The sequence below is a fragment of the Macrosteles quadrilineatus genome, unplaced genomic scaffold (assembly GCF_028750875.1).
Source record: "Macrosteles quadrilineatus isolate MER2022 unplaced genomic scaffold, UCM_ALF_1.0 Scaffold_7__1_contigs__length_78375512, whole genome shotgun sequence".
Classification (NCBI taxonomy): domain Eukaryota; kingdom Metazoa; phylum Arthropoda; class Insecta; order Hemiptera; family Cicadellidae; genus Macrosteles; species Macrosteles quadrilineatus.
This window is the reverse complement of record NW_026542600.1, coordinates 78,245,404-78,317,492: the sequence shown is the minus strand read 5'-3', so window position 1 is coordinate 78,317,492 and position 72,089 is coordinate 78,245,404. Positions and strand designations below refer to the sequence as shown.

Here is a 72,089-nt window from a genome sequence, read left to right as displayed (position 1 = left end):
CAAGATCGCAGTACTATCGTTAAATATTATCTCACACAATTGCAGGGAGATAATCATTGTTACCCATCATACAAAAAAAAATTGTAGACATTTCCGCGAGCCCAAGGGATTTGTGAACATCTGCATTTGAGAACACATCAAAATTTCCTGCAATAGTTGAATTTGTGGTAAACTTCCACAGAGAATTAATCATCGTCACTCGCATTTCACCCTGTCCTCCTATTAAAGCCTACAAGCTATGTTGTGGGTTGTATTTTCATCTTTGTTCATATAGGGTATGATAAATGTTGATTATAAATAACTTCTTGATCAGCTTAACGTCTACATGTTGATTATGTCATACACTTTGGTGCTCAATGACAACAAGTGATTCTTATTATCAAGTTATAGGTTCTGACTTCAATAAATTTATACTTATAATATTATACTAGACTTACGTACCTGGATACAATTTTTCATGTTTTCATGATGAATACAATAAATTAATAAATAGGCCTACATTAGTGTTTCCATGTAAGCGGTCACTAGAGATTACTTAAAAGATTTGGACCGTGAAAGATGACCAAATGCATAGAATAGCCTATAGAACTTTAACATCAAAAATTGAAATTTCTGACCCATGACAAAAATATCACTACTAGCCTATATATCTAAGAAACGTTGACATGGATTATTGGACAATACTTTTAACTGTTAATATGCATAAATCACCAATATATACGGTTACAATAAGGGAAAAGGAAAGAAGTTAGTAGTTACTGCTCAAAATTAAGATTACAAAACCCACTTCAGTTCAATTTTGAGGTATACTTGCATCTAAAAATGATACTGTAGGAGGAGTAGAGCCAAAAATGAAAGGTGTACATGGACAGAAAGATGACAGTTAAAATAGCCTGTTCCAATATTTGAAATACAAAGGTGTGGTCGAGAGTGAATGCGTTGATCTTAGCTCAAGATTCGGATCATATATAAGTCATTCAAGCCTTCAAGATAGCTGTGTAATCATTAATCACGCAAGCCATCTCCTTAACGTTAGACTCCTAGACCTATTCTTTGGCTACGTTGTGAAAGTGAAACTGGGCCTAGGTTAAAAATGTTTATCCCGTTGAAGAAACTGCTATCAACCAAACTATCCCCGACCATAAAACAGAAACTGGAAAAAGGTCAGACCGTGTAGATATTGCAATATTGAATACTCAGTGAATTAGAACAAATAAATTTGCTTGAACTATTTGTCAAGGAAACCAAATGTGATTTTCTTTGAGTGGCTGAACACTGGCTGGTGCAGGAAGAAAGTGCTTGTAGTCAAACATTAACTAACACATTAGATCTAGTTATCTTCTTTCAAAATAGCCACAAAAATGGTGGTGTAGCCATAAAATATTTGCTTCAAGCCAGTGTGGCTGCAGTAAACTGAACCTTGAAAAGCTTTGTGTCAAGCTAACCCATAAACTGATAGCAGTGGAGATTGCCAAAATTTCAACTATACTGGTAGCCATTTATAGATCCCCGGACACCTCGAACAAAATCTGATCTACCTCACCAGATGAACAAAAAACTTTTAGTTTGTGGTGACTTTAATGTACACCCCATCTCGTGAAGAAACAACCTACTGCAGAGCTACGGACAGTTCATTACGACCAGACAACCAACTAGAAGACCTAGAGGCCTTGACATGGCTGCCACAAACCTCGACTCCTGAGATTATGAGGACCAAGTAGTCCATCCTATGGTCGCCGACCATGACTGAGCAGTTGTCTTAAGTGTTTCAACTGATCTTGGTAAGCAACTCCTCGTCTCTCGAATAGATTTAGTCAGGTTCTAAAGAGAGTGATTGATTAAAATGATCTATCTCTGCTTAGTAGTGCCTTACAAGCGGTAAATTGGGAATCACTCCTGCTATCTGACCCTGAAATTGCTTTTTCTACCTTCCAGTACTTGTTTACCAATAAGTTTGACTCAGTCTTTACTCTTAAGACCATAAAACCCAAAAAAGTGCTTGGAGATAAAAGTAAAGCTCCCTGTAGGATAAACAAAACTGGTTTACTACAGAACTAGCCAAAATGCTATCCTTTTTTTTTTTGAACTTTTCCACGATCACTACAAGGCTGCTAACCTGCCAGAACATGTAGCCTATCTCAGGTCTTTAGGAACCTGTACACTAGGGTTAAGAAATAGTACAGCTTTGAGGCCACTAAGGCCAAGAGAGCCTGCAGTGCTAGGATAATCATGCAGTCTCCAAATGCATGTAAAGCAGTCTGGCATCTTATAAATAAGCATCCTATCCAGAGGCCTGTACTAAAAACTGAAGCGTCACCTGATGATTTTAATATTTTTTTGTAAATAGTGTTCAGCAGGTCATTCATAGTCTCTAACCTACCTGTTTTACAAACGAACCTCCTGACCTCAATAAATACAAAAACTCACACTAACAACATGGAAAATGGTACTAATGAGATCCTACCAAGATATGTATGCAGTTTCCTGCATGACCCTGAAGACTATTGTAGAAACCTTAGTTGTGCTTGTGCATCTCACTAGGTTAATTAAATTAATCAATGTCTCAGTGAAGGCTCATTTAATGATTTATTATTAAAAACAGCCTGTCCACAAAATGGGTGATGCTTCTAACCCTATCTAACTTTAGGCTTATTTCGATTCTGCCTGTATTTTTTAAAGTCACTCAAAACCATGATGAAGAAGCAACTCATGTTGTTTTTTGAGGACGATAGCCTGTTCACATGTTCAACACGGATTAAAAAAAGGCCGCTCTACCACCACTGCCCTGCTGAGCCCGGTTGACACCATCTCTGAAGCATTTTTGAGCAGAATGAGTCTGTGAAGCTTAGCCTCTGTGACTTAAGTAAGGCTTTTGATGTTGTACCTCATGATATCCGACTGCTAAAGCTAGGCAAATATGGCGTTGGTAGTGTTGTTCTCAAGAGCTCTCAAACTATCTGAGGACCCACAAGCAAGTTGTATATCTGCAAGGAGCCCTTTCCAGCGTTGGCCATCTCTCATACGGCGTGCCGAAAGGATCAGTCCTTGGTCCTCTCCTCTTTACAATAATGATTATAGATCTATGATTGAATGGAAAAACATTACAGCACATGATGCAACGCTGCTGATCATGGGTACTAATATTCATCAACCACTAACAGAGGCCGAAGACCTGCTTGAAAAAAAAAACCAAGGATTGGTTTGTTGCAAATGGCCTTAAAATTAACGATGACAAAACGCAGTCACTGTTCTGCAAATTGAAACGGAGTAGAGAAAGAGGGTGCGGCAAGGCTTCTAAAATTCATGGTGGTTACCAGGCTAAATTGGAACCAACATATCTCGCAGGTATGTGCTAAGTTATCTCGAGTCCTCCATCTTCTCAGAAATCTTAAGGCTGAAATTCACCAGCCGCCAATCTCACTTCAAGGCTTTTCAAATCAACACAATTGCTGTTTTATTGTAAAATTATCAAACCTATATTAAAAATACACAAAATAAATGATTTTTTTGGTCATCTAACTTAAACAAAATAATAGCCGACAAAGTCAAAATGTGTCTCTCCTTCCAAAGATCCAAACAGGCTCCGAACACCAGGGTGGGCGAATTATTATCTGATCTAGCAACCAAACCATTCCAGAAAGTATACATTACGTAGGCACACTTCCTAGGACAAAATCAGGACACTCGTATCAACTATCTGTGGTGGACGCATTTTCCAAATTTGTCGTTTTCGACCTGAGATTGTTTTCTCAGAGATTTAAGGAACATAATGCCTCCAAACAAAATAACCCTACGTCGATTGTTGCATAACATCTCAAGGATAATATAGGTCATAAAATCAAATTTGAAAAATCATTAAGTAATTTTGAAAAGTTGTAGCCAGAAAAACAAAGCCAAAGTATGGGGGGAATTATTTATTTACCAACATATGAAAGAACACGGCAATGAAACCATGTTAAATATGAGAGAGGAATATTCGGACAAGATCACATATCAGCTGTATTACGATGTAGATAACAAAACTGGAAATAAGAACCACCAGTCAGCTGATACGTAACGTCACTCTCCCCCTCCCGTGTCCGTGTTCCTCAGTAGGCCTACAAATGTCGTCCGGTCGAGTTTTACCTAAACGAGCGTACGCTACGAAAATACGTGTAAATAGCATGCTAAAATGTTCTGTGTTTGTGTATATTATGTGGTTTCTGTAAATAGTAGACAATCATCTCTCGATGTGAAATATTTTTACATACAAGAATGCTGCTGAAGATGAGCCGTACTAGGCTCGAAACATGTACAGCATAATTATCTACAATTGACACCTACTGGCATACGTAAGTAGATTATTATCTATAATAAACATAATAAAGGTGTCAAGGCTGATTAATTTGATGAAGGTTTAGTTAAGTACCGGTAACAAATAAATGAGTTTCCTGAAGTAATATTAATATTAATAATATTATTATTATTTTTTTTTTTTTTGCTGTAGTAGAATTATATACAGGACAAAGCCTATATCCTGATCTGATACAGACCAGACTGGTATTTCGTCATGTAGTTTGAGCTTAGTTTTAAGAATTGACAGATATTTTTTCTTTTTGTACAAATGAATGAAATGAAATGCTTTAGTTAGTTTACAGTATTACTATTACATTTTTAAAGTTTGAATAATTGTAATTAGTTAGCCTATATCAAATATTTCAGTGTAGTATTAGTTTTATAAATATTGACAAAACTCCTATCTATGTACATTGTACTCCAAAAGATGTTATGAGTTAATAAATAATTTGAATTTGAATTTGAATTTTAAGTTTTCTCTGACCAATTAGGGCAGTGTAGTTATAAGCCAGTAAGACTTGTAGTAAAGGAAAATGCTATAGGCACCTAAATATCATCGACCCAGATCACTATCTTACACCCTTAATTTTTCAGTAAGATTGACCTAAGTCAAGCCTATGTAACGGGTCAAATGTGTAGGGGGTAAAATAACGGCTAAACCACGAAACTTAAACAGCTGAATGTAAGCTGTTGTTGTGCCCGAGTCGCGACACTAAACTGACATCGCACCTAACCTCAAATTCCAAGATCGCAGACGACGTTGGTGTCAGTTTGGTTGTTTGGTTGTTAGACTGCGTCTGAGGGCGGGCTACGAGAGAAGAATAAGGATTGTCATTCGTATTCCCGGCTTTTGAGGCATTCGTTCGTTCGTCTACGGTTTGAAGAGTTTTTGTTTAACTTCGTCGTTGTCGTTTTAATCGGTTACGTTTCGCGAGCTCTGAAAGCTTGTCGGTAATTTAAAGGTGGTGTGGTGAAAGTGTTTTGAGGAAACAATAATTTTAGTCATCTTGGTAAGTTTTGAAATAAACGACTCAGGTTTTCGTACCTTACCTTACCAGTTTTTGGTTGGGATAACTTTGTCGAAGTTCGTAGGCTAGGCCTGACTCTCCGATCTAGTCATACATTTTAACCAACTAATTTGGTACCAAAGTATTGCAGTTGGTGAAATATATTTTCGATTAACGTTTCGTAATCCGTCTTGGGACTTTCTCTTTTAATTCTTAAACCCTTTTATTGTTCCCTTAACGTCCTAAAACTTGTTCCAGCAGACAGGTTCCAGCTGGAAAAGTTCTGTCGAAGTTGGTTCAAGGTGAACACGTGAGGAAGTAGAAGTTTTAGTTTTTCCTCGTTTTGTGTCTCACTTGGACAACTTAAGCTAACTTGTTTTCTTTTCGTTTAATAAATTCGGACTCTGTGGGAATTAGGCTAGGTTAGGCCCATCTTGTACTAACCTTGTTTGTTGCAGGTTGACGACTTAACTCCGTAGGTAAGCGGGGTGACTACTTAGCTTACTTGTTCTCTCGTTAAGTTAGCTAATAGTGTGTCATTTAGATAATTGCCCACAGAGTCAAGTCAAAATTATTAATTTCCCCACAAGCCCCAGACTAGAGTGGTGATTTCAAGTGTGGTGTTTAGTAACCCGCAACGTTTGTCTCGAGCTCTGACAACCAGGGCTATCAAATTTAGGCTATCTGAATCACTATCGACTCCTGGGAAACTCCCCGCGACCAGACTAGGGCGAATCCTGGGATCTCGTTTTTCTTATCGGTGGCGTAATTTCCCACTTGTCGCCCGCCAGGAAAATTACATCACACCTATATGCTGTTAAGGTTAGATGAGTCATCACAAAAGTTGTGTACAATCAGTACACACAAGGGATTGTTTTCGTACAATAGATTGCCTTATAGTATCTAGCCTCAGCAGTTAGGTATTTTTCAAAGAGTCATCGAACAAGCTTTACAAGGTGTGAAGATGTTTTTTTTTATGATATTTGTATCAGGACCAAACGACGAAGTACATTTAAATAGACTAAGGGAAGTTTGTTCACGCCTCAAGGCTGTAGGTTCCACAGTGTTTGAAACAAGATAAGAATAAATTGTTCGCATAAAAATTGGAGTTTTTGGGGTTTACTATAGACAAACATGGGCTTTACACCTTCACAAGCTAAGACAATTTTATCGCTTTTAAGCGATTGTCGATGCCCCTATACCAAGAAATGTGACAGAAGTAAAATCATTTGTGGGTTTAGTCAACTATTACTGTAAGTTTGTCCCCAAATTGCGGGTATTTTGAGACCTTTGTATGACCTTTTGAAGAAAAATGTAGACTTTTGTTTTGACGATGAATGTATAAAATCGTTCAAGAAAGTAAAAGGGCTATTGTGTGCGGCTCCTATGCTAGCACACTACACATGAACCCCAAGTACCAGTAATACTCACAGTAGATGCTAGTAACTATGATCTAGGTTGTATTCTCAGCATAATAGACAAAGATGATGCTGAAAAGAAGTTTTGCATCACGTAAATTGAACCACGCAGACCAAAACTATTCACAAATCGACAAGGAGGCATTAGCTGTAGTTTATGGTGTTAAGAAATTGCACCATTGTATGGGAAGCATTTTATCCTTAAGAGTGATCACAAACCTCTTATTGTCTGTTGATGGAAAATTACATCTAACTTAGCTTATAGCCTAATGTCTTTATCAATGTTACCTATTAGAAATTAAGATTCAGGAAAACACAGTTTGTGTCTGAACAGTAGTGTATGGGCATGCAACCGGGAGCTCTTCTAATGTACGGTACATAGACATAGGGTTATCCCTCCGAGTGTCATGCGTCGCTGCAGCGACGCGTAACGCACTTTGTATAGTGTCGTGCGTCGCTGCAGCGACTCGCGAACACTGTTTACGGCGAAGGCTCTATGACTAACTGAATCGGACTGTACTGGATTGAGTTAGGTATCGTTCTGTCCGTAATATTCTAAGCTTTCTGCAGAGGTCTGTCTCTAAGCACTATTCATTTTAGTTCCGAAAATATTGTAGCAGACAGCTGACTGAGCTGACGTGCGTGTATTTGTAAACAGCTAGGTTACCCTCGGACCGATGACTGATGTGTTTTATTACGTTTATCATTGTTTTAGTGTTAAAAATCAAAAGTAGTGATATACGTGGTGCATTATAAGAAGATTTAAGTGGTTTTGAAGTGCTGGTTGATGATCCTGAAGAAGTAGGTAGTGATATTGATGTAAATTATCAGCCAGATTCCTAGCTATGGTTGGGCTATGCATTCTTAGCTAAACGCTATGTACTGAAATCTGTTTTTTGCCCATAACTTTTTTATTTGCAAATCTACTTCCTTATATTATTATATATTTGTAATCCTCATAAAATTTAGAACAAAGTGGCTATTTTCAAATATTTATAGGCCTATAATTTATACAATTTCATTGAGCGCAAACTTATTTTTTTTTGAAAATTTTCGAAATTATACATTTTTTTACCAAAAAATTTTTTTTTTTTTTTAATCTTCCTTATGTTTTATATATAATATTGAAGCCCAAGATTTTCCAAACAAAATGGTATATAGAACAGTATAATTAACATTGTTTTTAAGCTTCTCAGATCAGTTTTAATAAAACCTTGCAAATGAGCAAAAAATAGGCTGACATTAAGGCCAAAACACGTGACACTCGGAGGGTTAAACTAACCAAAACTCTAAATTCTTTTCCTGTTGCAGGTATAATAAAAACAAAACTGATATCATTTTTGGATTCACCATGCAAAAACTGTAAATTGACATACAGTAAGTTAGGCTAGGCCTATAACTTAAATAAACATTAAATGTTCAATCGTAGTAACTAAGCTGTACGGAACATTTGACTTACATTTATTTAAGGCATAGTGATCAAGTTTAAAAATAGGCCTAGTAAGTTAAATGTATCCTATTAGGGTAGGCGAATGCAGTCTTAAAAATAAGCGTAATAGCCTAGTCCATAATTTTTACTTAATTAACCGTTGTGTTATTATGATTGCAGAGGGTTTTAATTGAGTAACTCTAATTGAACAATAAAAACTCTAGTTGTTTGAAATAGCCTAGTTGGTTGTTTTTTTTTATTATAAAGAATAAAAAAGTTAAAGATAGACCAACTTACCAGTGTAAGACAAGCTACCTACTAAGTAAGCAAGCTCTAGGCCTAGGCCTACTTCAGATTTTTAAGGAATAGGCCTACTTAAAACAATTAATTAATAAAACATAATATAACTTATTAGAAGTTTCTGTGCCAATCATAGGCTACCTTCTATTACTAATAAAAACAGGCCCATTAACTAAGGCCTAGGAATAATCTCTGATACTACAGGGTATACAGCTCTCAACCTACCCTAGGCTATTTCTCTGTACATCCCAACCATCTCATAAGGAAAAGTCGGTTGAGTGTCATGAACCTTCCTAGGCCTACTAATGCAAAATGATGGATCCAACTTAAAATTCAATTAGGCCTATTAACAACTACTACCACCGAACTGAACCTACACCTAGGCTAGGCCTAGGCCTAGGAATTTTAAGACCCTCCTGTTGTTAAGAATTCAATTTGTGGTTAAGTTATATTTGCTCCTCAAACCACAAGACAGTCACATTATGTTATACAATAAGATGAGGTAGAAATCTGAATACATACTTGTGGGTGACTGGGTAAGGATCCTAGGGAAATTCCATGAGAATGAGATCCATTGTGGTGAGTTGTAGTTTCTGGAGATTCTACTTCTGATTTCCCCTGAATGGCCTTTTTCTTAGATAAAATCGTCATCTTGATTCATTAAACTGAATGTACATCCCACAAATTAATACACAGATTTCTTCTGAATACACAAGAGTTTTATCAACACTTAAAAATAGGTACAAATGAAACTAAAGTCCATCTACCATGACATGATCCATGCAGATGGCAGATGAATGTAAAACCAAAACCACTAACTAAATAGAATAGAGTAGACTGACTGACAAACTGGCCTGACCATAAGTAAAGTAATAAGTAAAGTAATGGAATGGAATGGATATGGAATGGAATGGAATGGTGTTGTTATGGGCAGCGGCAGCAGTAGCAGTGCTGGGCCAGTGGCCTGGCCTTTGACATACGAGCTTTTGGTATTTTAGCATACAGTGAAACTCGTGGCATGTATATACTATATCTCGGCGAAAGTGGTTAAAGGTAAATTAACCTTCTCTGAGGTATATCATTCCCTCATTTATTTCATACATATATTTAATATTTTGTAAATGGTGTATCCGTTGATATAAATAAAAACATAATACACCCGTGCAGAAGTACATGGTGTTCAAAAACGTGGACATAATTTACGCAGTAATTCCTTGGGTTTTAATAAAGAGAAAATCAAGAATAATGTTTTTTTCCAAAATCACTTCGTTAACCTGATATTTGCCATTTTGTATTTTTTTACATAGACATTTTTATCTTTGATTTTTTTCAATTGGTCTTTATGAAACTTGGTAGGTATGTTAAGGTTATAATAAGCCATATGTTAGAAAAATATTCATCTCGATTCAACTTAAAATTTCAAAATGGGCTATTTTAAATTTTCTAACTTAAATTACTCAGAAATGGCTGATTTTATGAAAAAAAATTAAAGAATACATTTATATAGCATTTTTATTTCCCTATCAAACTATACCAAGTTCAAAAAGATCGAATAATAAATAGCTGAAATATTAAGAATGTTAGCTGTAAAATGGGACAAACCTGACAAAGCTCTGCCTTATTCTACGCCATTTTAAATCATAAATCATAAATCATAAATCATAAATCATTTATTTGGCCAGATTTACATGAATGCATTGGCTAAGTCAATATACATAAAAAAAATACAAATTGTCTTATAAACTATAAAATAACTACTAAAACAAACAATATTTACATGTAATCAATTCATGAACCAAGCATACCATATGCCCATGACTACCCATCAGCAATAAAATCACGGACACGGTAGTAACACTTGGACACCAGTAATTTTCGAAGTGATTTTTTAAAAACAACAGGGTTTGACTCAATTTTTAGATGTGTTGGCAGTGCATTGAAAAGCAGTATACCGTTATAATAAAGATGTTTTTTGAAAAAGGTGGTTGAATGTTTTGGTATCTGAAGATTAAGACTGTTTCGCAAAGAATATGGACATGATCTGGAACTTGAAAAAATGGAAATGTTCTTTTTCAGAAAAGAGAGTGTTTCAAGGATGTATATGCATGGAAAAGTTAAAATATTTGAAGACTGGAAAAAATCTTTGCATGAAGTTCGTGAGCTGATTTTAAAGATGGTTCGAATTGCTCTCTTTTGAAGTCGAAATAGAAATCTGGTCCTTCCATTCTCATATCCCCATGCCGGCACTGCGTATACTAAATGAGGGAAAATGACCCCATAATAGGCGGTCATAAGGACGTTCTGATCAGAAAAAATTGACAATTGTTTTAAAAGAAAGATGCCGGAACCAACCCTCGTACACACACTGTCGATATGGTCATAAAAACGAAGGTGTTTGTCTAATATTAAACCAAGGAACTTGACGCCTTCTGTGGACTCAATTTCCACGTTGTCTAAAAGGATAGTTGTGTGTGGATTGCCTTGGATTGAAAAACGGAGCAATTCAGTTTTGTTGGGGTTGAGATTTAATAAATTGGAGTCAAACCACTGCTTTACGTTATTTGCCTCAATAAAAGATTTTAATTCTAATTCCTCGGAAGTTGAGCCAGACAGAGCTAAAGACGTGTCATCCGCAAAAAGACAGACCTCTCCAGCCTCAACACTTGAAGGCAGTTCATTGATATAGATCAGAAACAGCACAGGTCCGAGGACAGATCCCTGGGGAACCCCACAAGTGACGGTGTCCCGAGAGGAGACAAAGGGTCGAGCACACCCAGAACTGTCAACACCTCTGACCTCAACGAATTGCTCCCTCTTTCTAAGGTATGAGGAGAACCACTCCTGTGCCAGCCCCCTAACACCAATAGATTCTAGTTTATTGATGAGCATATCGTGATTTACAGTATCAAATGCCTTGCTCAGGTCAAAGAAAAACCCTAAAGCATTTTCTCCTGAGTCAAGAGCCCGTACTACTTTTGTTATAAGTGTAAACATTGCATTGGTGGTTGATTTCCCTTTTACGAATCCAAATTGGTTCTTAAACATAATATTATTTCTTTCTAAAAATTGTACTAATCTTGTTATTACTACTTTTTCAAATATTTTCGAAATGGTCGAAACTAGAGTGATAGGTCTGTAGTTATCACAAGTGGTTGGTATGCCTTTTTTATACAGTGGTTTAACAACGGAGGTCTTTAATAGGTCAGGGAAGGTTCCTGCTTCAAAAGAACTGTTGACCACGTTTGCTAGGGGCTTTGCTATTATATGTCCAATTTCTTTAATTATATTGGGAGAAATTTCGTCCGCCCCGGAAGACTTCTTATTTTTCATCTCATGAATTATTCTTAAGATCTCAATTTCATCTGTTTTGTAGAGGAAAAACGAGTCTCTTACTGAGCTTTTAGTGTTTAAGCTGTGGACTCCTTTGGACTTGTTTCCAACGTTCAAGAAAAATGTATTAAACATCTCAGCAACAGCGGTGGGATCGCTTACCACTTGACCAATGTCATTGATAATCTTAATCGGTTTCATTTCATTGTCCTTACATTTTTTATTTTTCTTTATTGTTTGCCATATTGCTTTAGATTTGTTGTCGGATTCGTTGATTTCTTTTAGTATCTGGGCTGATTTTATCTGTCTAATTTGGCATCTATATTTTTGTTTCATGTGAAAGTAGTATTGTCTCATATAATGTGTTGAGTTAAGATCCTTAGTTTTTATATAAAGTTCGCGAACAGTTCTTCCTAACTCAATTGTATCAGGTCCAAGAACTATTTTCCTCCTATCTTTTGCTATTTTGTTTTTCAAGACTCTCTTGGGAAACGCGGTGTTAAAAAAGTGAATTAACGTTGTCTCGAAAGCTGAATATTTATCATTTACATCATCTAGGGAGTATACTGATTCCCAATTTTCTTCCTTTAACAATATCTCAAAATATTCTTTAGCTGAGTGTGTAAACTTTCTACAAAATATTGATCTGGGCGCTGACGATGTTTTTGTGTTTGGAAGTATTAATGTAGCAAGTTGGGCGTGGTGATCTGAGAGGGCTGACACTATCACGGAACATCTGAAATTCTCATCCTCACTGTTCGTAAACACGTGATCAATAAGAGTTCTGGAGCTTTTGAATTCTCTAGTAAAAGATTTAACTCTGTTGGTCAGTCCAAAGGAGTCCATTGTAGTGATATATTGAGAGGCTGTAAACGATTTAGTGGCCAAATCTATATTAAAATCTCCTACGATTATGGTTTTGTTTTTGTAATTATTGTATTTATCGAGGCATTCTGCTAAGCAGTCAAGAAAGATTTGATGGTTATTTGTAGGTGGTCTATAGCCTGCAACGAGAACAACTGTTTCTCCTCCACAATCGATTAGTGCTCCGGCTAATTCACACTCGCCCTCGTGGCAATACAAATCCAAATCAATTTTTTGACAACAAAGGCCATTTTTGGCGAGTATACAGACTCCACCTCTCTCAAGATCTTTTCTGCAGAATGAAGAAACGTTGTTAAACCCCTCCAGTTTAAATATTTCAAATTCGTTTGGTTTTAAATTGTGTTCTGTAAGGCAAACAATATCTGGCATCTCTGTGTCGAGGAAAACTTGCAACAGTTCTAATTTCGAAGCAATGCCTCTAATATTTTGATGTACTATTTTTATACGGCTCCGAAGCATGCTCCCCACGTCTTCCTGGGACCCATCCATGGGACTCCGTACTGTTTCCGAGCCGCCTCCAAAAAAGACCTGTTAAAGAAAACACTGGCGCCACCCAGAGCCTTCCTCACCGGTCCGCCGGAGTCGACCCGCTGCCCAGTGCTGTGTCCAGGCTTGGAGGGCTCCGTCCCCCCGGAGACCAAGTCCGCTTGAAGGGGCGCAGATGGACAAATTTTATCTCGTAACAGCTCAGACAGCCGCCGCTTGCCCCGAGGACCCAGATGGAGACCATGCCTGGTGTAGCATGCACGGTCCAGTGAGGCCAGGGATACAAACGAGGCATTTTTATGAGCAGCAACGAGGGACTCTAATTGGCTGTTGATTGAATTGACAGTAGGGATTAATGATGGTTGATCATACCGCGAGGGCAAACCCACCACCATCACCCGCGTATTCTGCGCCACCTTCAGGACTCCGTCCAGCTCATTACATATGGTACTACCGTGCCCGGGACTGACAATGTCATTGGTACCACCTAACAAAACTAAACAATCATTAATAGACATGCTTGGGATTTCACTGAGATCCCCTTCTAGGACTTGTTTTAGTTTAGCATTTGGCTTTACCGTAACTCTAACATTGAACTTATTACCTAACTTATCATGAAGGAGCTCTCTTATAAAACGTCCGTGGCTATCTGAGAGAACTCTGACTACTGGTCGGGATTTAGTTACATTAGATATACCATTTCTAAATAGTTTTTTTAATTGATTTTTTTGTGTCACCCCAGGTTTGACAGTCTTTAGGGGTGGATTCACTTGCTTAGACCTTATTACTTCAGGAGTCTGGCTCACTCCAACTTTAGTCTGAGCTGAAATATTACTGTTACAATCACCTACACAAGCTTCGGGGACAGATATAACACTAAATCTATTTGTACTTAAGACTGATTGGTTATGAGGTACAACTTGTAACTTGCAGCTATGCTTACTCTTCTTAACAACCTGCCATTTGCCATTGCAACCTTTTTTCATATTTATTTTTAAGTTTACAGGTTTGCTATTGCTGATGGGCGCCTTATTGCTAAGACTACTGCTATTACAAGAGATACTTTCTGTGCTTGGCACCGTTAACCTATCATTACAATTTGTAAAGTGTTTTGCTGGTTTGAATTCTACAAACCAGTCACTGATGTTTGTTTTTTGACGCAATTCTTTGGGCTGGCTACAATAGCCATAGCTAATTATTTTTGCATTAACTAGCACATGCAAACCACACTCAAAACTGTTTGTCTGCTGCAAGCAGGACACGTCGGTGAACATCTGTTTATCTACACCTAAACGCTGAGCTAGGTCAAGTGCTACAGTGTGGTTGGTACTTGCGAGAGAGTCAAAGTGGTAGGCAGTATTAGACTCAATGTCAACAATTAAAAGACTCCAATGAGTGCCACTTTTCTCATTACCACTAGACGTACGGTTATTTATACAGCAAAAAGCAAACTGAACTGTTTTGTAACTAAGGTCTGTTAACATGTTATGAACATCAGACTGATTCCCATGTATAAGGATTTGAGTGACCGTTGGCCCAAGGAACAGACACTTTGAGTTTGGATTTCTATTTACACTAAAAGCATCAAAGTATGATTGGATTGATCTGTCATCAAGCCACCTACTACTATCCCATACTAGATCCTTAGATTGAAGCAGGTCATTTTTCATATTGAGGATTAGAGAATTTAATTCATTAATTTTTGTTGTAGAGGCGCTTAATTTATTACTTAAATTAGTGCATTCACTTTCTTTACCATTTAGAAGGTCAATTATTACCTTCTTTTCACTGACAAGATTTTTTACAGTAGTTTGTAATTCAGTAATCTGCTGTTGCAGTGAAAGGTTAGTATTTTCTACCTTGTCTTTTTCACTCTCCAGTTCATCCTGGATGCACAGAGAATTATTAATATCTAAATTACGTCTACATTTTTCTTCAATAAGAAGAGATTCAAGATGGCTTATCTCTTCTTTTAGTTTAATGTTACATTCAGAGAGCTCTTTGTTGCATACAAGATTACTTTCAAGATGTTTTATTAAGTTTACGACATTGTTTACTAAACTACTTATATCAATGTCAGCATAGTTAGCAGATAAGTTTGACAAATCCAAACAGAGATTAGACGCTATTATTTCAGAATTAGAGTCTAGATTTGAAACTTCATACATCATATTCCAAAATTCCCGCATTTTAACAATTTAAAACAACCAATTGCATAAATAAGGAATACACATTTATTCAGGAGTTTAATAAAAAAACATCCAAATAGAAATAACTTGACAAGCTTACAAAAATAACTTCCACTTACAAATATAAGTCGTAATATTTCAGCTATTTCTAATACGATGTTTTTGAACTTGGTATCGTTTGATAGCAGTGACGTAGCTAGAGGGGGTCCTGGGGGTCCGGACCCCCCTTCCGGTCTTAAATATAATATTTATTTTGTTAAATTAAATGTAAAATTATATAATCATACTGTATTGACGTTGGGGTTGATTATTTTCAATGCCAAGAGAGCTAAAAATCCGTTTTAGGGCCTATATAAAAATATAAAAAATCCCGAACCCCCCTTTTACCTAGGGGGTATTGAATCAGTCGACCCACCCTATTTTGAAATCCTAGCTACGCCACTGTTGATAGGAAAATACAAATTCTAAATAATACACCCGCTGCAGCAAACCTGTTGACTAACCAAATTTCTATTTTGCCGGATTGATTTTAAATTAATCTACTAAATTACTTACTTACTTTACTTTCCGTGTAAGGAAATCACCTTATATGAATCCTATCTAAAAAGTGAAAATGTTATTTGTAACAAATGTGAGAAACTACCTACCAGGTTTTCAGACTATACAAGTTTCAAGGTAAGCGTCTCTGATAATCTTTTGTGTAGGACTTATTGAAACCTGAATTTTGGCCCGAGGGAATTTTCGTAAAAGAGTTTGAAGAATGTCGTTCAGGCAGACAAAATAACGTTAAAAGTTACATTCCTTCTCGTACTTTTTAGGGGATCGTCAGAAAAAATGGGACTAAACATGATGCGGGAAAATCACTCCTCTGTAAATTTTTGTGCATCTAGACCTGTTAACCAAAACGGCCATAGAGGCCCAAATAATGTAGGTGTTGGCCTAGGACTTTTTAACTTTTGTATATTGTTGCTTAATGTACAGTGCCTTTTCCACTGCTCGTATTTTAGACCTTGAAAGGACACTTGCTCTCAATGATTATAAACTGCTTTGTCTCTCAGAACATTGGCAGTCCGATGAACTTATAAATTGTACAAACATAAGTGGCTTCTGCCTTATTTCAGCCTGCAGAACTTCTCTGAAACACGGTGGGGTTGTTCTTTTTAGGACACCTAATATAATGAACTCAATCACTGTTATTGATGTTAGTGAGTTTTGCGTTGACATGCATCATGAATATGTTTGCGTTCATTTGCATAGTTGCAGAATTATTTTCATTGGCATTTATAGGTCGCCTGACGGTGATCCGGATAGGTTTTTAGATAGCCTTGAAAGGTTTGTCCTCTCTTTAAGTAAGAGAAGATCTGCGAACAGTGTCGTCATAGGTGGCGACTTCAATGTGAACATCTTGGTAAGAAACAGACTTTCCGAAGATTTTGTAAACCTTTTAATAAGGTCCCTTGATCTTTATTGTTCTGTGTGGGAGCCTACTCGGGGCACTTCCTGCCTGGACAATGTAGCCACCGATTTATCTAATGACTGTTTTAAGGCAGAGGTCCTTAGCTAAGCCATTGCAGACCATGAAGCAATTAAGTTTAGCATAAGGGATAAGCAGGCAGATGGGAACGTCTCGAAGCATGGTACTATATCTAAGTTGTATAGGCCCTTTCCTGTAAGTAAAATACATAGCTTTTTGGGTGATCTTTTTAACATAGACTGGTATGTTCTACTTCAAGGTGGTAATGCTAACCAAAAATTTAACCAGTTTTTAAATATTTTTCTAATGTTGGTTAATGAGTGGCTTCCCAAAAAAACCCTCCGGCCCCGAAAGAATCTAAAAAACTCCATCCAGCCCTATACAGACAATCCCACTTTACTAACCTTAAGAAAGTGGAAACTTTTAACCTATGATATGTACAAGGTATCCAAAACTCCTGAAGTTAAAGCAAGATATCTGCGAGTCAAAAATGAATACCAAGAAAGCCTTAAGCTTGCCAGATTTGAGAGTAATGTTAAATTCATTGAATCTGCACAAAATCCTTCTGCAGCTTGGACTATTATAAAGAGAGAAGTGGTCCCAACAAAGCCTTTACAGTCGACCAGCCTAACACCCAGTGAGTTCAACGATTTTTTGTGAACTCGGTCCAACAGACCCGTGACGCTATTGGAATCCCCCCTACCTCTGGCCTAGAACTACTGGGAAAACATCATCCACCTACTAGTACCTTTCAAATGTCCCCAGTTTCATGTGATAAAGTCATATCTGTAGTGCAAGGGTTAAAGAATTCTTCTAGCAGAGACATATATGATATCTCTACTAGTTTTCTGAAACAGATCATTTTCTCTATAGTTAGCCCATTAACTTACTGTACCAATTGTTGTATTTTAGAAGGTATTTTCCCTGATGTTTTAAAAATTGCTAGGGTTGTGCCTATTCACAAGAAAGGCAATCCCAACCTGCCAGAGAATTTTAGACCAATTTCTATTCTGCCATCTTTCTCTAAGATCCTTGAATTTATTATTAAAGAACAGCTCTCTCTGTATTTTGGTTTCAGGCCTCACCGCAGCACTACTGATGCGGTTGACAAGTTAATAAAAGCAGCTTTTCAGTCTTTTGAGATGGGGGCTTTGCTGGGGCCACTCTTTGTGACCTCAGCAAGGCCTTTGACATGGTGCTTCATGACACCCTCCTGGGAAAGTTAAATTTCTATTGGGTTAAGGGGAAACTTTTTTGAATTGTTTGAATCATACCTGACTGGGCGTGGGCAGCTGGTTTGTATAAATGGCAGACACAATCCAGTGTACAGCCATTGACCCATGGTGTACCTCAGGGCTCAATTCTTGGTCCCTTACTTTTCAATGTCATGCTTAATGATCTCGCTTTGTGTTTGGGGCAAGGTTATCTGATGTTTGGGGTCTGTTACGCAGATGATACTACACTCTTTGAAACTAGTAATGAACTGGGAGATCTTGAGGAAGCCATGAAACGATCTCTTGAGGTGGCATCGGCCTGGTTCCGAGCAAATCACTTGTTTCTAGATGAGACAAAGACTAAGTCAATAATCTTTATTCTAAGAAACTTAGAACATAGTGTGAAATCTGTCAAACTTCTAGGCTTACATCTTGACAATAAAGTAAACTGGAATGACCAGATTAGTCATATGTTTGTGCTAGACTTTCCAGAGCTCTGTGTGTGTCTACTCAGAAGATTGAGATATTTTGTACCAAAGGACTGGCTGAAAACTGCTTATATTGCTTTCTTTCAGAGTATTTTATTGTATGGCCTAAGGCTCTGGGTGCCGCCTCTGGGGTCAAGAGAGTTCTGCGCTATCAAAAGAAAGCAGTTAGAGTAGTAGCTGGTGCTGATTACTTGGATCATTGTAAACCCATATTTGTAGCTGAGAGCTTAATGACGGTTTGTAACCTCTATATTTTTCTTGATCAAAATCAAGAAGGAATGGAATTCTCTTGAGCTGAGAGGCGACATCCATCCCTATAATACACATACACGTAGGAAAAATGATCTCAATTTACCACATGTTAGATTAAGTAAAGTTCAGATGTCGATTGATATTCTTAGTTATAAGTTTTTTTTAAACTTCCTTTTGTAGCTCGGAACCTGCCGGACCCAAAATTCAGAAAAGGTGTTTAGGGGGCTCCTTTTGGCAAACCCTTTGTACAAAAATAAAGAATTTTTTGATCTGAAAGAAGAATATGTAAGTATTTTTTTTTAGTTTTTTAACCGAGTGCTGTGTGCTGTTTTTTTTCTCTGCATGGAGAGTTTCAGGAATGTAATTCTTTATATTGGTAAGAAACCCTGTACTATTTGTCTTATTTTAGTTTTTATTTTAGCTATAGTTGATTGACGTTTTCCAGCAATGTAACTGCATTTTATGGAAATAAAAATTCTTGATTTTTGATTCTTGATGTTATCTTTTGGGACGTCTGTCACAAAACAACATCACTTGCGACGTTGCCAATTCTACCAAGGGTCCATTTCACAATAAACTACAAGCTACAAGTTACAACTTGTAACTTGTAATTTCCATTAGATTTGCATTGGGCGATCAGCTGATTTACTAATAATATTAGTTTGTACTTTATTATGAAATGGGCCCCAGGACGCGGCCTGTAGTTAAAGGTGGCCGTGATCCAAGTTCAGTCAGTCAGTTTTACTTTTACTCAATCTCCACTCCACACTCCACTCCACTCCATTCCTTTTTCTCTAGTTCCTCTTGATTTGATTTTTCATTATCATTCTAATTTCTCGACTCGACTTCTCTTCTCTCTTCCTTCCTTCTCTCATTCTCTCTACTTCAGTACTTCGTCGTTCGTTTTCTTCCTTCTGTGCTGTGTTCTCTTCTCTTCTCAAGTCAAGCTTCTTTCTTCTAAGCCTTACTAACTTTGATCCACTCAAGAGAATTTTTTATTTTAAAGATAGTTGGTTATAGGCTAGAATTTACGGTCGTGGTAGTAGAAAAACCCCACGATATAATTTAGTAAAGGAATCTAATGTCTACTAACGACATAAATATTATTTCTGGTGCCATTAAACTGGATTCGCCGGTAAAGGTAATTGAAGCACCCATCGTTTATTAGGCCTACCTAGGCTACATTTGACTTGCATGTTTCATCAATTCTAATTCAAATTAAACTATCGATTTTCTGCAGCTCATCCATCAGTTTACATCATAGGCCTACCCAAGTAGTTTTGAACTCAGGGTTAGACAGCGAGAGCTAGGCTTACACCACACAGTCATCTCAGCCTAGGCTAAGTTTATAGGTCATGCTTACTTAGGGCCCATTTATTGACGGAAAACTCCATTTCAAACGGGCATACAAAGATGGCAAAATATTGAGTTCAGACTTAATATCCTACATGTTATGCATGAAGATAACTTAAGGCCTACACTACAAATTTGGCAAAGTAAGTTATACGTGTCCGGTAACTGGATGTGGATTAGGCGTCCGGCAGTTACTGTCACAACCTAACCCTAACTAAACAAACTCACTGATGAAAAATTCTGTTCATAAAATAAAATTATTAAGTTAGGTAGGCTATAGGCCTAATGCTTCAAATTCCAACAAATGATGTAGGCCTAGGCCTACAGTTAACTTAAGAAGATATCAAATTTTAAGCAGAATCTTTGACAAAAAGTTAACTTAGTGTCACCGAGGGGATTCGATCTGAATATCTCTTGGATATGAGCCGTTACTCTATCCACTTCACCACGAACACCGATTGGCTGCACTTCACATCGTTCTGGGCCCCAACAACCTGGTGACTTCACTACCTGATGCCTAATCTACGCCCGATTACCAGACGCGTATCCTCTGCGTAAACATTTACCTATCATTATCATAGGCCTACTAAGTTAGGCTACAACCGACAACAATATATGACGTGGAAAGTTAAAAGGGACCTCTTGACGGTGATGCAAAATTTTCAGTACAGCTGATAAAAGTGATTAAGCTCGCAAATAGGCTATAAAAAAAAAATTATCGATTGTTAAGTAATATTTCGTTTAACATAGAACAGGACGGTATCAGTTAACCCTCCGAGCGTCACTTGCCGAAAAGTCGACTCACGACACACTTTGTGTATAGTGTCACTTGTCGATTTTTCGACACACGAACATCGTTTATGGCGAAGGCTCTAGGTATCGTTCTTTTTGTTAGATTCAGAGCTTTCTCCGGAGGTCTGTCTCTAAGCGCTTTTCATTTTAGTTCCGAAAATATTGTAGCAGACAGCTGACGTGCGTATTTGTAAACAGCTTGGTTAACCTCGGACCGATGACTGATGTGTTTTATTACGTTTATCATTGTTTTAGTGTTAAAAATCAAAAGTAGTGATATACGTGGTGCATTATAAGAAGATTTAAGTGATTTTGAAGGGCTGGTTGATGATCCTGAAGAAGTAGGTAGTGATATTGATGTAAATTATCAGCCAGATTCCTAGCTATGGTTAGGCTATGCATTCTTAGCTAAACGCTATGTACTGAAATCTGTTTTTTGCCCATAACTTATTTATTTGCAAATCTACTTCCTTATATTATTATATATTTGTAACCCTCATAAAATTTAGAACAAAGTGGCTATTTTCAAATATTTATAGGCCTATAATTTATACAATTTCATTGAGCGTGAACTTATTTTTTTTTTTTGAAAATTTATCAAAATTTTTTTTTACTAAAATAGAACAGTAGAATTAACATTGTTTTAAGTTTCTCAGATCCGTTTTAATAAAACCTTGCAAATGGGCCAAAAATAGGCGGACATTAAGGCCTAAACTATGGACACTCGGAGGGTTAAAATATCAAATCCAATATTTAAAAGGTCGAAATAAATCATTATGTTAGCCTCTGCACGGTCTGAGATAAAGTACCTTTTGTCACTCAATGTTATTTCACCATAACGACAATAGGTCTCATTTTTAACATTCACTTTTTAAACAGACTTTAGTCCAACAAATTAATTTTCCTGCATTCTAGTGGAATTAAGAACTAAGTTACAACAAAGTTCAGTTGATGAAGGAAAAAATAGGTCTAGCCTATCTCACAAATTTTGCAGTCCCGACAAGAGGCAGGATATTTTTAGTCCCTACCTTTTTTTTATGCTATGGAGAAATGTAGGGCCAACAAGAAGTCCCTTTACTGAAATGTAATTTTTACAACATGCTTCGTTATAATAATTATTTTAATGAAATCTATGCCCTAACGACGAAAATGGCATTGCCTCTAAACAGGACTTAATGAGTTAAGGTTTGTTTTGATTGATATCAAAATTGTTTCTTAAATACAAAAACAATATTTCAAAAACCTATAACTTTAACGAAACAAATTGTAGATGCATGGGACTTTCACTAAGTGATTTGGAATTTAAAAAGAAATTCAAATTTATATAGCCTATACTCAAAGTCAATAATTCCTGACAAGAGTTTTAAGTTGTACATATAAAAATCAATAAGGGAAATAACAAGTTTTGCCATTAGCTAACAATAATAGGTTAGGAAGGTTTTGAGATACATGTTAGGCCTAACTTAGTTGTTACTTGGGATATAGGCCTAGGCTAGTAGGCCTTCAATTTAACTTAATTAATTTAAATCTAAAGTAATCATTTCCATAACTCAAACTTAGAGAGCTACACCACAGTCATCTCAGGCTAGGTCTGGAATAAATGTCTATTTGCTTTATACATGGAAAACATGCATTACAATTGTCAATGAATAGGTAAAATAACTTAAAAGTTATATTTGTATTTGTCAAACCTTGCAAAAATACAGATCTGGGCGCAGAAATGTTTAATTTTGTAGGCCTAATAAATTGTTAAGTTTCTTGGGATATAAGTTAGGCCTAGTGAAGGTTAATATAAATTTAAATTATTCAGTTTAATGGGCCTGTATTTCCAAGGTTAGGGCCTATCACGTGTTAGCAATTTGTTAGTTTAGATTGCCTCAAGATTTTCTTTTTGCTAACCTATGATGTGGGCAGCCTCAGGGCTCAGTCCTAGAATTTAGGCCTAGGCCTACTTATCCACATAGGTCTCAGGTACGTACCAAACCAAGGAAGGAGTAATGTGATATATTTCAAGAATATATTAAAGGCTTAAACTACTAATATTTTACTATTTAGGCTACACTGAAATTTAGTTGCACATTCAACTAAATTGCCAACTCACTGCCATTAGTTTCAAAATTTTGCTTATGTACACTTACCTATTTAATTTAAGTCATCCAAGTGATAGTATCACATTCGTGGTACATCTAGGCTATGTCTAGACAGCTGGATAAGCTTAACTTAGGCATAGGCCTAATTTTAAATCACATTTATGGTGCAGTTAAAATGAAATGAAATGAAAAATGTCTTTATTTAAGAGGCGAAGTTAGGACTAGCAAGTCCTCTCTACCACTTAACCTCTAAAACATAAATAAAACTATCCACTTTATAAATAAAATTAAATAATCTAAGTACCATATTATAAACATGTTGAAATTAAATTTAAATCCAAAAAGTCCATTTGAACACAAGCCGCCAACAACCCCCCACACCAGCGCCAGAGACTCATTCATGCCTGCTGCTCAAAATCATAGATTTTATCTCTGCCCCAAACCTTGCACGGTTCTCTATGGATTTTATATGGTCAGGAAGAAAATTCCACATTCAAATTGCAGATACTAAGAAAGATTTATTAAAAACTGTTGACCGGTGAATTGGTGTAGATAAAAGAGGAGAGCCTCTACAAGTGGAACGGGTGCTGGTGTCAGAAATGAAATGGAAGTTATCTGATAAATACTTAGGAATTTTACTGTTAATAATGGAGTGTAGAAGACGAAGGGTGTGAAATTCCCGAAGTTCACTTAGCCTGTTTAATGAAAGCAGGTTAAAATAGGGAGTGACATGGTCATATCGTCCAAAAATGAATCTGATACAGGAATTCTGCGCTCGCTGAAGTCTGCTAGAAACCTCATTAGTCATTGATCACCACATCACAGTAGTTGAAATGAGCCAAGATGAGAGTTTTTACTAACATGATTTTCAAGTTCAGTGGAAGGTATTCTGTGAAACGTTTGATGGTGTGAATAGTGTTAAAATGGTAAAATTGATATGGTTGACCCTTGACTCAATCGTTATTCTCAATCTTTGTTACCTATAGATATGAACATGTTTAGTAGTATTTTATTTAATGTAATTTGACAATGCCTATTCCTTTGTACAACTTGGTCAATGGTAATAAACTTTCATTTCTTAGTAAGTTGCCTTGGAGCAAATCTAGATTACTGAAGAGCTGGGATTTCCTAGCCCCTGTATTGTTTGCACAGCACAATAGACTACTAGGCTACATACAATACTACAATAAGGCTACAATAAGTTAGTGCTGTTTTCTTAGATTTTTTCACTCAGCTTACTAGAGGGAGGGATTGACCAGATAATAAGGTCTCTCTATTCTACATGATCCCCATTTAATAAGTGTTGTATGGAAGCAATTTTGGTCTTTTATTTTTGAAGTATTCACCCTTCAATTGATTTGACGATTGATCGAGAAGTGTGTACAAGCACTGTAGCATTATTTATTGCTTTATGGAAGGTGTCGTTTTAATTATCATACAGTATTATTATCTCTCACTACACCCAACACCTTAATACCGAAGCAGATCTTATATTGCAGATGTTTTCTTTTCTTCTATAAACTTTCTCAGGGTACGTTAGTTGTATTAATATACCTACAAGTATGACAGTAAAAAAACATGAATACCTATCCTTTTTAACTAAAGTTTGAGTTGTAACCCTAATTCAGTACCATGTTGTATAGTTAGCTCAGCCTATAACTATTTCATATGCTATGGTTTAACATGGCAAACCATACTGCTATGGCATCTGCTTACTCCTAGGCATCATGTAGCTACGATACTATTATTTGTGATACAAAAACTATTGTTTCCATTAGGCCTACATGTAAAGGACAGTACGAAAAGTTATTGTTTGAGTTTTCTTCAAAGTAGACAGAGCCCAACAGTCCACAAAAATTACTGTTCAAAATAAATGTTGTCTTTGAGAAATATATACTGTATTAAATTACGATAGTAAATTAGGAACATTTGAATAAAATATGTCTTCTAGCTCTATCTTTAATATCCAGCGATATATTTATAATTAGGTCAAAATCCGTTATGTGCCCACAACTCCAAAACTTGTTAATATGAACATTAGAGTGTACAAAGCGTTTTTCAATGACGAGTACTTTGTTAAGTAGAATGGAATCATTTCCAGGTATTTACGACATGTTGCAAATACGTGGGTGATTTCATGCATTGTTGTCGGTATATCTGTCTGGGAGAGATAACGGTTCGCTGTAGCGTCGCCAACAGCGGCCCGTGGTAATGAATCACTGTTGACTTTGTCGCAACAATGAACTAACGATTACTTTTCTAGTTCAGTTACTCAACAAAAGAACTTTAAGCTGTTCAAGAAGTTTGATTGGGTTTGGTTAGGTTAGAACAGTGTCATCTAACCTAACCAACCAAACTTCTCAAACAGCTTAAGATTTGTATTAGTTATTCTACTATTTTGTGTGTTTTCTCCAAATTTATATAGCCTGTGATCAAAAACCTTTCCTGAATATTGTATTTTTCATTATTTATTACCTATAAAAGGTTTCAATAAGTTATAGAAGTGTTATTGGAAAAATAGAGTTAAGTATGGGCACGTAACAGATTCTGACCTTACAAGTATAAGTTACTGTAAAAATTTAGAAGACGGTAAATGGTATGTATAAAAAGATGGCTACAATGGCGATCAATTTCAATTGAGTTAGCTATAAACGGACAAATGGTCATCATCAGGCCCATATTGGAGGCAGAGAGAATCAAAATGGCACCCTTGATTAAATACTGTTGGTCGCAGGAAGTTTTGGAAACAAACTCCAATAAGTTCCAGCAGAATCAGAGTTAGCTTGTTCACTTATCAATTTGTGCCTATTTTTACACTCTTTATATATAAAGTTCTTCCTAAACATTTCTTTAAATTTCTTCTTTACATATTTTGAGGATTTTACCATATCTTTAACACTTAACCTAAGCCCGAGAATAGCTCGGAGTTTTAGTTCGTTGAATCTCACCTGCGAATGCTAGTGTGCTTATAGCCGCACTTGTCACGTTCTTCCGATGGTGGCATGGTAGCTCAGTTGGCCAAGGCGTTGCACTTACTTTGTGACAGGTTATTGAAATTCATTAGGCCTACCGTTTTAAAATATAAAGTAGCTTAAGTTTATACTAAAAGTATTGATTGCAACATTTGTGATTTTATAGCCCATAAAATACAATATATTCCTACTAACTCCCACCGCTTGCCCATGATAAGGATTGTTTTTGACTAGTTAACTTATTTTTCCAATTATATGCTAATAAATATTGTTGTATTAACTCTTTGCGTTTTTCAATCTTCTCCTGAACACTTCAGTTTCAATTTATTATCTGAGTTAGTTTTTACGTATGTTTTACAGTATTTATTTATTTTGTAAGCCTTTTGACTCATACTTTCTTGCTTTTATTCCTTCCTTGTTTCTCTTATGTCCATGATCCTCTTAATTTGTTATATCCAATTTAAACATATTAATTGAGACGTTTCTTACCTCTTTGCAGGCCAATTTTTTCGAGCAGACATTCAAAGAAAAACATCCTAATGAGCAGAGCAGAAGGCATTGACTTGGTTAAGAGAGAATTTTATAGAAAACAGAGGGTAAGTAACTGGTTCATTAACAATGTTTAAAAATTTTGAGTAACTGAGCAGTTTACCAATGATGTTGTAATGGATTGCACTCTTAGTGACACAGTTGGAACTGATTTTGGTGTGGCTCCCCTGACTACCTACAGGCAGAAACCTCCACTGCTTATTTACCCTCCAGTGTCAAATAAATCACTGTAGTTGTTTCCCTGTAGATATTTAATACATTTATATATTGCTAGTATTATGTCAAACATTTATTATACATTAGCTTAATCAACCCATTGGCCTATGAATATTTAGGTGCCCTGCAGTCACTCAGTTAGCCTATTAAAATGAGCCAAAATGCAGGGTTGTCTTTATAAGTTCATAAAACATTTTATTTTTGAAGTTACAAGGTAGCAAGTTATGTTTATTTACTCTATATAAAATTGCCTTCAATAATGATTATTTTCAAATATAATAAAACTATAAATACAATATTTTTTTCCTATTATATCTTGGTATGAACAAATGTAGCCTATTAGTACCTCGTAAGGTAGCCTATTACCTCGTAAGGTAGCATATTTTCACTGTCGCAAAAATCAATGTCCAGTCCTGATTCTATAGCAAAAAGTCAGATTGTGCCCTTTTTCTATTGTAGATATTTTTTATACCAAAACAACAATTTTGTTTAAAGATGAGAACCAGATTACTTTTATTAGTTGTGGGAGTTGTGTTCATAAGATGTGGGAATATGTATTTTCTGGACGAAGGGATCTTTTGTTTAGTTTTTGTCACTGCATCCAATCCGCAGTGCTGATATATCTTCCCCATGTAGCTGGCTTGGTTCTTTTTGAATTACAGTAAACTATCTGTCAAACAGATTTTTTTGTTGCGAGTACTGTTATTGTTGTTTTTAGGATTTTATTACTGAAACCGATATTCCTGGGGTGTGTGTTAATTTGTAAAAATGTTGTTTATTGGAGAAACTTTTGTTAGATTAGGTTTGATTATACGAGTATTCAGGTAAATTTTTTGGACCGATATCCCTTTCCCCCCAGGTTATTATCCTCCTACAAAACTTCATAATACTTGCTTTTTACACAATTTCACACTATAGGAACTGTGTCTAAGGTTAAGGTATGTGTTGTACATTTTTACTGTGGTTGGGTTAGTTTGCCATTACCCCTCACTACTTAGCAACAGATTGATGGTATAAATCGACTTCTATGTCAGAATCAACACACATGCGTTGAAGGTTTGTGTAACAGTTGCAGTATTACCAAGGCAAGTGCACCCGCATTCCACCCCCTTCCCTATTCCCATGGTCATAGTGTGACGTGTGTGGGTTTTATTAGCCGACTATCTATAAGCCCGGTTTACACGTTACGATAAAACGTAATGATTTGTCTGCAATGACAAAACATTGCATGCAAGACGGAACGTGTAAACTAGAAATCGTTACGCTTTGTCTGAGTTGGATTGAGGATGGAAGGTTTCTGTAGAATGTAGTGACAAGTCGTTGCGTGTAAACGCCTAACGGTGACTCAGTCATTGTTGCATACTGTAGACCCTCACTTGCCGAAATCGCAACGTTTGTTGTGGTCCAGTTTACTGTATTATATGTTGTGTTTACTGTTGATGTTATATTTTAACTGTTGTAGTATAGTTAGTGTTGCTTTACTGTTTTGTGTCATTGTAACATTTATTTGTCACTTAAAATGTCAGACAACCGTCAAGCCTCTTGTGATTTTCCCATAGAATTTATTGAACTGTACAAGAGTTTCCATTGCTTATGGCAAGTAAAAAATAAAGACTATTCCGACAGGAACAAGATAGACCTGGCCTATGTAGAAATGGTCAACGAATATAAAGGAATCAACACGGCTGCAGGCAGGGCAATTGGCGTGGAAAAATTAACTCTTTTAGAACAGTGTACAAAAAGGAAATGGGAAAAATTATAGACCCACTTCTAAAGAAGAAGTATTGCACTTAAGCACTTAAGAAATTATTGGTATTGATAAAAAACGGTAGTTGTTTGAGCCAAAGTTAGTCGTTGAGACAAGTCGTTATGTTTTATTGTAGCATGTAAACCCGCCTATAGGCCAAACCTGTAGTCTGCCACACTTGTCCCACTATATGTTGTTTTGTATGTTGTTGATGTTTATGTTACAAATATCGGAAGTGAAAATGTTTAATAGTGTTTTTTTAAATTTAAATTTCAATTTTAAGAGTGTAGATATCCAGATCGTACCTCAAAAATTGTTACCATTTGATTTTTTAATAGTAATTAAAAATTCATTTAAAGTCAAAGAAAATGTATTTATTTATGTTTTTAATTAGTAAAGGGGGTTAAGCCAATAATTTAAATTGAAATTGGGCCTTAAATACCCGACGCTCTTAAATTTTGTAAGCTTTTAGGGTCTTGTAGTTTAGTAAATTTGTTCAGATAGCTGTTTTAAATTTACGGTAACAAATTTGGAAAAAAAATGTTGTAATGATTCAAATAACAACACAGTTGAATCCCGGACAACCAAAACAAAAGGGGGAGAGCCGTTTCAGATTAAACCAATTTTGTCGTAACCCGTCATATGCTAAAAATAGCCTATGTAGCCTATTAGTTGTGTAGGAAAAATGAATTTTAATAAATATACAGTGTTGACTAACAATTGAAGTGATTGAACCTTATTATATTTTCAGATATTCGCTCTCGAAGGAAAAGGATTTATAAGAAGCTGGGAAGAAAAACAAAGAGAAGGTCTTAATGGGATTGATGGTGCCCTCTTTGTAATTAAAAAGTACAAGTATCGAGGTAAAAGACAACAAAGACGTAAGCAGTCAAATTTTCGTGAAGATCGTCGGCTAGCAATAGCAAACAGTTTCAAAAAGAAATATTTTAAAAGGACCTGGGAAGTAATATACAACTCAGCTAACTCAAACCAGTCAGGGCCCCATCGGCGGGACATTCACAAGGAATCATCAGAGAAAAACAGTGAGATCAAACAGCAGAAAGACTTTGCAGAGTCAACAACTTCAGATGATCATCTAGCAGGGCCTAGTGGAGTAGACACTAGAGCAACAAAACCACGAGGATTAAGCCCTCATGAATCTTACGATTGTGATCCTAACAACAATATTGAAAATTCATCTGAGGACTGTGAAGAGGAGTTAAATGTTGAGGACAATTCAGAGGACGAGGATGATGACATTGAAGACTATTTGGAAGATGATGAAGATACAGAAGAGTATGACGAACAGATCTCATCCAGAGAACCACCACCACCAGTCATACAACGTGAGGAATCCCAAACCCTAGAACCAGAACTTAACTTTGAGCCCTGTGATCAATTAAGTCAACCCCAGTCGGGTGAAATCAGTACCGGTAATCAAGTATTTGAAATCGAGAGTGATAGTGTTCCACGATTTTTTCAATCAGAAAACGGATTTCTATTTCTTGAAAGCGAAATAGAAATGATGGAAAACGCAGAAAATTTCTTGAGGATAGAAATTTTCAGCGACCTTGATTTTTAGTGTCTAATTTGTGTGGAGTCCTCGTTTGTTAGTTTAAAAGACTATGTGTTATTTCAGTTTTCTACATTCTTATTGATCTACTTTATGAATTAAATAGACTATACATTATTAATACCTATTGAGTATAAGAGACAAAGTGTTAGTGTTTTTTATATGTTTTTTTGTTAAAAAGGATATGTATGTTAAATATATATAAGTACAGTCGGCGTATATATATGAGACCAAGTGAAATTTTGTATTAACTTGTGATACTTATATAGTAAACTTATATTTTATACAACATATAATCAATTATGGCTTATAAACATCGTCAAATTTCCAAATGCCGCGGATGTACCGGAGGCGTATTGAAAACTTACATATTGAAAAACGTCAATCCAAAAAGTCTTTTATTTCCGTTGTTGGAAGATGAAAATAACAAAGACAAGAGACTTATATGCCGCAGATGCACAGGAAGCATATTTAAAAATGTTAGTTCAAAAAGGCTTCTATTTCCTTCTCTGAAAGATGTCAAAATCAAGGACAAGAGACTTTTATATAGTTCAAGAATCGAACAACCACCTTTTTTCAAATTTGGAAAGCCAAGTTTAGATAATTTTACCAAAGTGAAAATTGCCAGTTCAAAGGTAGATGTGATTGAAAGCTACAATACTTACAGGGGAGATGTAGAAGGTAGCTGTGTTAGGGAAGTAGGGTCAGTAGTGTTGGCAAGTCAGTTAAGTGATTGTTATTCCCCCCATAAGTACTGGTGCAATAGTAAAGAAAATTCAGAAAAAAAATTAATTGAAAATCTTCAGATAGCTCTTGTTGAGCAGTACAACTCCAACCTACAAGAACAGGAGCGAAAAAAAGATATTGTCAAAAAACATGGTTTATTCAATCGAAAAGGAACTGCCACATGGCTATCGAGATTGGAGGTAAGAACTACTTAACTAACCTAAGGTATAATACTGTTTACTCGATATTTTTTTACAGTATACAGGGTTAGGTAAAAGTATGGATATCACCTTTAACTTTTCATTGGGTTATACTGGGAGAACTTACTCTTCACACCTCTACAAAATTGTAATTTAAAATCTGTATGACAATTTTTTTTGGTATCCAAATGGATAGGGACAGCTCAAAAGTTTTAAATGTAAAGCCCCATAGAATAGTATCTCATTTTAAAAGTCTTCAATAAAGAAGAACATGAGAGAAAGAAAACCCAGTACAAAGTGGCTGTTGTTAAAAAATGTCAAAAAATTTTTTTTAAATGTCACACTGGGTTGGGATATAGACCTCTACTTTTTACTGATACTAGTCATTTTAAGCTGTCCCTTAAATACCCTATTTTGAGGACACGGGCAAAATTTTCATATCGACCACAAAGTATAATTTTGTGCCATGTAGAGGTATGCCGAGTTTAGTTTTCAGCCTAGCCTTATATATATGCAGAGTGGAAAACAAGTTTCGAGACCGTTAAATTAAAAAAAAGTAAATATAGAGCTTCAAAACTTGATGCACAGCCAATGGGCAGTATCATTTAAACACATAATTCAGTGATGCACTACCTCTTCAGGGGAACCTCTTCTCGCTATGAGTCTCAAGAAAATCTTAAATATAAGCAGAGGTTAATTGCGGATCAAATTAAAGGGTCTTAGTAAGTAAAATAAAATGCCGCAGACCCGAACTCAACTGAGTCGGGACAACAGACAACTGAGTCCAAAATGACAGCTATTCAAAGATACATTGAATCTAAAAAAGTGTTAAAGTGATTTTAATGCCCAGTAACGTAAAGAGTTTTGAAGCTCTATTTCTTTTTTAAATCATTGACTGTCCCGGGACTTTTTACAACCCTGTACCCACCCCTACCCCAACCCCCAACCCTGTGTGTGTGTATAATGCATTATGTAATGAACCATTTTATTTTTTTTAATAAGCCAACAATGCAATAAAAGATAGTTGCATAATATTAAATCAACACTTTTGATCAAATTGCTCATGATTTAATGAGCCTAATTATTCACGGAACTTCTAATGTAAACTATCATCCAAACAGAGCAACTGATGCTGCATCGCATTTGTAAACCAAGGGAAAGTCAAGTTCCTCATATACTGTCTCTTATAATTATATTTGATTTGTCCCAGTTTGAATCCGTAGTTTAAGCTCAGTATTTAATTTTCTTTGACCATAGTAAGTTTGTATTTATAAACAGTATTTGTCTAAAGCTGTCTTTAAGTGGCTTTTATTATTTTTCCTCTGTGCCTATTAGTTTTTTTATACTAATACTATTGTCAAACTGTGTCCTAGACAAACCTTAATCTCTTTACCTTTTTAAGACAGTGGCTTCAAAGCTACTTTAGAGGGTCATTTTGACTACCACTAGTATTTTACAAAAAAAAATAATTTTGCTGTCCAAATGTGTGAATAGATTTTATTTTATTTTGCAGACATCAATCGGCAAAATTCAAACAAAAAGAATAATTCGGTTGAGTCCATTAACATCATTTGAAGAATTGGAATCATTGACAACATCTTTTGAATTGATTAATGAAAAAAGAGCCGAAGTAAATAAACTAACCTTCTACCGCACCCAAAGAGGTATATCTCATAAATGGGATTTGACAATCTTTGAAGATCAAAAAATTAAAAGACAACAAAATGGAGAAATATTTGATGTTAGAAACATAGCCTTGCCTGTATCAGTGAAACGAAAAAAACCAGAAATAGATATTTTTCATCTCCCAAGGTAAGTCAGTACTATATAATGTGTTGGAAAGTTTTATGAAACTCCAGATATTTTAGACCCATTTAATTAAATTGGAGGATATAATTTAAAAATGTTAAAACCCAGCTTATTCTATTGAGTATTTACTAATTATTTTATACCTGAATTTATTTCTTGTGTCTATCAAGACATTTTGATTGGAACAATAAACTAAAAACACATTTAGGATCTGTTTTAAAATTACAGTTAATTTAGTTTTGCTGGTTGCTTCAGAAATCAAATATTTAAAGATATCTCTTTAAGTTAGGAGTATAATGAAAATGACAGTGTGATAAATTAGATTAGCAATAAAATCCGGAAATTTACCCCCTGCCCATATAACTAGGGTTGTAGAAAGCTATAGATGTAGCCTACAGCCCAAAATTTTACTCCGAGAATTTTACCCCCAAAATTTTACTCCCAAAATTTTGCCCCCAATATTTTACTATCATCAAATAGAGAATTTTGTGAGAATTAATTTTGAGCATAAGATGCTCTTTTTTTAGAGAAAGCCCTTTAAACAGCTAACAACAAGTTACTGCAACTTATATTCATGTTAAACCATCATCTTTTTTTCATCAGATCCACCTACTGTCTCAACTATAAAATCCAAAATGATAAAAAACAAACAAAAATAATTTTGCTTCCAGCTGATCCATAACATTTTATTAAGTTATATTCAATCACTTGTAAAAATGTTGAAATAACGTGATAAATGAAGACTTAACTTAAAACTTACATGATTATTTAGGATACGGTAACTAGAATCATATGTCACAAGATTAACAATACCAGTAAGTAGGCCTACAGTTTTGAGATGTTATGTTCCATTTTCAAATTCAAGTCATTGATTATGAAAATACAAAGTAAGCCTCTATGACCGTTCTTGCATGTTTTTTGATTAGTCCCTAGAATACCTTATTAGATTATTCATCAATTAAGGCTGCTTAATACTGAAATGTTTATTATTCAATCAAAACTGAATGAAGTTGAACTCCTATCCCAGACATAATAACATGAATTTGTGACAAATCTATATTATAGGCCTACATTAATAAAAATGAGGTGGTGTCTGTCTGTACCCTTCATATCCAACCATGACAGGCCTGGGCCATGGTCGGTTATCTTCTTGCGCGACCGATACAACGCCTGTGAGCATAACTTGCAGTCTCCGCGACTTAGGTAATCGCCTTACGCGACCGGGACAACACCCGTGAGTGTAACGTGCAGTTTCCACGACTTCGGTAATTGTCTTTCGCAACGGCGGCAATACCCATCAGCGTTACTTGCAGCCTACGCTACTTAGGTAATTGTCTCTAGCAACGGCAGCAACACCCGTGAGCTACTCCTCGACTACTGAGCTATTACTCCTCAGTAGCTAGCAGTCTCCACGACTTCAGTAATAGTCTCCCACCTGTTATCGGCAACAGTGATGATCGACTGCCACGATTACGGCAACATCCGTGATCGGCCTTTCGGTTAATCGATTCACCCGGCGTTACCGCCCCAGACAGGAAACAAGTAGACAGTCGGCTACTAGGTCGGATATGAAGGGTTCTACTGTACTGAAAATTTGATTAGGCCTACCCAAAGTTTCTTGTTCACAAGCCTCAATAACTCTAAGTTTTCATGATGTGCCTAAATTACTGGAAGTTTTGAGCTGCTCTGTGTAAGTCAGCTGTTATTTTTTTTATTATTGTTGAAGTGTGAAATTCATCTTCTTTGTTTGTTTAGCTGGCTCTGTTAGTTATTGAGATTATTTTGTTAACATCGGACATCATGTTACTTACTGTAAATGTGTACTGTGTGAATGTAAAAATTGTGATTTTGGCAGTTAATGACAGTAAAAGAATATTTTTTAAATTGTTTGGGAATGTGGAGTTCTGCAATTTTGGAAACCAGCAAAAGTATGATGCTGAAGGTTAACTGTTGCACCCTGTTTACAGATATGTCAGAAAGTTCTTTATCATGTTTAACTCAAACTACTGTGTCTATGCTAAAATCTTAGTTGTTTTGCATTTTATAAGGTGTTTGAAACAAAGAAGCTCGAGTTACAAAGGGTTGACATGTTAAAGATAGCTATGACGGTTGTGACTTATTATTATTGTGAGAATTCAACACCTCAGTATCTTGAATTTTCAATATACACATTGATAACTCAAACCTCGCTTACTAGAAAACTTGATAATTAAAATTTTTACAGGTGAGGTCATTCTTGTAATGTTAACATACTGCGGGTTTATTGCTAACTCTCTTTGTTGTTTTCAAATGATTTAATTGGAATGAAACTGTTTTCAGATTTAAAGATTTATCCCCAAAAGAATCAGAACTCTGCTGTAAAATCGGCCTGGAACCAGCCTTCTATCTGGATGTTAAAGATTTTTTAATATCAGATTGTAAAAAGAATGAAGGACTTTTGTTAAAAAGAGCTAGAAAATTAATCAAAATAGATGTCAACAAGACAAGGAAAATCTTTGATTTTCTTTTGGAAGAAGGCTTTATTTGGCTTCCAGGTGCAGGTGAGTAATATTCTTGCAAAGAATTGTAATAATTATTCTGTCATAATTGTATCTTAACTCATAAATAGTGATTAATCAATCGCCTGACTATACATTCGAACTTGTCAATGTGCACATACATTTTGCGTATTTTTTCTTGTAAGCCGAAACAAGGCTCTTCACCACTTACTGGCATAATTTCTGAACAGAATTACACCATTTGCTCTGAAGTTGACATGAACGCTTTTTAAACTAAGGTCAGTGAACTAAGCTCTGAGCCTTCAATTAAATTAAAATAATTGATCAGTCAAAACCGTGACAACTTCGTATCGACCCCTGGAGTGTTCTCGGCTCCTTCTGAGCTCTTCGGGGAAGAAATTTGAGTGTGGCAGGTTCTAGAGGTAGACCTAGCCTGGCTTTGCGAATACAAGTTTATTCCCCCCCTAGAATTTTATGTCACATGAAAAAAATTTTTAAACAAAAAGAGCTACACAGATCATGTCAGCTACAGAGCTGCAAATGGTGTCATCTTGTTCACAAATGATGCCAGTAAGTGGCTAAGAGCCTCACAAACTCCAATTACGGATTCATGATAGGCATAAACACAGCCCTCGTATTTTAAAACTATGTCATGCATTGACTGTCTTTTTTTTAGAGCTTCTCATTCATGATATCCAATTACAAAGTAATTTTTGTTGCGATTATTGGGTAGTTACAAAACCCCATTGGTTTGTTGATACAATTTAACAGATTTCCTGTCCACACGGACAGTCTTATTGGTCAAACCTGGTGTTATTACTCTAAACTCTCAATAGGTTTGTTGTTGTATACTGGCCTTTCAGATGTTTTTCGGCGTCATATTATATATGCTGAAATTATATTTCTTTGAAAATAAATGGAACTGATAAATTCTGTGTATTGTAGCCTACTCATAAGCAAGTGCTCACAACTTTCCTTCGTCTGAAAAAAATTACTACTATTACTATAAACTACATAATTTATATTTCTCAGTAATGTGACAATATCTAGATGGACTAGTAATATATATGGTTTCAACTATTTTTTGAAAGCCAAACTAATGTAAATCAATTTTAACTTATTTATTATACCTATCTTAAATTAAGTTCTGAGAAAAGGTCATCATAAATCCAACAGTTGTGTGTTCATTCCCTGTTAATTGACTTAAGGGCAGTTCACAAGCTCAAGTTTAAGTCTTAATTCCAAATGTGAGTCTAAAATACTAATAGGCCTAACTGAAATTTACCCTGCAGCTTATAAAATCTTCTTCACAATCCTCAGTTTACAAAAGTCTCAAAGTGAACTAATAAACTCCTCTCAATTGTGTAATCCCTCGCTTCAAAATTTCTTTTCACGAGTCCAAATACATACATATATACAGTATAAACACGCTTTTAAAAGATAAACTCTGTGTGGGCTCACGAGAAAAATTTGAGCGTAATTCCGGTTAATCTTGGGCGCAGGAACAATGGTTAGACCTGCTAGGAGACAGGTTTAAGTTGATATCATGTCAGGGTTATCTCATTAGCTTATAATTTTTTCATAAAAAATGTCTAAAATTTAATTTACCCTCAAAGCCTTAGTCAAAAAATAAATAAAAACTTAAAAAATTGTGTTTTGTTGAAAAATTAAAAATTGTGGCTTGGAATAACTTAGTTATTATTTAATATTTTCTGCTCTTACACATACAGAGTGTAAATTAAGTCTTGAAACAAATTTGTATTTTTTAAACCGGAATAGAAAGAAATATTCTGTTTGTGACTTTGATTGTTAACAAAGGTTCCGTAATTTTTTATTTCAAACAAATTTTTTAACAGGGTAGGGGGTGACTATTTTTTTCCAAATAGAAACCCCTATTGAGTGACCCCTCATTTTGAAGGATTTGTCAAAATAAACACAATGACGCAAACCCGAGGTGGATATCTCACCTCTAACCAAAATGGTAGGTTTTCCAAAATTTGATTTACTGTATGTAAAAATCACCAATTTCACAAATATGGAAACAAATCTGTATTTTTCAAACTCAGGGTTGCCACCATAGTGGGATGATAAAATTCATGCAGAATTCATGGTTTTCATTGGTTAGTTTAAAAAAATTCATAGTCGACGCGCTTATACAATTTCAACACAATTGAGTTTTGCAGATTTCATAAACTGACGTTAAAGAAGCAGTTTCTTTGTGTGTTACTTTTGAATAACCTTTCATACCTGATATACGGCTTTTTTAGAGTGATTTATAAACATTCAAAACAATCTAATTCAGTCTTTCCACCGAAATAAAACTAAAATCCCACTCACCCAGCCAAAAAAGTCCTGTTTCATCCCCTACATAATTGTCATAAAATGTACATTCTGGTTTATCTTATTCCACAACATACTAAGATATGATGATTTTATCCAAAAAGCTAAAAAGAAAATAAGGCGTCAGAGTCGGAAATTCGGGTTTATTGCGCACCCCGTTTCAATTCAGTGCATGGTCTAAAACTTCTGTTTTTGTGATTTAAGTCCCCATACCCCTTTTTCAAACACGGGGGTAGGCCTGCAAATGATTTTTCGGACCATATACAGTCCTCGGGAAGTCTCAGCTGACATCAGAATCTTTGAATGACTTGGAATGAACTAAGCAATTGTTTCTGATCGTGGAACATGTTAAATAATCTTCTCCACACAGTATTTTCATGGCGTTCGTTTCTATGGATTGTTTTCAAATATGAAATATTTTTTATTTGGAAAATTAAATGGTTCTGGTTGAATAATTGTTCCTGATTTTGAAAATTCATGGTCCATTTTAGAAATCCATGCATAATCCATGCCTTTTTTCATGGTCACAAGAATTCATGCATAATTCAAGCTTTTCAAGGTTTTCATGGCTGGTGGCAACCCTGAAACTGAAATAAATAGAAATATTCTGTTTGTGAAATTGATTGTTGACATAGGTTCCACAATTTTTTACACCAACAATATTTTTTTAACCCCTTTAACAGGGCAGGGGGTGGGGGTGATTTTTTTTTATAACAACCCCTATTGAGTGACCCCTCATTTTGAAGGGTTTGTTTAAAAGAAATACAATGACGCAAACCCTAGGTAGATATTTCATCCCTAGCCTAAATGGTGGGTATTCAAAAATTTGATATGTGAAAAAGCACCCATTTTGGAATAGCCGCCATATTGGCTAGGGGTGAGATATTCACCTCGGGTTTGTGTCACTGTGTTTCTTTTGAAAAACCCTTCAAAATGAGGGGTTGCTATTTGAAAAAAAAACAAGTCACCCCCTACCCTGTTAGGGGGGTTAAACAATTTTTTTGTGTAAAAAATTGCGGAACCTTTGTTAAAAATTAATGCTACAAACAGAATATTTATATCTATTTCGATTTTAAAAATACAGATTTGTTTCAAGACTTAATCTACACACTGTATTAGTCAATTCATGGGATCTTGGTTGGGAAGTAGGCCTATTTACAGTAAATCAACTTCAAAGAACATACTTTCTTTTGTTAACTGTAATTGTTTATACTAACTAAAAATATGTTATCTTATGTTTCAGGCCATGGGGCTTATTGATGTTTTGGGCTAACCAATTACTACATAATACCTGAAGACTGGCAATTTTGTGATATTTACATAGTCATAAGTCTGTTTTGATCTGTGTAAATTGGGTCAAAAATTTCCAAGCTGTGATTTTTATATATTTTTTTTTGCTCAATTTTGTTATTAAGATGTGTGTGTTTGTTGTTCCATTATTGTAATATATCATAGTTTATGCATACAACTCATTTGACATCCATCCATTCTTAGAGATACTTCCTCTAACTATTCAGTAATCTAACCATTGCCCAAAGGGGAATAAATAATAGCTTTTTTGTCATGGTTGGATAAACAATTCAAAATTCGAACCACATTTTTATGGTTAACTGTAAACTACAGAAGTAAATTGATGTTTTAAAATCATTTACCATTGATGTTTGATTAACAAGGGCAGTTTTGCCCGTGGTAGATCGCCAAACAACGTAAAATAAATAAGAGTTTGGGATGGTTGGAACGTATTTGGGATTTCTTATCATCATTTTACATTTTATATATCTAACTATTAGTTTTATATGCATAAACTATACATAAGTTATATTAAAATCTTATATACCGTATCGTATATATATTTTTATCATTGTATAGTGTTATGAAAGTACTACCTCATGTTTACCTCCAGGCTGTTTACATAATTAGGTGTATTGTTGTATTAAAGACTAGAGTTTTTAGTTAGGTACCTAATAGCCCTTTTATGTGTAAAAGAAACATCATTTTTAAGCAACTACTCTCAATTGATCAACTACAACTTTTAGACAATAATAGAATCAAGAATCAAGAATCAAGATCTTTATTGTCATTGACCTTTTACAAGGAATAGACATAGTCAACAATAAATAAAAACTAAAGCTATAAAATACAGTGGGTTCTAAATTAAAAATTAATATTAACATCAGAAACTAAGTACTCTGTTATACAGTAAAATGGATTTTGGATGAGCCACTCAAACATTTTAGACTTAAACCTATTAAAAGGAACCTGTTTTGCTGTCAGACCTAATTTATTAAAAAACCGTATGCAATTTATTTTATGGCAGTTATCTGTTTTGGCCAATCTATGTGCAGGGATATCTAGATTGGATTTGCCTCTTGTATTGTAAGAGTGTATACTCTCTCTACAAGTGAATTGATGAAGATTGGCTTTAGTGTAGAGGAGTATGTGAAAAATATACAAATTTACAACGGTCATAATTTTAAGGTCTATAAAAAGAAGTCGACAGCTATCCACAGGGCCAGCCCCACAAATTGTTCGTATGACTTTTTTTTGTAATAAAAGAATTTCATGGGTGTGGGGGGAGTGTCCCCATAGTATAATCCCGTAAGAAATATGAGATTGAAAAAAACCAAAATAAGTAATCCGAAGGTATTCATTACTAACAAAATCTCTGAGTTTCCAAATTAGATAATTTACTCTGGAAATTTGTTTACAAGTTATTTCTATGTGCTCTTGCCAATTTAATTTTGAATCAATTTGGAAGCCTAATAATTTTACAGATTTTAATTCATTGTCAAGTGGGGATAGACTCAAAATAATTTTCTGTGTTTTTTCTTGATTACATGTCAATTTATTTGAAGAAAACCAATTTAGTGCTGATGTTATTGATTCATTAGTAATTAAATCAAGCTCATGGATATCTCTATTTGTTGCAATCAAAGTTGTGTCATCAGCATATACAACAGTGTCTACATCAACATTCCTCGGCAGGTCATTTATCGGGGTTATTTAAGGGTCCCAAAACCGAGCCCTGTGGAACACCTACTTCAACCAATCTTAAGTTAGACTGACTGCCTCCAACAGATACATACTGCTTTCTATTAGTTAAATAGGATTTTAAAATTTTTAAAGTTTCACCTGTAATACCATAAAATTCAAGTTTTTTGAATAAAATATCAAAAGGTACAGAGTCGAAAGCTTTTGTAAGATCAAATAAAGTTAATGAAACAGTTTCTTTATTTTCAAATGCATTTAAAGATTTATTAATTACTTCTAAGACAGCTGCAGTTGTTGATTTACCCTCTCGAAATCCAAACTGTGAATTTGTCAACAAATTGTTATTTTCAAAATATTCATTCATTTGTTTATGCATGAGACATTCAAAAATTTTGGAAAAGATTGGCACTATTGAAATAGGGCGATAATTACTAGGAAGATTTTTATCACCTTTTTTATATACTGGAATAATTTTAGAAATTTTGAGAAGGTCAGAGAAATAACCAATTTTCAAACATTTACTAATACAAAAAGCCAGAGGCTCACTTATAAAATGAATTATTTGTTTGATGCTATAATTTGAAAACCAGTAATGATCCATAGCTTTTGAATTTGAGAAATTAGCTACAACATTGTTAACCTCTTGCCATGATACCTCCCTCCATTGGAAATGTAATTGTCCTATAGGGGGAGTCCCCAGCAACTCATGCGCAGGTGTGTTGGTGAGAGGGATTTCATTTTCCAGCTCATTAACACATTCAATAAAATAGTTATTGAGATTGTCAGCATCCAAAACCTCCGACTTAGTTGATGTAGGAGAATATTCATGCGATATAACTTCCCAAGCAGCCTTGCACCTGTTGGGGGCCTTATCAATATATCTTTCAAAAGCTTGCTTTTTGGCTAATTTTATTTCACGATTGTAGGCCTTTTTACAATCAATATAGGTTCTATAGGCATTTTCCAAATTATTTGATTTATGTTTGAGTAAGCTCTTATAAACAGAAAAACAAAGAAGCATTTTTTCCCTAAGTTTCCTTAACTTTTCATTATACCAATTAAGTTTTCCTTTCTTATGTCTATTGTTTTGTTTGCACTTAACTAATGGGGAACTAAAATGCCACAAAGATACTAATCTCTTAAAAAATTCATCAAATAGTAATTGCTCATTAATTTTACCCATTTTATAGTCCATTATCATTTCCCATTTCTCTTGTACCAATTGATCAACAAAGTGTTTAATATTACTTTCATTTTGCCTTCGTATTATTTGTTTTGTTCCTTCTTTTGAGTTGTTACATTGTTTTATAGTTTTCTGTAAAAAATCTAATATTAAAGGTTCATGGTCTGCAAAACAACCTCCTACTATATTTATGTTATATAAATCTGATGAAAAGTTTACAATTATATTATCTATGCATGATTTTCCTCTTGTAGGTTTTTTATTTGTACAAACTAAATTTAGACTTCGTAACAGATTGGCAAATTCAATAGATGGCTTCTTTTCCATTTTTATCATTTCTATGTTAAAATCACCTGCGTTAAAATTACAATATTATCATATAAGCAATTTTGTTATTTTTATCCACTAAAAAAAGAATAGGCCTATAATGAAATGTTAATTAACTAAGATAACATAATGACAGAACAAGCTAAGAAAATTGTAAAAATACATTTGAAATATAATAGTTACTAAATGAGCATACTGAAGTGGTTTTTAACTAGATATACTGTAAAATTGTTTGTTGTAATATTTTAAAATTGGACTAAAAACTCTTGTCACAGTCTTATGGGTGCTTTGCATCTGATTTACAAGTGTTACTAGAGAGGTAATAAACTGTTTTCTACTTTTATACTTATTTTTTGTATCAATATCCTCCTTCATCTTTTTTTAGATCTGATCCTTATTGTCAGATTGTTGTGGACAAAATCAATTATTTAGTTGCAATACAGGTCATCTTTATTTCTCATAAATATAGATTAGTGTTATAAGGAAAACTCCCAACTGAACAGCGGTTGATTGAATCTCTCCTTTCTTTAATTTACCGCCAGTATTCATCAATATTAGTATTAGCATCAATATTTGAATACTTTCCACATATGATGAGTTTTAAATTGAGTCCTTTAACATACTCTTTCACTTTTAAGATGGTTCACGGCTACTTTAGAAAGTACCTTCCAATGCAGAACGTAAGGTCATCCAGAAGAGGAAGATTATGCTCATTATACTTTCTTTGAGTTCAATGAAGGAGATGAGTTTGCTGACATCTGTGGTGAGGGCGTTAATGCCAGACTCCACTGTGGGTTTCATGCTTAAAGTTGAGGTAAAGAGCGGGCAGTCGCTTTTTATGTCCAAGAGGTCCCTTGTACAAAGCGAGACAAGTGGCGCAATTAGTGGTGACACCGGTGTCCGATTTGTAATCTAACCTTTTATATTGTTCTGTTTATTACTTTGTATACCATTGTCTTTATTAACAGTTAATTCTTTAATTTTTAAGTTATTACCGTTTTTAGTTTGTGTATGCCATAAACAGTGTGTAAAATAAGCCTAGGCACTACAATGGGATTTCTTCTAAACTGCCCTACTCTTTGCCTCTTTTTTCAATTGGAGACAAAGAAGAAGGAGCTCCAAACTGCTCAACACAATGTAGACATCAAGTACACAGTACTAAATTCTGCGTTTTGAGCGAGCTATGACCGGTTGCACCACTAGTTTCCAGGTTCCAAAAAGCTGAAGAACACCAGTGACCAATTGCCCACTGTTAATAGAGGCCTTAGGTTATGTAACCAATCATTCATCTTAGTCAATAAGTAATTTATTGTTCTAGACTGACAATAACTTGCATTACCCAAATCAATACAGTAGACTCCCTCTTATCCGGACACCTTTTAACCAGACATCGGTTTAACTGGACTACACTCGGCAGAAATGACATCTCTTTAACCGGACAATTTTTATCAGCACATCGGTTTAACTGGACTTGATCGGCAGGAAGTGGGCGGTACTGAAACGACCATTCTCGTGGGAAAGATTTGAGACCAGTGATCTTGTGTCTAAATACAATGCTCTCCTAAAATTAAGTAAAATATGTATTTAAACGGTCCGTTTTTATGAGTTTTTGGAGACGTCGGTTTATCTAGATAAACCCGCTCTGGACTGGCCTCGGTCCCGAAAAGTCCGGATAAGAGACGGTCTACTGTACAAGAAAAAAGTAATCAGTGCTGACTATATCAATTGATGTAACCGCGCAACGAGCACTCCTATCGGCCTTCATCAATTGATGTAGTTGCTCAACCCCCACTACATTAGTTTAGTATGAGCTCACAGCTCAGCCATTGCCAGGGAACATTAAAATCATTGCTAGCCTGTAGCTTAGAATGTGAGCTTTATTTTGGTGTTGGTTGGAACTAAAATTTCCCGTAAAATCCAGTCTAACAATGCTTTTTGTCCCGATTTCGGGGATTTTCTCTCTCCAAGCCACAGACTACTCATCCAGGCAGTGCTGATACCTTTGGGTGTTTTAGGGAACTACGTCCAATTTCGGGGTAACGTAGTACAATCACCACTACTCTTTTGTCTTACTATAAATAACTATTTAACTAAATAAACTAAACATGTGCAAATGACATTGTGAATGACCACTAAAGTAAGTATTCACGGACGCTGTAATAAACTTTTTTAGATATTGTTCGGCCTGCAGTCGGTGGAAGACTAAATAGTTCTACGGAATTGCAATGAACCAATCAGTAAATTTGACAATCAAAATACAGTAAACCTTTGATAGCTCAGCATGGGCTGAACTATTTTGTCAAGTGATATTTAATAATGGTTACTATTGAGATGTAAGCTGACTTGAATATAAATCTGTCATTTATTTATTAATTTATTCATTTTATAATTTATTTCAGATATATAATCGTGTTCCCGCAAACCTTATATAAATCTTACTGCGGTGTTATGAAGCTTTTGAATTCTTTCCATGCCCTCATTTGTGATGCTGTTGCCATATGCGGGAAAACAGTAGTAGAGCACTGACAAGATAATTGATTGAATCAGCTGAATCTTAGCTGTCTCAGGTAGGATGGTTCGGTATTTGTACAGACCCCGCAATCTACCCAACAACAGCTGGGAAACACGGGTGATATGCTCTAGTTTTACCTGCATGCCTCCATCAATGTTCCATTGAACATTGTTGGGTGGACCAATATGAAGAACAGTGCATTTTTGGACCACTCACTGATGTTCGCCAAATCCAAGTTCACTCTCGCAACAGCCTAGTTAATTGAATTGACATAATAGGATAAATGCAGCTGACAATCTTCAGCATAGGCGTGCACATTGCAGAACTGCTCGCAACTGGAAAAGTCTGCAGTGTACAGAGTGAATAAAATGGGACCCAGACAGCTCCCCTGCGGCACCCCCTGACTTTGTGAAAGGGATGTGAAACATCAGCTCCCACTCTAGTCACCTGTTCTCTTTTTTCCAAGTAGCACTGCATCCAAGAAATTGCATTATTCATAAAACCAAGATGTCTCAATTTAACAAGGAATTAACTGTGGCTTATCGAGTCAAAACGCCTGTGAGTAGTCAAGCATGGCTACAGAGCTACACCTGCCCCGATCCCTTGCCTCAGACAAGTCTGCAAACATATTTACAAATGCAGTGCAGGTACCGTAGTTTCTTCTAAACCCTGACTGTAATTTTAGAAGTATATGTTCTTTTTCTAAATGTTCTAAAATTTGTTTTATAGCTAATTTTTCCAATACTTTTGATATTGCTGGCAAGACTGATATAGACCTGAGCTCACTGAAGTAAGTAGGATTAGATTTTTTTGGCAATGGATGGACAATACTAGTTTTCCATGTTTGAGGAAATTTGCCTGATCCTAATGAACCCAGTAGTGCATACAAATTGCGTAAAATAATTTGTCACACTAACTTTGGACAAAGAAATAGTATAAAACTGCCATTTTGGAGTAGTGATGGGCGATACGGACGCGTATCGCGATACGATACTTATCGGAAAAAAATATCGTATCGCCGTATTGAATCGGGCGTCTGTATCACGATACGCGAATCCTATCGTGAAAAATATCGAAAAACGATACGTATCGTATCGTTTCCCCACTCCCCTACCTAACCTAGAAACGGCAAATTTATAAGTACCTGGGGACCAAGCTTTGCTCGGGGAAAATCATTAGTTTACTCTGAAAACAGTCCTTGTACTGCAGATACATTAATCCATTTCCACACTCCACACTGCTCGCCTTTACTACTTCCTTCACAACTCCCTACGTCTTGGACCTGTTTCCCTAACCTTCCCATCCCATAGCATTTTATGATTGCAGATACAGTAATTGCCACAGACAGTTCCCACACTCTGCACTGCTAGTGCTAGATAGAACGCTAGTGGAAATGGGCTGGACTGGGATGGGACTGGTACATTATCAAGTAAAAACCAAAAATACAGACGTCAAAAACTCCTATTTCAAACTACACATCCACAGAGTACAGATTTTGCAGTTTGCTTAGCCTGCAAAAAAAGCTTAAAAATATCGTTTTGAAATGAATCGTATCGCTCTATGTGCCGATATAAATACAAATATCGTATCGTATCGTCCCTCGCGTATCGCGATATTCCGATACGATACGATACATATCGCACATCACTATTTTGGAGAGTTAGTTTACACAAAATTTTTTTGGGGGGGGGGGTACCCCCGAACCGCCCAGACCCCCTGGTTCGCCCTCCCTTGTAGCTGTTCTAGATCTGCCACTGTTAAGGAGGGACAAATTGCTTTAATCATCAAAATACTCAAGTCATCTACTCCAACTGCTCTAGAGGTTATTTCATTTATCACAGTTTTCACATCCTTTTCTGAGACTGATTTAAAGTTAAATAAATTGTTTATTCCTTTTTCCTTTTGTTGATATAAAAATCAATTAAGTCTGTGTCTGCATTAAAAAAACATCCTATTTTTACAACTGTAATCATTCATGTCATCCATCGACTTTAAAACGTGTTTGGGAGTTGAATATCAGATTTTTCCAGTACATTCCAAAATATTTCCTATACATTTCGAAAAAATTCTTGAATCTTAACAGTCTGCCAGGTTATCAGCAAAATATTTATTTTTTTGCCGTCCATATAACACAATTAAGTCCTAATTCTCTTATACTCCGACCAATCCTAATCTAGTTTTCTTAAACTTTGTTCTAAGTTTATGAGTAGGGAGTAAATTATCTAACTGTTGGGGATTGGGGTTGTTTGTCATTGAGAGTAAAAATGAGATACCTAGATTATGTTGTGGTCTCGGCAACAGTGGGGATCTTCTGCTGTGATTGAGGCAACACCAATGATCAGCATTTCGGTAGCCAATGTTTCAGATAACCGGGCTTCGTATAATCGATACCCTACTTTATCATGGAGATCTCCATTGTTAATTGTTATTATCACTGTTATAAACATGGCAAAACAAACAAGACTTAGTAACGAGCAAAATTTTAATTTTTTATTGCAAGTACAACAAAAACAACAGTTATCGCTATATTTAAAATCAATCGTACCTTGTGCAATTGTAACTTATCTAATGACAAGAGTCTTTAAAAACATGTCTATACTTTACAACGAAAAACTATTAAAATAATATTTTTACATGTAGTTATGTACAAAAATTGACAGCATTATATTTACTTTAAAAACAACGAATACCATTGTATATACTCGTTTTGAAAGTATATACAACAGTAAGTAACAAATCCGTAGTACCCTAAAGATAGTAAATACATCGATGGTAAGAACATTTGGTTCCAGTTCAGTATCACAATTGAATGTAACCACCATGTTTATATCGATATACAAAACAACAAAAATACATCGAACGAGATTCGCACTTTTGTTGATTTTTGTCTTTTCAGTCTTGAGGTGGCAAAATTACAGTATATACATAAATACATGTTACATTTACAAGGACTGTACAAGGCTAAACAAGGCAGGGTTGATATTTAAACTAATCAATTCATCACAAGTATATGCGGCGCAGGTCAGAAGGTGAAGTTATCATGTTGCACTGCGGACATAGCTTTTTTGCTCCCTGGAACAATATACACATCAATTAGGCATTATACCATTGAAAATTATCTTTAGTTAACTGGTTGGGGAATATTATTGAAATTTATTTACATATTCTAAATTTGTTTTATTTATCTATAGACATATTCTCAACCTTACATATAATAATGATATTGTGTTTTTGAAAGCAAACTATAATAGTGTTCTTCTCTAAACTGAAGCTCTTAGGAACCGAGCGTGGTAGCCTACACTGGTCGGTTTTCCAGTATAGGTATTTCAATTCATGATGGTGGGCTATAGTAAATCTCTGTTTCATGACTGAGTAGGTATTTGTACTTCAACTCTTGTTTAAATACAATTTAATGAAAAATACACAAGGTTTCAGATTCCTATTGCACGAGAAGAGAAGATCCTTAAGTGTTACATCTCTGTCTGTGTTAAGTGTCTGTTTTATATATGCAGACTTATTTCGTCGATGATAATATCTGTATTTTAAATATATGTCTTGTGTTGTCTTCAATGTCATTAGCTTGTCAAAGTTGTTTTCATCCAAAAATATTACATACAAATACAATTTACAATTTTATAGTAGCCTACATCATCCCTAAACAATGATATTGCAGGGAATTCACTCCACCTGCCGGTCCTCTTCCTTTTTAGATATTCAATAAATAGAAAAAGAAAACATTAAGACCGTGATTAGACGTCCGCAATTGGTTAGAAACAATATTTAACCGTACCACTTTTATTTTGGTAAAGGTTTATTTTTTTTAAATTCAGGTAAGTGGTTAAAAACTATTACGTAACCTGGTACTAAATATAGAGAGATGATGCACGTATCAAAATACTGTAACTATATGATTTAAAATTTAAGATCCACAAAAAAAAAATTAAATTTAAAATAAAATTTAAATTAAAAAAAACATTAACATTAATTTTAATTTAATTACAATTAAAATTTAAATTTAATTAAAATTTACATTTTAATTAAAATTTAAGATTGTATAATAATGCAAAGGATAGTAAAAACATCCATGTATTCTTAGGCCTAATCAAAAAACATGCAAGAACAATCATAAAGTATTACTTTTATGACACGATTTTGAACATAAAATATAACATCTCGAAACTGTACTGGTACGGTTAAAAAGTCTGAAATGTTGAAATTGTCTCCTAGTGTGGCCACCTCTAGTGAAATCATGGACTCTGTCACTTTAACAGTAGCTAGTGACAGGTCGTGAGAAAAAAAGTCGCTAATAAAAATAGCCATTTCAAAACTCACCAATGTATGAAGCCAGCATTCTTCACAATGGACATGCCAACAACAAACGGAAATCACTGGTTTCTTGTAATGCTCCTGTAAAAAAAATGATAACATCAGAAAATTTTAAACAAGTTAGATCAGCAGTAATGTAATAATAAACCCCTGAGCTCGGAATCAAACACTTACTGTAGGCAGTGTTGGGGAAGCTGGTTTCAAAATGTAGCTAGATACAATTACTGCTACAATTTCAGCTACTATTTTAGCTACTTTTCCAAATACATACTTCAATTCTACGCACATTAACGAATTGTAAAATTAATTGAACATATCAAGGAAAATAAATTGTAGTACCGTACCCAAAATATTTCCATCTCCAAGCTTTTTTAAACATATTAGGCTAAACATATATTTTAAATATAGGCCAAACCTTTTGTTACCTTTATGGTGTACTCTATGAAAGTTATTTTAAAATTATTCACTATTCAGCCAAAGAGAAATTTAAAATAATAGGAAAGGATAGAAGACTCTTTGTATGCAGACCAAGGAAGAGCTTGAGATGAATCACAACTAATAGCTGACACAGAGGTTGATGAACTCGCTTTCTCATTATTCAAAGGTTCTGTGTTGGTTCTCATTAAAAAACCAAGTTAAAATTAATACAAAGTCCTTGGTCTTCTGGGTACGACCGCGTTGAAACACTAGGAGAAATACTAGTTGCTGACGTTTTGGCTTCGTTGCAGATAGCCATCTTCAGAGCTGGTGACAGGCACTAACTGGTGCAAGCTTGCAAGGACGAAGGTTATATACACAAAATTCATCCTTGAAAAAAACAATTTTCCATTCCTGGACCAACTTGTATAAACTACAACTTGTTTTACTTGTAGATAAAAGGGACTGCCATGGGTACCAGGATGGGGCCTTTCCTTAACTCCTGATTTTTAAATGAGTATCTTAGTCAAGACAACATTTTATCATCAAAAAGTAAAGCTTAAATCATGATGTACAGCTCTAATATAAGAACACACATATTGCACTAGAGCCCAATGTCACCAATTCTATACTTTATTAACCGCACTAGAAAAAGTACAACCAGTGGTTAAGAGGTTAGGCCAACTAGCTCATCTGAGTATTGAACACAGTAAAATTTAAACAACAGACAAACAAACTGTGAGAGTGCGCAAAACACAGAGACTAATTTATGCAAGTACATGTAAGCCTTGGGAAATAAATTATGATATTGGCTTCTGAAAAGTGGCGGGATGAACTGAGGACCGTTCTACTGTACAGTAAATAACTAACCGAGGTAGACTTCGGCTATAACAAAAGGGTAATTCAAAAATTAATATACCCTATAAACAACGATGAACACATAGAAAACCTTGATATCAGCAACATTCACAGTTAGCTACAAACTAAAAACAAATAATAAATTGATTGGCAAATCAGGCACCAAATACTTTGAAAATGTACCTAATGTTGTATTTGATTACAACAAATCTGATTAGTTCTTACTTACTCTGATGTGTTGCAATGATTCTATCTTAATACAGTTTTTGAAATTTATGACTAATTACAAAGTACAAACCATGCATATGAGGCAGAGGAACTTTTCTTCTGACACTCCTTTGGACTCGGACTCGAGGTCTCGTATCCTCCTCTTGAGAGCCTCAATGACTTGAGAGTCTCCATCAGTCTTGGGCTCATCACTCCGGGAGCAATCCACCGCCATTGGCTCCTCCTTTACATTGGCAGAGTAGTTGGATATTCTCCCATTGCCGCTGGGACTGTCAACAAATCATAGTGAATAACTTAATTGCAATAACAATACAAAAAAGAGAGTGAAACCAGATATGCTTTGTTATTTCCCTGCTCATGTCTCAAAATCAATTCAATAAAGAGTGTTTCTCATGCCATTTTTAATCCTTCAAAGTCAAGAATAAATATTTGGATGAAAATAATGTTTTTAGTCAAGGCATTAGATGTTTAGGCGATTCAAAAAGGTCACTTTTAATGAATTTCCCATATAGGGAATCAGCTATTACCGTAGATCTCATAGTAAGGCCTGAATCCGGGACCGATTTACTTTTTTGTTTGGCTCTTAACTTACTCGTTTAGGAGCTACATGATGCAAAATGTACACCGGAAATAACTTTTTTATAGGCTGTATAACTCCTAAACGAGTGGATTTATAGAAAAAATATCAAAAATAAATAAGTTTTTAAATTGCAGGTTGTATCCAAAAACATAATAAAATAGGTGTTCCATAAGAAATTTCAAAGTTGGCCGCCATATTGGAAAATCGCGGCTGAATTTAGGAAAACTAAATTCATAATTTCAACTGCCACAAAAAATAAAGGAATGTCCCCCAATTAAAGTTTTCTCTAATGCATACCGTTTCCGATATCCCAATGGCCTCCTTGAATTGATCACCCTGTATATGTGTGTTTCCGTTAGCGTCAAAACTTGAGCAAAAAAAGATCTGATTTTGATGATATTTGGTACAATCGTGTAAATCTACATTTATCCTAACGAGTTCGCAAACCAGCACTTTCGGACTACTAAAACGGGGGTTTATGGGGGGTTTTATGGGATAAAAGATGGGTCTTCCCATTTTTGAACCTAAAAACATAAAATTTCATAATATTTTCTAAACCATTTTGTAGAGCATAAAAAAATGTATTAGCAGGCATATATTGAAGCGTTGTTGTATGGGTAACAGTTACGCAGATAATTCAAAAAATTGTAAATTTAAAATTCCCATATTATTTTTATGGAGAATGAATAAACTGTTGTAGTTTGTTTGTTTATGAATATATTTCAATCACATTTGGTAATTTTGTTTATTTCATACTAAGTTATCAACAATTAAATTTCAAAACTTGCCTCACTACCTTCCCCGTGGCAGCGAACCTAATAAGTACTAATTAAAAATAATGTTATTTTGATAGGAAATAAATCTGCCGATTTTAAAGGAATATTTTAGTATAAATCCAGCAAAGTAAAGGGAAATCGCTTAGTCTGCAGGATTGCTGCAGCGTGAGTATTTTACTATTAACATGAAATAAAAGCTTACTTTCAAAAGGTTAATTTCTTTTGACATTACAAAATTTGAGACCAAAACACATGATCAAAATGGTCATAGGTAGGGAAAATATCAAATGTTCCTCATATGATTTTCTTTTTCTTAGATTCTCATAACAGGGAAGAGAAAAATATAAACAGGAACCAATAGTGGTGCCTGTGTTTTATGGTAAAGGATCAGAATATAAATAAATATTGTCAATAGCAGATTGTATAGAATTAACCTTTTGCGTTCAGTCTGCCAGTTCATTGCTGTATTATTTCAACATCAGCTGTTTTTGTCGCTAACATGGCTAATATCATTTGCTGCTTTTTCTGCGAGTCGGCTAGGCAGCTTCTTCTCATCTCCTTAGATCTTGTTTAGTTTCTAAGCAGTTAACTAGGTACAGTATCACCACAAAACAAACAACGTTCTGAGTAAAAAAAGTTATTTCCAGGCCAGTATTGATGGTCTTCAGAATTTTTAAGTGTTTTTATGTTTGTTAGTACCACTTCCAATCCTAACAGCAAGGAAAAGCAATGAGAAAAGCTGTTCAAACACCCACGGCCAGTTAAATTAGCCACACAATAAATCAAGACAACCTCAAATAGTTCTTCCGATCCTAAAGGGTTCCTGTTGGCATTGTTGGTTCATGTGTCATATTGAACATCAGGATTATTGTACCTGATGATGGCATCTCTAAGAGCCTCCCGTTCCTTGTCCTCAGTTGAACTGTCAGTTGAGGGCACTACGACGTCGACCTCTGAGTACTGTGTCGGCCCAAAGGTGGCAGAATCATCCTCATCGACTACTAGATCACCCTCCTCCTCGTCACCACCTCCTCTACTCCCACTGGCCATCCCAGCGCCTGTGACAAACCAACTGATAAAGCACTGTCACCAAATTGACTCTGCAAGAAATTAACATATTTTCTCTACAACTAAATTTTTTCTTATACTCAAAACAACAAAAATATTACAGTAGAGTCTCAGTTATCCAATCTTCAGTTTCTTGTGTTATCTGACTCTCCCTGCGGATTATCGAGTACCGTGAAAACGCACGCTACTTCTGTGGTATGACTGTAAACTACAGCGGTTTCATGACAACAAAAGTTTTTGTCACCCTCAACTGTTCTTAGAAGATATGCCCTAGGTTTTAGGCACCTACACTTGATTCTTTTAGCAAGCTGCACGCCACACAGTTTGTCAACTCCTCATACCTGCATCCTCTGCCACCCCTCAGGGTTGAAACTGTAATTCTCAAATGATTAAATACACTGGTTCTTAATTTCTTAAGTTCTTAATAATGGTTTATTAATTTCAGTGTTATCTGATCTTTCTGGTTATCACATCTTGTTGCAGCTGGTTTCGGTTGTATAATCAAGACTCCACAATATTTAAATTTTTAGAATCATTCCTCATTGGTAAATTATTAACTAACTAAAATTATCAATCAGTTTTAACAAACTGAAATTCATACCAGCAAAGCCCCCAACAAGAAGTGTGGAAGCTCGTATCCTACGTTGTCCAGCCCACTCATACTCCTCATAGACCTCGGAGTTGCCTTCCCCCTCTACATCTACGTTCTCCTCCTCTTCATTGATGGATCCATGCTGCAACACAGGAAAAATGTCAAGGCCTCCTCAGTTTGCTTTTGCTTTAGAAAGGAGAAAATGTAAACAACACTTTAATTAATTAAGACTTTATTTAACAAGGAGGTGATTCTTGTAGGCTATTAGAGTAAAAACCCCTCCATTGTGAGTTTCATTATTTTGAGTTTCATTATTTTTTAAACTTTCATTAGTTTATAGTACTTTTTTTAAAACAAAATGTTATATTATCTTTGTAAAGACTCATGTACAGTAGTCTCCCTCTCATCCGGACAACTTTTAACCGGACATCGGTTTAACTGGACTACTCTCGGTGGAAATGACATCTCTTTAACCGGACAATTTTTATCAGCACATCGGTTTAACCGGACTAGATCGGCAGGAAGTGGGCGATACAGAAACGACTGTTCTCGTGAGAAAGATTTGAGACCAGTGACCACGTGTCTAAATACAATGCTCTCCCAAATTTAAGTCAAATACTGTATATAGTATGATTAAACAGTCCGTTTAAACAAGTTTTTGGGGACGTTGGTTTAACCGGAAAAACCGTTATCTGGACTGGCCTCTGTCCCGAGGAGTTACTAAGAGGGAGTTTACATGTTTGTACCAAATTTCATCAAAATCGGATCATTTTTGCTCGAGTTATTGTGCTAATGGACACACACACACACACACACATATATATATATATATTTATATCCATATATTCAATATTTATATGATATTGAACGGATGGTGTTTTTGGCTTCTAAGGACCTCAAAACGAAAAAGTAAATCGGTCCTGGGTCCATGTTTTACCATGAGTATTACGGTAATAGCTTATTCCCTATATGGGAAATTTACAAAAAAATAAAACAAATTGTGTTAATACTGCTGAGCTGTTATAAATCCGAATCGAGCCGTCTGATAAAAGTTGGTACTGGATTCACTAAACCACTCATTGTCCAAGTACCAGAGTCGGCTTTGGGTGGTGCTTACTACAAAAAATACTATAGCAGTATCTCAACAATGCTATTCACATAAATATAGTTAAGTATAATGTCAGTATTTATACTCCCCCCTTTTTATTTATTTATAATTGACGGAAAATTAAGTGAATTTTTAAAAGTATTTTGTATTTTTCACCAAACACAAGGAAGGGACCCTTGGTTCTGTGTTGCCTAATGCTGGCTCTGCTGAGTAACAACCACACAGTCCCCACCAGGAGCTGGCTACCCCACAACCTTCTACTGTTGTTGGCCAGTATCCTAGATAGTGCATTACGGCCAACAATTGATCCTCTTTAAGCTGAAGATCTTTTTACAATGGCAACAATAGCTACATGTTGGTATTTTGTGTATAATTAGTACAAATGTGTTTACCTTTCTCAGACAGGTCTCCACATGATGGTTAACCTCTTCCAATGTTCCCTGGATAGGCTCGTTGCACACAGGGCAGGCTACTTCATCAGGTTTTCGCTTGCGGTATTTTATCCTTAGCCTACTTTGTCTATTCGCCCGAATCCTCTGATATGTCTGAAATTAATAATGGAGGACCAAGTTTAATGCAAAAGTATCATCAACCAGGAATAATTTCAGGAAACGGTAACTGATTATACTGTGAATTGAAACATATTATTTTATAAATTTGCATGCACTGATTAGATTACTTGAAAATAAAGGGTTATAATAGAAATGTAATGAAAAAATCTCCAAGACATGTAATTTGATATTGCCGAATAGCTCGATTAAAAGGTTTATTCGAATCACATTTGCTTTTTATTGAGGGATATCTTTAACACAGACACAGTTATTCTAAACAAAGAGACAGATCGAGTTTCAAAGAGGCATCCTTCACTACTTAAGTAAGTAGATTAGCAGTTCAGCTTGAGGTAGAATCTGAACCACTAGGCTACAACTTCATCACAAAGTAAACTTCCATGGAAGGGTTTGAACATAAAACCAGAAAGCTCAAATTCTAAAACCTCCAAAATATTTTTTTTTATAATTGCTTGTAATTTATAACTTTTTTTTAAATTTCCCCAGTTTTTCTATTGAATTTATCCTAAACTTGTAAAAAGGCAGTAAGTGTGCCGAAACCAAAGCAGCACCTTAAAAGGTTGTCATCAGAAAATATTATTTAATATTGTAATTTACTATTACAACTGGATCATAATCATAAAAACTTCCACACCTACATTTGAACAATATGAATAGTGTATGTGTAGAGTAGTTAGTTGTAATGTGTTAGTTAAGTTTTTTCGCCTGAGGACGGGATCAGATTCCAGATCCCGAAACGTTGTGTATTGTTTTTTACAATCGTGATGGAAAATGTCCACAATAAACCTTTGAACAACATTAACTCACCATCACCAACAATGAATTTCAAACAAAGAATATGAAAAGGCTATTGAACGTAACAGGTTTAACTATGTTTGAAATTTGTAATGAAAATGATGACTTCACGCTCAGGAAATGTTTGTGAAGATCATTCCAAACTATTTCATACTTTACCCAATTTCATAATGGAGGCTGCTTAAAAATAAAATTAAATCTTGTAGTTTGTGATAAAAGGCATACAGTTTTAATAAAAGAATAATGTGAAAAAGAACACCCTTTTTATTTATTTGACTCATTTAAAGTGAATTTGAATGCAAATGCTGTAGAATGGAGTGATATGTATATGTAGCTTAGTTGCTGTTTGACACCATCTGTTTCTTTAGCCATAAGTATGTATTTGAAGGTCAATTATAAAAGACAGCTTGGTTTGGTTTGAGAGAGTGTGGATTACCTCCCATCTCGCCTCAAGAGAGCCGTCGGACGACGAGAGATGTTCCCGGGGGTGCGGAGAGGACAACCTTCGTACCCTGACGTTGGCACTGAGCTTGTACAACCTCTCCAGCTCCTGGACAAAGTGGGTATCCAACTCTCCTGGTCTGAGCGTCACACCACACACGGGACAACACGACGGATCTGCCTGGAACTTCTTCTTGCCTGGAGAACACAGGATGTTGTTAAGACAGAAGGCGGTGTCACCCATCGCACTGAACTAACACTAACTGTGACTGCTGCTAACGCTAAGCAAACAAGAACAGCTGAACAGCTGCACCCCAGACTGACTCCGGCCATTCAGCTATTGTCACCGATTACCTTTGTAGCCCTCCACGGCCGATTTCACATCCCCACCCCGCCCGACTGGTATCTCTTCGCCCTCGTCGCTACAACTAATAACTACATTAAAACACAACGCACTTTGGATATGCAAATTAGGTTTGTTCGGTTGTCGTCACCCCTGCATTCCTGTCGCTGATCGGGGAGATAGGGCTAGGCCGGGGGGATGTGACTAGATCGATTGTTTTAATTAATATTTCGATATACTGTATACATTGACCTTTGTATACTGAAGTAGACATCCCATCTATATGGAGCATAGTTGAACGAGACACTTGTAGGGTTTGCTACAGTCTTCTGAACTCTGAGTGTTTGTCATTGAGCACGTTGATGTGTTCTAGCTTACAATAAGTAGTCCAATCAGATTGCATTTGTTATCAAATTGGCGTATCGGTATTTCGTCAACAATCTGTGATTTACGTCCACGCACTGTTGGTGGCACAATTAACCACTTTACTATACGTCCATTTTGATTCAAAAACTGGCGTCAACTTTAACACGTTGAAAAATTTAATAAAACTGTGTAGTGAATTCAAAACTACATGGTGATTATGCCATTTCTGGTAGGGAATGTTTAGTTTTATCAATTTTTAAATGTGAGACATATTCTTAGTAAGACTAGATTTACTTGTGTATTATAATCTAATAGCCTGGGATTGCTTGTCCATGTCCGTGCGTCTTTGTAGTCTGACATTGTGTTTATGTCCACCTTCATAATTTTAACAAAAGAATGTTAACCAGTCTACAAACATCTCTCATCAACTGAGCTGAACAATAAAATCAGCACAGCATACACACTAGTTTCAATACAATTACAACTCAGTTTTACTCTAAATACTTAATTTAAATCATTTGCCCGTGCGAATTACAGGGTGCGAATGCAGACAATACATTACGAACATCTGATTTTGATGCCCTAGTAGAGCTTCTTCCCGATGAAAAGCTTCGATAACATTCATGATAGATTCTAACGTGCGATCTGGATCTGAGTATTGAATGAACAATTACGTTAAGCAATGCATAGTGATTTTATAACATGATAACTTTTCAAATCGATTACAAATATAAGATTATATATTATACAATTTAAATAAATTGCTTACAGGTGTTCTGTTGAGAAGCACGGGTTTTTACAATAATATTTTCCTTTTAGCGCATTTCCCCATAGGGAAGTAAATATTACCGTAGGTGGCACGGTAAGACCTAGGCCCGGGACCGATTTACTTTTTCATTTTGATGTCCCCAGAGGCCAAAAACACAATTCGTTCAAAATTTTATATATACGTCCGTGGACGCGATAACTTGAGTAATTTTGTCCGATTTTGAAGAAATTTGGTTTATAGGTGTAAGGCGGGATAAACTTGAATAAGTTCACGAACCAGCATGATCGGACCATAGGAACGGGGTTTTACGGAGGGTTTTATGGGGTAAATAGTGGTTTTCCTAATTTTTGACCCTCAAAACACAAAATTTTCCAATTTCTCTCTAGACCTTTTAAAAGAGCTTTAAAAATAAATAATTTTGTATATCAAAGTGTTTTTGTACGGTTATTGGTAACGTATAAAATTTAAAAAATTGTAAATTTAAAATTCCTATGTTATTCTTATGGAGAATATTGTAAAATGTTGTAGTTTGCTTGTTTATTGATATATTTTGATCAAACTTGGCAAATATATTTATTTTGTACTAAGCTACAGTATTATTATTTTACAAAAAAATACACTTTATTAGTTTCCTTGTAGCAGCAAACCTAGGTACTCGTTAGAGCTAATGTTATTTAAATATATTTAATTAAAAATCAATTCGGACAAATGTAAATTCGCTTAGTCGGCAGGTTTGCTGCGGCGGAGGTATTATTTATTTCATCCCCCATTAAACCTAGAACTAGTTGTTTGTTGAGGTTCCACAAAACGCTCCAAAATACAAAATGATGCAAATTAAAGTGAAATAAATCACAATAAAAGGTCTCGATAAAACGATAAAAACATAAGCATAATGATATAATTTCTACTTATCCGTCACACAGATTAAATAAATTAGCGCTGTATTCGGTTAACTCTCCGATTTCTCAGGTCGATATAATTCAACGATTAATTCTAGCAACTGAAACTTATGATGTGATTTCTGGAAGAATGATGTACTTAACAAAACATCGAAAGAATATACATGGTTCGTCAAATATTTCATTGTAATGAAATGCTTACAATGAAATATTTGCCGAACCATTGAGCAGTGGCGGTCCCAGGATTTAATTTGAGGGGGGGGGGGGTTGACCACGGGTCTGGGGTCTATGGAAAATCCCCCGGAAAAAAGAGGGGTTCGGGGGTCCCCCCGAAACATGTGGAATTTAAAGCCTAAAAACGTATTTTAATACGTATTTCAGCTCTAAAATATGCTCCAGGTAATAGTATTTATGTTAGCTAATAAAATATAAAATATTTCGGGGGGGGGGGGGTTATATCCCTCCCACCCCCCCCCCCCTGGGACCACCACTGCTATTGAGGTTTAGATCTGCTTTTGTTTGTTTTTGTGGTTTGAGTACTAGAAAACACAAGGAACTTTTTAGTTTTTTTAGTTTTTTAGTTTTTACTGTTCAAACTGAAACAAAAATACAAGATTTGCTGAATACATGACTACTATGTTTAAAATGTAAAAACCCCTGTTTTGGAGTCTTTTCAATGTACATGTTAAACTGGACACTTGCTCCAACATAAAATGAAAACACAAAAGTCCGTACGTGTTAATGTTTAATATACGGGTACATTATCGTCCTCTGCATGTTATTTGACCCTTATTTATTTCACTGTGATTTAAACTGATATGATATTGAACTGGAATAAGGTAGGAAATATCAAGTCTTTTTGGCAAACTGTTTAACAGAAGTTATGGAACGCCCTTGAGAACACCTACTTATCATCGTCTATGTTACTATTAAGGGTCATCATTTCAAAGTGCAGTATTTTATGAGATGATCCATTGTCCTCCCAATCTAAGAATGCACAGTTTTGGAGGGTTATAGATAAGCCATATTTTTACAGGACTTGTAAAATTAAGTTATTTATATAGTAAACGATGGCAATTTTTTATCTATGTATGTGCGCCAAAGAATTTCAAAATCAAAACCCTGTAAAATAACTAGAGGAGAAACTCAAAATCCTAAAACTGAAACAATCTTAAACGAGGGCTTAAACAGTTTTGTGAAGTCTAAAGCAATATTTCATCGGAATAATTTATACCGGAATACGAGTAGAGAATATTGCGCTGGTAAATACACCATAAAACAGCGCGGTAACATTTTGAGGAATAAAGTTACTTCGTATTGCGACTTTCCATGGCGTATTTATCTTTCACAATATCGCGAAATTATTCGGCGCAACCACATTTAACCCCCTCATTTAAATTTCCAGAAAAGTCGGACTGTTAAGTTTAATGTTTAATTTAAGTTGGACGGAGGGAAGAGAAGAGGTTATGGGAGGTGGTAGAGGTGCTAGAGTTTCTAGGCGCAGGAATGTTAAAGAGCAGACTCGTCGGCGGGGACGGCACTGGCGGAACATTGGGGGCGGTACGAAGGGAACCGCCTCCAACTCCGCCCCACCAGCACCCCCTTCTATACCTTCACCTGGGGGAAATCCACCGGGAAATATTATTTAACAAATTTCACACTGACAACACAGCATGTTCAATATGATAAAGATACAGCAAAAAGTAACCGACGATTTATTAAATTAAAACAAAACATTTGTTGAATGCAATTTTGTAAAATAAAAGCGAAGCAATTATCTTTTTATTTTTTACAATTACAATGCAGTTTCTTAAATAATAAAACGAGCACAGCAGTGTGAAGAGAAACGTACAGTAAAACGTAACTTGGAATCTATTTATTTTAGAATGAAATGGTATAAAATGTAATTTAAGTTATTACAATAAAGCTTTGTTTTCGTATTTTACACTAACACTACTCTGCCACTACAATATGGCAAAAGGTGTGACAACGCAATGTGGAAGAAACGTACAATAAAAAGTAACCGACGATTTAATTCATTTCAACCTAAACTTATATAAAATATAATTATATAAAATGTAATTTTGTTATCTTTTAAAGCTTTTTATATTTTACACTAAAAATACAGTTTCCCACACAAAAAATATTCAGAAAAGCCGTGTACAGTAAAAAGTACAGCCAAAAGTAATCGGTGTTTTGTTTATAGTAGTTGAAATATTTAATTACAACACAATATAATTTTATAAAACTAAAATCAAGTCGTTTTTTACAGTTATCTGTTGCAACGTACAGCATTGTGAATTCCTGGATTAATTTGGGAAATGCAATGCAAACCACGATCTATGTGCAGGTGGATTTTATTATTTTTATACGCTTATGTAATTAAAATATTTACAAAAGCTTTATCACAACTTCAAAGTTGTGTTGTGGGTACTGGGTAGATTAATATAAATGTGGAGTTGTGCTTCCTGAAAAATTTGAAAACCCTTAGTGAGCTAGGATATTAGGATATTATAGTTAGAAAACGTTAATTTCAATATAGGACTAAATGATATATACTATTATGATATGCAATTTAAGAACATATTGTTATTTTAAGTTATTTATTGATATTTATTGGAAATTCTCTGGATCGATTCGATAAATGCAACCTCGAATTTTGTGCATGTGTAGCTGTTAATCTTTGGATATGTTTTTGTACTATTTTACAATCCGTCCAAAATTTAAAGCTCAGCTTCACAATTTATTGTGTTATCGGTTGTTGAACATAAGTGGGGAGTTGTTTCTCGTGAAATTATTAAAGAACTCTGATTAAGTGAAACCATTATAGCGTGTAAAGATGTGCAGTTGAACTACAGTATTGAAAATCAGAATGAATCACGAAAAATGCAAGAACTATGAACAAGTTATAACAAAGCTATTTCGAAACATCTGTTTACATTTATAGTTTATAAAATTTCACTCAAAAGATTTGTAGCATTTGTTAATTCAACATTTCTCACTATGTTATCATAGAGTATGGAAAACGTTTATGCATGAAATGTAAAGGAGATTTTCTAGTTATATAATGATTTAGCCATGATTCATGTTATGTACATTGTTTCACATTTAGACAATACTAAAGTTTTGTTCCAAGAAGCCCTTTAAATCTGTTCTCCACAACCCCAGTTTATGTTTATCAGCTTGGGCTTGATATAGACCTTCATGGTGCGAAAAGACTGTTTTTGTGTGTTTTGTGTTGGTCACATGTTATTGCACTAATATAGATTAAATTCCATTCTCCTGGTAGGATTTACGATTTGTGCTTTACTATTTGGTTAGGATACAATGGAAAACAATAGTTTATCAATAGATCGTTTTTTTTGTCAAAATAGTCTTAGAAGAGGATACATAACAAGAAACAACACCAATAAATGGCCGTTTAACCCTTCAACTGTCTTCAGCTGATCCATAAGGATAAACAAACCAATAAGAAGTAGACTATGTGTAGTGGTGATCTATAATTTTTACTCCCCCCTAATACATAGAAGGATAAATTGTTGCTATTTCAACACACTCATGTAGACTATTGAGTTGTAGCGCTGTACCCAAGTGCTCAGTAGGATGTTTGACAGCCAGTATCGCTGTTTGTAGATATTGAACACACTTTTGTAGACTATTGAGTTGTAGCGCTGTACCCAAGTGTTCAGTAGGATGTTTGACAGCCAGTATCGCTGTTTGTAGATATTGAACACACTTTTGTAGACTATTGAGTTGTAGCGATGTACACAAGTGTTCAGTAGGATGTTTGGCAGCCAGTATCGCTGTTTGTAGATATTGAACACACTTTTGTAGACTATTGAGTTGTAGCACTGTACCCAAGTGTTCAGTAGGATGTTTGACAGCCAGTATCGCTGTTTGTAGATATTGAACACACTTTTGTAGACTATTGAGTTGTAGCACTGTACCCAAGTGTTCAGTAGGATGTTTGACAGCCAGTATCGCTGTTTGTAGATATTGAACACACTTTTGTAGACTATTGAGTTGTAGCACTGTACCCAAGTGTTCAGTAGGATGTTTGGCAGCCAGTATCGCTGTTTGTAGATATTGAACACACTTATGTAGACTATTGAGTTGTAGCGCTGTACCCAAGTGTTCAGTAGGATGTTTGGCAGCCAGTATCGCTGTTTGTAGATATTGAACACACTTATGTAGACTATTGAGTTGTAGCGATGTACCCAAGTGTTCAGTAGGATGTTTGGCAGCCAGTATCGCTGTTTGTAGATATTGAACACACTCATGTAGACTATTGAGTTGTAGCACTGTACCCAAGTGTTCAGTAGGATGTTTGGCAGCCAGTATCGCTGTTTGTAGATATTGAACACACTCATGTAGACTATTGAGTTGTAGCGCTGTACCCAAGTGTTCAGTAGGATGTTTGACAGCCAGTATCGCTGTTTGTAGATATTGAACACACTTATGTAGACTATTGAGTTGTAGCGCTGTACCCAAGTGTTCAGTAGGATGTTTGACAGCCAGTATCGCTGTTTGTAGATATTGAACACACTTATGTAGACTATTGAGTTGTAGCGATGTACACAAGTGTTCAGTAGGATGTTTGGCAGCCAGTATCGCTGTTTGTAGATATTGAACACACTTATGTAGACTATTGAGTTGTAGGGCTGTACCCAAGTGTTCAGTAGGATGTTTGACAGCCAGTATCGCTGTTTGTAGATATTGAACACACTTTTGTAGACTATTGAGTTGTAGCGCTGTACTCAAGTGTTCAGTAGGATGTTTGACAGCCAGTATCGCTGTTTGTAGATATTGAACACACTTATGTAGACTATTGAGTTGTAGCGATGTACCCAAGTGTTCAGTAGGATGTTTGACAGTCAGTATCACTGTTTGTAGATATTGAACACACTTATGTAGACTATTGAGTTGTAGCGATGTACCCAAGTGTTCAGTAGGATGTTTGACAGCCAGTATCGCTGTTTGTAGATATTGAACACACTCATGTAGACTATTGAGTTGTGGCGCTGTACCCAAGTGTTCAGTAGGATGTTTGACAGCCAGTATCGCTGTTTGTAGATATTGAACACACTTATGTAGACTATTGAGTTGTAGCGCTGTACCCAAGTGTTCAGTAGGATGTTTGACAGCCAGTATCGCTGTTTGTAGATATTGAACACACTAATGTAGACTATTGAGTTGTAGCGATGTACCCAAGTGTTCAGTAGGATGTTCGACAGTCAGTATCACTGTTTGTAGATGTTGAACACACTCATGTAGACTATTGAGTTGTAGCGCTGTACCCAAGTGTTCAGTAGGATGTTTGGCAGTCAGTATCACTGTTTGTAGATATTGAACACACTTATGTAGACTATTGAGTTGTAGCGCTGTACCCAAGTGTTCAGTAGGATGTTTGACAGCCAGTATCGCTGTTTGTAGATATTGAACACACTTTTGTAGACTATTGAGTTGTAGCACTGTACCCAAGTGTTCAGTAGGATGTTTGGCAGCCAGTATCGCTGTTTGTAGATATTGAACACACTCATGTAGACTATTGAGTTGTAGCGATGTACCCAAGTGTTCAGTAGGATGTTCGACAGTCAGTATCACTGTTTGTAGATGTTGAACACACTTATGTAGACTATTGAGTTGTAGCGCTGTACCCAAGTGTTCAGTAGGATGTTGGACAGCCAGTATCGCTGTTTGTAGATATTGAACACACTCATGTAGACTATTGAGTTGTGGTGCTGTACCCAAGTGTTCAGTAGGATGTTCGACAGTCAGTATCACTGTTTGTATACCGAGGATTATTATGATTTATTCCCCTGACCCCTGATATGTTTATCCGCCCAGAGCGTGTAGTTGTGTGTGTGTGTGTAAGAGAGAGGGGCAAAGAGGAGGTGACCCTATAGCCACTCCTGTTTATCCTTCATTCCGTAGCTTCGAGCTTTTATTGTACTTCTCGTTCTCAGTATGAATCGATTCCTGTCCCGCCTTGTTTTTCTTCTTTTGAAGATTTTCCGCGAGATAGAAATCGCGTTGAAACGTTTTGATAAAAATGACAACGGAAATGTGTTGAGCAGATCTCATATCTCGTTTTTGAAATCCTTTGCACTTAGAAATGGCTAAACTGGATCGAGAGCCGAATATTGCAGAGGAGAAAGAATCTGAAATATTTGAAGGATAAAGAACTTATATCATCATAGAATTTCGCCTGAATGAAAGGTTTCGGAACTTAAACAGAAACACTTACAACGTTGTTGCACTTATCCTTCATGCGTATAATTAATTATTACAAATTATACGTTTGTCAAAATACATAAAAATGAAATCAGTTAGGTGTCCATGAGGTTGACATTATAGGACTTAAATTATATAATACACGTCCTTCATATGTAACTATTAAATAATTGACTAATTTTAAAATGTCTGTAACAAACGGTTTCAATATTTCAACCTCTTTATGCTGATAGGAAATACTTTAATTAAAAGTTAAAGATTTTATAGACTTTATTGAAATGATTTGTATTATAACGTTTATTTTAAACATTATGGTTATTTGTGACTTCTAATGTTGATGGGCTAAGGTTTTATTTTATGTTACAGATGGTTATGTGAAAGTTTTCATTGCTCCTGATACATATTGTTTTAGCTTCGACTTTGCAAAGGATTCTAATTACTTATAGATTACACACGCCAAACCCGAGACTTTCAAAAGTCGATGTTTTTTATCAACAATTTGTATAGTTTTAAGTAAAAAAAAGCACAATAGATAGAGTACTCTGAGGGGTTTTTTAGTTTTATTATATAGCTTTAGGACATTAACATCCATCGTTGGTCAATCTCGAGTATTGCCAATATATATATATATTTAAATTTTATTCAAGCTAAAAACGATAAAGCAATTTGTGTGGTGAGCGCGGGCATCGGTTCCTAAAGCCACTGGTTTAAATCCAGTTATGCGTTAATTAATTTTGAACAGTGTAATACTATCGTGAGTTTCTAGGCTTAAGTACGTGAAAAAGAGGGAAAATGCCCCCACCGCAGCAAACCTGCAGACTAAGCGAGTTTCTATTTGCATGATTGGATTTTTACTTAAATCTATTTAAATAAAATTAGGTTTAATGAGCAAAGGCTTTCTTCTACAGGGATGGTAATCGATTGGGTTTTTTAGTAAAGTATTAATAATAACTTAATAGCTTGATATAAAATAAATGAATTTGCCAAGTTTGATCAACATATTTCCATAAACAAGCAAACTACCGCAGTTTGCCTATTCTCCTTAAGAATAAAATGGGAATTGTAAATTTAACACTTTTTGAATGTTATACATAACCTATTTGTACATAACCTAATTGTAAAAGAAACACGTCGATATACTAAAATATTTGTTTTTAAATCTCTTAAAAATTGTTTGGAATAATTTGGGAAATTTTATATTTTAAGGGTAAAAAATTAGAAAACCCCAGTTTGCCCCATTAAATCCCGTTCCCATTGACCGATAATGCTGGTTTACGAACTCGTTCGAATAAACATAAGTTTGTACCAAGTTTCATCCAAATTTAATTATGTTATGCTCGAGTTATCGTGCTAACTGACACTGTACACTCTTAAATTCAAGATGATTGACTCTTAAATTCAATGATACTTGTCCTCAACTTTAAACGGATGGTGTTTTTGGCCACTGGAGACATCAAAACGAAAGTAAATCGGTCTTACCATGAGACCTACGGTAATGGCTTATTCCCTATATGGAAAATCCGCTCTAAATGTTTTTTTAGATAATTTTTAACATATCAATCCATTCGTCAGTCGACGCTACAGCTGAAGCGGAAAGGAAGGCATAAGCTCGTGTAAACGATATTGCAATTCTTCACGAGTAGAATTAAAAATGAAATATCGAAGTCCCTCCCTCGGCCCCGCCCGCCGGTCAAAGCGACCGCTGTTATTGTGGCAAAACTCTGCTCGAAATTAGCACTGGGGCTATTATCAATTTGGCTGGAAATGATAATCATAACAAGCGTTACCCACGAGGAATGTTATATTGCGGGTGGGGCAAGGGCTTTGCTTTCATCAGTCTAGTGGATATAATAAATGTATTCGCGTGCAGCATGTAGCATGTGGCTTTGTTGGGGATCGAACCCCCACCACTCATAACGGAGGCTTACTATTTACTATAATACAATAAAAATACACAATTATACTGAAACGTCGTTGTCCTCACGGCTAAACACTGTAGTCGTATATGTTCAAAATATATTCACCATAGCAACCCTTTATAGAGTAAAACAAGAACCATGTTGACGAATTAATAAAACAAAACAAAAGTTTATGTAGAAAAATAAATGGTTTGGAAGTAACGTAGGGACACATGTTTTGTCTAGACAGCCGAACAATAGTTCCCGTGATAGGATGCAATTACAGTATGTCACTTATATCTGGTAACAATATGAAAATATAGAGAAAATAACATTTACATTTTACTTACAGAATCAAAGTTTACTAAACAATATGAAACTGTATAATTTAAGGCATGTGTCAGAATAATTAACCAGCGACATTAGTGTATGAAATAAGTTAACTATTTTACAGGAACGAGGTAAGCCGCAAACATCGTCGTATATAAAAAATATGTAGTTCAATTGTTGTTGCAGTAGTTCACGGATCAAGGAACAACAAGGCTTTGGTAAATGTTTAAAGCAACAGTTTGGATACAACATTTAGCTGAATATGGTTAATGAGTGTTACAAAATGAAACTTCATTAACAATGCATTATTTATTGTCGTTTGTGATAGGAATGATAGGGGTACATGTTGTTTGTTGTTTTTCTATTAGGTAAAATCCCAGCTTTTAGATGTATTATAGAAGTTTATTCCAAAATGACTAATGTATGAGAATTGGACCTAGAACTGTAAACGTTTTGTTTGCATTTGCAAATTTTGGAATAAGGATGTTGTAGAAAAGACAAAAACCATATTCCCAAAGATCGTGAGCTATTGCAATAATTGCTTGGCAAATATTTGAAACTGTCACAAAAGGCAATGGGTAGGCCTACACGATTTTCGCCAACTCTTTGCATTGTTTGTATTTATTTTAGGAATACGCCTCTTTAACCACGTTTTGATAGTTTGTTGCAAACCTACTCACTAACATAAATTTGTTCGATACATGATTATCTGAATACTTCAACTATCGTAAAAAAATATAATTGTATAAACGGCAAAAAGATTTGTCCATTTTTCTTAAAGCGATTGAGTGACACAGTAATATACTCCGGCGTTTGGCCAAGGCTGGGGTTCAGGCTGAAACTCATTCAAAGTTTGTTTGTAGGAGAATGCAAGGTGGCAAGAGATGAATGAAAGGCGTCAGTCCATTCAGAAATCGGACCCAACCTTAAGACTTTCCAGGAAGGTCCCCACAAAGGCCACTACAGCACTTGACTGCCACAGCTCAGGCCACCCTATAGACAAGTTCAACAATTCGTCGGTGCAAGGAAAGAGAGGAAAGTAAACAATTGGGCGAGTAAAAAATGTATCTCTTTTGGTTACCGCGTATGTTATTTCGGGTGATTCTATACTACGATTCCTGATCCCATCCTCAGGTGAAACAAAATTAGTACACAAGAACACAACCCCTGCCAAAGCTGGTCGGTGTTTTAGATAATTTGTCCCAGAGAACAGGATTTAATCCAAGCTCACAAAACGTGAAAACTTGTTAACTGATCGTGACGCACGCACAATCCTTCAAATAACATGTGTTTCTCGTTTGTAAACAATGTTTAATACTTGTAACAGATAGTTTACAATTAGTTAATGTAATACTGCTTTAACCTCGAGTGCAGGATGTAACGAAAACATAAAGGGCTTGTTAATGTATGTATTATGATGTAAGTGTCAATAGAGTTTTTGCACCTTACGTCAACTAAATAAGCTAAACTTTGAACTTAAATTTTTAGCGTTTACCGGGCTCAAAATCGTATAGCGCGCCCGCTATTTCACGGGATTTATTCTAGTGTTTTATCGTACCGTTAAAGCCAGCTGTTAAGTGCAAACAATTAAACATAACCTATGTTGGAAATGTATGCTGAGTTTATTTTTAAAGCGTGATTATATTTTTTTCTTGGATTTTAATTCAATATTGATAATAAACGTTTGAGATTCACCCAAAATGATTGCTCCTAAAGCTGGTAAAGTTAAAATGTAATCCATAACTACAAAAGCAATCGCAACCAAGTATATTAAACAATCCTAACCTCTAAGCATTGATAAATACGACACCTCAGCTCCATTTTACGTTTAGTGTTAGCCTTAAGCGTAATTTTTACGGAGATGCAAAAACTCTAATTCGGTGCTATTACGTTAACGCAAAACGCTATTTTTTACATTTAGCGTTTGCGTTTAACGGGATTTTCACGAAGATGCAAAAACTCTCTAATAACAAACACGTTGCCCAATCTGATTAGAAAGTAAAAAAAATGAAAAATGGAACTTAATAATTGAGTCATTACAATAACCTTAACCAGTAAAATACAGAGCTTTTCTATGTATAACCTTTCTAGGAGACGTACTACCTAGGAAAAAACTATTTTACAAGTATACATCATATAATATAAAATACAGGTCACTAAGATAACACAACATTGTAAAGAAACTTGATCTGCAAAAGACTTCTCCGCGTTACACTTTCCTATCAGCTGATTGTATGCACTCGCGGGAAGTTGAAAGAGATATAAAGCTCGAGGGCGAGGCAAAGAAATCAAAACCAGATAACCGCTAGGTAGTTAAACAGTAGAAGAAGCCGCGACAAGAGTGACACCGGGTAGTATTTACGAACACAAGTATCCGCTCGTCATAAAGTAGTCCCTGGTCAGAGCGTGGAGCAGAGTGGCGACATTCTTGGCTCTTGTTGACAGATGAATGCGCCTCGCCGCTCCGCTCAGCCCTCGTCGTTTGTTTCCTTATTCATTTGGCGTGTTTATCGTGGTGGTTACGATTCCATCAGTACCGCGGCAACGCCGCACACATTACACATTCTCACGGAACCATTTGTTTTATTACGTCTTCGATTTTTACGAGGTTTAATTCAACAGTAGCAGTTATCATTGCGGCGATACAGAGGCTACGGTCAGATGCACAGATTTTATGGACCGTTTGACTGCTCAAATTGAACGCTCCAGTGCTAAGAGTTACCATTTGTATATTAAGTAAAATAATTGCATTATTTTCTAATATCACGTTATTGTATGTTGCCTTATAAAAACAAAATTACCGGTATAAGTTTTATTCACTTTCGCATTATTTGTATTTTAAATTTATTTTTATACATTATTTAAGTATAAATTTCTAATCTTCTAGTTTTCGTGTAATTATACATACAGGGTGACCGTTAAGTCTTAGGACGACTTTATAACTTTTAAACGACAAACGATATCACAACCACATTTGGTATACCGTTACTGGAAACTGTAAGCTACTTTTGTGTGTACATGGTGGTCGGATATCACCTTTGGGGGACGGCCCGTCGGGGGTCAGAATAAAATCTTTAATGACAGTAGTTGAGTTGTACATCATTTTAAAGGCCTACTTCAACTGAAAACAATGCTGCAAACCGCACTTCAAAAGGTTGATCCTGCGCATAATGGCAGATGTTCAAAGATTTTCAAAATTAGCCAATTTCTATTAAAACACCTTTTTAAATCTTTAAACAACTGTCATTTTTTAACGGATAGTCCTTTTGAAGTACGGTTTGCGGCATTCTTCTTTGCTTAAAATTCCCTTTACAATGATCCCCATAACTTCACATTCAATGATCCAAATAACTCTTCAGGGCGACGGCCCACAAGGAGACGGAAGTAAATCTTGAATGGAAGCATAGGTTGATATGCACATCAAATTAAAGGTATTTATTAGTAGAATACAATGCCGCAAACCGTACTTCAAAAGGACCATCCGTTAAAAAATGACAGTTGTTTAAAGATTTAAAAAAGTGTTATAATTTAAAGAAATTGGCTAATTTTGAAAATCTTTGAACATCTGCCATTTTGCGCAGGATCAACCTTTTGAAGTGCGATTTGCGGCATTGTTTTCAGTTGATGTAGACCTTTAAAATGATGTACAACTCAACATAGGCTGTCATTAAAGATTTTCTTTTGACCCCCGACGGGCCGTCCCCCAAAGGTGATATCCGACCACCATGTACACAGAAAAGTAGCTTACAATTTCCAGTAACGGTATACCAAATGTGGTTGTGATATCGTTTGTCGTTTAAAAGTTATAAAGTCGTCCTAAGACTTCGGTCACCCTGTATAAGAAATGCATATAATCCATAGAAAACTATTCAACATTTTCCACAGAACTTTTAAAGAGCTCTGTTCTGGCGGAGTGGGGATCCGATCATAACCTTGTTTTCTACTATAACCTTCAAAACATAAAACTTTGCATTTCTTTCTTTCGATCTTAAAACAAATAATTTAGTATATTAAAGGGTTGTTGTAAGTAAATAGTTCCGGAGAAAAGTTCAAGTTTGCTTGTTTAGGAATATAGTTTATACAATTTGGCAAACTTAGCCTATTTTTTTATACTATGCTATGAACATTTCACTAAACAAAACACCCTATTTACCTTCCCTGTAACAGCAAACCTAATGTTTAATCTTATGTTATTACAAAAGGGAATAATTGTAACATGTTTAAGGAAATATTTTAGTGGTAATCAGGCAATTGGAAATTCGTTTAGTATCCGTGTTTACTGCGGCGGGGGTATTTAATTCAAACTTAATTTTAACCATACACAAACGTATATCAGTAAGCTACACTTTTTTGCATTGCCTCATTAGCCTTGCGGTTGATCCTGTAGGCCCATTTATACACGTTGCCAGTGGCTGGCATTCTAGTTGAGATTTAACTGGAAGGTCACTGGCTAGGAGCACAGACAATATAATACTCTAGGAGTGACTGGATTGCCAACTTACTGGCACTTTACCGTTTACACGTTGCCAGTGGATGGCATTCTAGTTGAGATTTGACTGGAAGGTCACTGGCTAGGAGTGACTGGATTGCCAACTTACTGGCACTTTACCGTTTACACGTTGCCAGTGGATGGCATTCTAGTTGAGATTTGACTGGAAGGTCACTGGCTAGGAGTGACTGGATTGCCAACTTACTGGCACTTTACCGTTTACACGTTGCCAGTGGCTGGCATTCTAGTTGAGATTTGACTGGAAGGTCACTGGCTAGGAGTGACTGGATTGCCAACTTACTGGCACTTTACCGTTTA

General features: G+C 35.6%; 2 protein-coding genes across 3 annotated transcripts in view; one reads left to right on the top strand and one right to left on the bottom strand.

Annotated features, from left to right (window-relative positions):
* LOC128998205 (OTU domain-containing protein 5-A-like) overlaps window positions 1–9,279 on the bottom strand; it is a 30,230-nt gene extending 20,951 nt beyond the window's left edge. Inside the window, exon 1 of the mRNA XM_054424227.1 lies at window positions 9,012–9,279. Within this exon, the coding sequence (XP_054280202.1) occupies window positions 9,012–9,140 (129 nt within the window). The 5' untranslated portion in view covers window positions 9,141–9,279. The remainder of the gene's footprint in view (window positions 1–9,011) is intronic.
* A 10,481-nt stretch (window positions 9,280–19,760) lies between these two features.
* Window positions 19,761–40,503, top strand: LOC128998758 (transcriptional adapter 2-alpha-like). 2 transcript variants are annotated; one of them, XM_054425096.1, is made up of 6 exons: window positions 19,761–19,948; window positions 26,514–26,610; window positions 29,278–31,025; window positions 32,539–32,837; window positions 35,154–35,374; window positions 38,916–40,503. In XM_054425096.1, exons 3-6 carry the CDS (start codon window positions 30,402–30,404, stop codon window positions 38,930–38,932), a joined length of 1,161 nt encoding a protein of 386 aa, XP_054281071.1. In that variant the 5' UTR covers window positions 19,761–19,948; window positions 26,514–26,610; window positions 29,278–30,401; the 3' UTR covers window positions 38,933–40,503. Both variants share the same exon structure in this region, with proteins under 2 accessions (XP_054281071.1, XP_054281072.1).
* The last annotated feature ends 31,586 nt before the right edge of the window (window positions 40,504–72,089 follow it).

Bases quoted from the DNA above. Each gene is read 5' to 3' on its own strand.
- LOC128998758 (XM_054425096.1), top strand. From the start codon at position 30,402: ATGGCTTATAAACATCGTCAAATTTCCAAATGCCGCGGATGTACCGGA. The intron at 31,026-32,538 runs GTAAGAACTACT...TTTATTTTGCAG, and splicing joins CATGGCTATCGAGATTGGAG to ACATCAATCGGCAAAATTCA. The intron at 32,838-35,153 runs GTAAGTCAGTAC...AACTGTTTTCAG, and splicing joins GATATTTTTCATCTCCCAAG to ATTTAAAGATTTATCCCCAA.